This window comes from Mobula hypostoma, chromosome 10 (genome assembly GCF_963921235.1).
Source record: "Mobula hypostoma chromosome 10, sMobHyp1.1, whole genome shotgun sequence".
NCBI lineage: Eukaryota > Metazoa > Chordata > Chondrichthyes > Myliobatiformes > Myliobatidae > Mobula > Mobula hypostoma.
In genome coordinates, this window is record NC_086106.1 from 56,871,976 (window position 1) to 56,939,986 (window position 68,011).

At 43.1% G+C, this 68,011-nt stretch overlaps 1 protein-coding gene and 1 pseudogene across 10 annotated transcripts; both read right to left on the minus strand.

Annotated features, from left to right (window-relative positions):
• Positions 1-24,389: 24,389 nt before the first annotated feature.
• LOC134352921 (interferon-inducible GTPase 5-like) lies at positions 24,390-52,648 on the minus strand. 10 transcript variants are annotated; one of them, XM_063060546.1, is made up of 7 exons: positions 50,812-52,646; positions 46,140-46,223; positions 44,294-44,423; positions 42,621-42,840; positions 41,365-41,448; positions 31,221-31,355; positions 24,393-28,782 (listed from the first exon to the last, which is right to left on the minus strand). In XM_063060546.1, exons 6-7 carry the CDS (start codon positions 31,238-31,240, stop codon positions 27,582-27,584), a joined length of 1,221 nt encoding a protein of 406 aa, XP_062916616.1. In that variant the 5' UTR covers positions 31,241-31,355; positions 41,365-41,448; positions 42,621-42,840; positions 44,294-44,423; positions 46,140-46,223; positions 50,812-52,646; the 3' UTR covers positions 24,393-27,581. The 10 variants fall into 10 exon arrangements, 7 of the variants coding, with proteins under 7 accessions (XP_062916620.1, XP_062916616.1, XP_062916618.1 ...); XM_063060548.1 differs by having other exon boundaries at positions 42,603-42,840; XM_063060547.1 differs by lacking the exon at positions 41,365-41,448 and having other exon boundaries at positions 42,603-42,840.
• A 3,230-nt stretch (positions 52,649-55,878) lies between these two features.
• Positions 55,879-60,236, minus strand: LOC134353318 (interferon-inducible GTPase 5-like; annotated as a pseudogene).
• Between the last annotated feature and the right edge of the window lie 7,775 nt (positions 60,237-68,011).

Below are 68,011 nucleotides of genomic sequence, written 5' to 3' on the forward strand. Positions count from 1 at the left end.
CCTTCCGAAGAACACATGCTGCTCTTCTATTTTTAAACTTGAATATTTTGTTGCACTTCAACAGGTAGGTTGTCGTCTCAGGTTCTTTTTTTTTAAAAAAAAACATCATCGCCGCTGTTTTGCTTTGTAACTCCAAAACTTTAAACCAATTCAAAGAAAGATGTGGGATTCTGAAATGTGAGTCTAAGATGTGTTTACTTTAAGCAAAGTACGGATGTGTCACGTGGTAGTGCCACGACGTTACAATCACGTATGTTTAAATATTGTGGCGAGCATTTGGTCCATAATGACAGACGAGGAAGCTTTTCACTCAACAATGGTTTTATTGTGATAGACACAAACAGACCAGGTACTATGACCCGGAGAGTGAACCCAACCAGCCTCACACCGACGGGGGAGGTGACCATCACACACCCCGGTTACAGTTAAGGTGACCCACAAATACACAAGCAAATAACTATCTAACCCAAGCAAAAATGTAACAATAAACAAACTGGAACTTCCCACCATAATCCCATAAGAGCATTTTAACACAAGAACAATGAACAGTACTGGTCATTAGAAATGCAGGGGTGGGCTATCGACCACGCCCCCACCCAGAACGTCACAATATAACCATGTTGAATTATGTAAGTTACTAAGGTTACTTTATCGAACAATATATTTGGACGATTACTCAAGTATTACTGAAATATTTAAATACGCAACAGCCCCGTTCCCATGTTCTTTTGAAAGCTGCAGGAACTGACTGGGTTGTGTAAGTTCAAGGTGATTCCGTGCCCACGAATGTGTAGCAGGTGAGTGCTCGGACTCGGGGGGGGCGGGGTGGTGAAGGTGAAAAACATTGATAACAATGCCAGAAACCATCTCTACGCTGTGTTATTCACTAGACCCAAACTTTGTTGGGTGTTACCACCCGCTTGGCTCCCAGCCCACATCCCCGGTGCTCCCTCTCCCTTTCCGGCCATTACATAACAACCATAAGCAATTGATTTACGATGCACAGTGAAAGAAATTAGGAACTGCAATTCAAGGCAGTGACAAATAATTGCAAAATTGTTTCAAATCTATTTAAGGCTACACATACAATTATTTCATTAATTAATTACAGTAAAAGTACATCAACAATTTTCGAGTGTACGTTAGCTGTCCAATTACTCACTGATTCATTGTTTTTTCGCCTTTCAGTGAGATGGATGGGTTTGGGGCAGTGAAATCCTAAGAACTTTATACAGGGGCACAATTGAGAGCATCCTTACTGGCTGCATCACTGCCTGGTATGGGAACTGTACCTCCCTTAATCTGAGGACTCTGCAGAGAGTGGTGCGGACAGCCCAGTGCATCTGTAGTTGTGAACTTCCCAAAATTCAGGATATTTACAAGGACAGGTGTGTAAAAAGTTCCTGAGGATTGGAGGGTGGCTAATGTAACCCCACTTTTTAAAAAAGGAGGGAGAGAGAAACCGGGGAATTATAGGCCGGTTAGCCTAACGTCGGTGGTGGGGAAACTGCTGGAGTCAGTTATCAAGGATGTGATAACAGCACATTTGGAAAGCAGTGAAATGATCGGACAAAGTCAGCATGGATTTGTGAAAGGAAAATCATGTCTGACGAATCTCATAGAATTTTTTGAGGATGTAACTAGTCGAGTGGATAGGGGAGAACCAGTGGATGTGGTATATTTGGACTTTCAAAAGGCTTTTGACAAGGTCCCACACAGGAGATTAGTGTGCAAACTTAAAGCACACGGTATTGGGGGTAAGGTATTGGTGTGGGTGGAGAATTGGTTAGCAGACAGAAAGCAAAGAGTGGGAATAAACAGGACCTTTTCAGAATGGCAGGCGGTGACTAGTGGGGTACCGCAAGGCTCAGTGCTGGGACCCCAGTTGTTTACAATATATATTAATGACTTGGATGAGGGAATTAAATGCAGCATCTCCAAGTTTGCGGATGACACGAAGCTGGGTGGCAGTGTTAGTAGTGAGGAGGATGCTAAGAGGATGCAGGGTGACTTGGATAGGTTGGGTGAGTGGGCAAATTCATGGCAGATGCAATTTAATGTGGATAAATGTGAAGTTATCCACTTTGGTGGCAAAAATAGGAAAACAGATTATTATCTGAATGGTGGCCGATTAGGAAAAGGGGAGGTGCAACGAGACCTGGGTGTCATTATACACCAGTCATTGAAAGTGGGCATGCAGGTACAGCAGGCGGTGAAAAAGGCGAACGGTATGCTGGCATTTATAGCGAGAGGATTCGAGTACAGGAGCAGGGAGGTACTACTGCAGTTGTACAAGGCCTTGGTGAGACCACACCTGGAGTATTGTGTGCAGTTTTGGTCCCCTAATCTGAGGAAAGACATCTTTGCCATAGAGGGAGTACAAAGAAGGTTCACCAGATTGATTCCTGGGATGGCAGGTCTTTCATATGAAGAAAGACTGGATGAACTGGGCTTGTACTCGTTGGAATTTAGAAGATTGAGGGGGGATCTGATTGAAACGTATAAGATCCTAAAGGGATTGGACAGGCTAGATGCGGGAAGATTGTTCCCGATGTTGGGGAGGTCCAGAACGAGGGGTCACAGTTTGAGGATAGAGGGGAAGCCTTTTAGGACCGAGATTAGGAAAAACTTCTTCACACAGAGAGTGGTTAATCTGTGGAATTCTCTGCCACAGCAAACTGTTGAGGCCAGTTCATTGGCTATGTTTAAGAGGGAGTTAGATATGGCCCTTGTGGCTACAGGGGTCAGGGGGTATGGAGGGAAGGCTGGGTTCTGAGTTGGATGATCAGCCATGATCATAATAAATGGCGGTGCAGGCTCGAAGGGCCGAATGGCCTACTCCTGCACCTATTTTCTAAGTTTCTAAGTAAGATCATTGGAGACCCAAGCCATCCCAACCACAATCTGTTCCAGCTGCTACCATCCTGGAGTGGTACCGCAGCACAAAAGCCAGGGCCAACAGGCTCCGGGACAACTTCTTCAACCAGAATATCAGACTGATGAACTCACGCTGACTTGAGTGTACACTATATTACATTGACTGTTCTATTTATTATAAATTATTTAAAATTACTACGATTGCACATTGCACATTTAGATGGAGATGTAACGTAAAGATTTTTACTCCTCATGTACGTGAAAGATGTAACAAATAAAGTCAATTCAATTCAATTTTTTTTCACGCATCAGGCTGAATGTCAGTCAGGAGTCTCAGATCTCCACGTTCAGTCTGTTTCATGACTCTGAAAGAAGTTGAGACACTGCACTGAAACTGCTCCACTGAATATGATATTGGAAAGGCAACAAAGAATATCTTGACCTTTTTCCACAGTGCAGGATAGAGTTCTTTCTGTAACCAAAAGTCTTGATATGATTTTTTGACCCTCAGCTTCAGCTCAAATTCATTTCAGCAAGATCATTTCTTCCCCCATCCTTCCTGTTAATTTCTCATCACAGGTATTCAGGAATGCATTTATTACCCGATCTGTAATTTGAATCGAGGGAAGACTCTGAAATCTCTCTGACATGTCTTTATACAGCTCTCCCAGGTGGGCACAGTATACTTGAAGATCATCAGCTGGTATTCTATCTTTGTCTTCCAACTCAGAGAGGATCAGAAACTGGAAAAGGTTATGACAGACAATATTGCACTTAAATATGGTTAACTTGGACAGCATTATGGAGAGGAAGGTCCGATTTTGGGTGTGGATTATTTTACTCTAAAGTCGCTTCCATCGAGCTGATTGCTTCATTTAAAGTCAGCAACCCTCCTTCCCATTGGTTGGTTAACGTGCTACAGTGCCCATTTCCTGTTCCGGGCACTCTGAGGTAGAACATGTGGAGGGTTCGTTCTCTTTGTTTTCTGCCACCAACTTCAGGCTGAGAGTTGCGACCAGCACTGAAGAACTATTGGGAAACTACATTACAGATGTAGATGGACCCCAGCCTCATGTTTGGTTAGTAAAGTATCCATATGTAACATGTTTACTCATCTACTCTCCCACATTACAAAGACTGGTTTGACTTTGATAAGATTGACATTATTTCATTGCAATTGAAGATTGATTTTATTAAACTTTGAGAGTAATTCTGACATTAACTCCCATAAGCCAAACATGCCTCATACTCCTGAGTTGATTACTGAATGAAGCGTTCCTGTCTTTAAAGTATTTTATCACAGTATCAGAAATGTGTAAAAGCACCTCAGCCAGTTTCCTTTTGAGAGCCATCTGACATCTGTGAGTAACAGCAAGTGTTCAAACTGTTCATCATTCTCTGAACAAAGCTCTTGAAATTGAGAGCATGGCATTTGATTTTATTTACCAGAGTTAACAGTACTTAATCATCTGTGCATCTGATCATTGATTTTTCTGTGATAAGGTGTGGACCATAAGGCCATAACACATAGGAGCAGAATTAGGCCATTCGGCCCCATCAAATCTGAACCACCATTTTATCATGGTTGATTCATTCCCCCTAAATCCTATTCTTTTGCCTTCTCACCACAATCTTCTAAATTCCCATGAGTACAGGCCCAGAGCCTTCAGTCACTGTTCATGTGATAACCCGTTCATTCTCAGAGTCATTCTCGTGAACTTCCATGGAACCATCTCCAATGTCAGCACATCCTTTCTTAAATAAGGGGCCTAAAACTGCTCAGAATATCAAGTGATGCCTCACCATTGCCTTATACATCCTCAGTATTACATCCTTACTTTGATAGTCTAGTCCTCTTGAAATAAATACTAACTTTCCATTGGCCTTCTTCACCACTGATTCCTGCACAATAACTCCCAAATCACTTTGCACCTTAGACTTTTACATTTTCTCCCCATTTAGAAAATAATCTACTATTTCTTCTAACAAACTGTATGATTAAACACTTCCCAGCACTGTAGTCCATACACCACCTCATTGCCCATTCTCTTCATCTGTCTAAGTCCTTCTGTAGCTTCTCTGCATCCTCTAACCCTCCACCTTTTTTTGTATTATCCACAATCTTGGCCAGAAAGCCATCAATTTCATCATCCAGATCATAGACATACAATGTAAAGAGAAATGGTCCCAACACAAACTCCTGTGCAACACCAGTGGTCATCAGCAGCCAATCCGAAAAGGATCCCTTTATTCCCACTCTTTGCCTCCTGTCAATCAGCCAATGCTGAATTCATGCTAGTACCTTTCCTGTGCTACCTTGGACTCTTAGCTTGTTAAACAGCCTCATCTGTGGCACCTAGTCAAAGGCCTTCTGAAAATCCAAGTACACAAAATCCACTGATTCTCCTTTGTCTTCTCCCATTTGTTACTTTTTCAAACAACTCGCATAGAGTTGTCAGGCAAGATTTTCCCTTTCAGGAAACCGTGCTGACTTTAGCCATTTAACATGTGCCTCAAAGTACCCCGAAACCAGATCTTTAACAAAAGACCCCAAAAATTTTCCAGACACTGAGGTCAGGCTAACTATAATTTCTTTTTTTCTGCCCTGCTCCTTTCTTGAAATGTGGAGTGACACATAGAACATAGAAATTTACAGCACATTACATGCCCTTCAGCCCACAATGTTGTACCGACCATGTAACCTACACTAGGAACTGCCTAGAGTTTCCCTGGCGCATCGCCCTCTCTTTTTCTAAGTTATATGTACCTACAGTATCTAAGAGGCTCTTAGAAGACTCTATTGTATCTGCATTTACAAATTTTCCAGTCATCTGGAACCATGCCTTGAACTTCTGGCTTAATGCTAGTGTCCCCACAGTGAAGATTGATGCAAAATATTTATTTAGTTCATCTGCCATTTCCTTGTCCCCCATTACTATCTCTCCAGTGTCATTCTCTAGCGGTCCAATATCTTCTCTCTGCTCTCTTTTACTCTTTATTTCTTTCAAAATAAAAATTCATATCATATTTTGATATTATTGGCTAGCTTACCTTTATATTTCATCTCTTTGCCCCACATTTTTAGTTGCCTTCTGATGGCTATTAACAACTTCCCAAACATCAAACTTCACATTAATTTTTGCTCTATTATATGCCCTGTCTTTTGCTTTTATGTTGGCTTTGACTTCGCTTATCAGCCACGGTTGTGACATCCTGCCTTCAGAATATTCCTCCTTCATTGGGATATATATAGATCCTGTGCCTTCCAAATTGCTCCCAGAGGCTCTAGCCACTGCTGCTCTGCTATCACCTCTGCGAGTGTCCCTTTCTAATCAACTTTGGCCAGCTGCTCCATCATGCCCTTTGCTCCACTGTAATATTGAGACATCTGACTTTAGATCCTCCCTTTCAAATTGCTGGGTGAACTTGATCATATGGTCACCAAGGGTTCCATAACTTTAAGCTTCCTAATTATATCTGGTCCATTACACAACACCCAATGCAGAATTCCTGATCCCCTAAAGAGCCAACTTGGAGTCATTCCACAACTTCTTTCCCTTGGGATCCAGCATCACCTTGATTTTGCTAATCTATCTGCATATTGGAATCTATCACATTGCCTTTTTGACATGCCTTTTCTATCTCACACCATACTTTGTAAACCACATTCTGGTTACTTTTCTGAGACCTGTAAATAACATCTGTCGGTGTCTTTTTACACTCGCAGTTTTTAACTCTACCCACAAGGATTCTACGTTTTTAATCCTTTTTCACCTCATTCTAAAGATGTGATATTATTTTTTCCCAGATGATCCACACTCCTCCTCTGCCTACCTGCCTGTCCCTGATAGATTGTTACCCTGGAAGTCCTGCTTTTCAGCTTTCTACCAACCTCCCTAACGTCTCTCTTTGGAACCTGCTCTCTTCCCCTTACAATGTCATTGGAAACCAATATGTACCAACACATCCAGGTGCTCACACTCCCCCTTTAGAATGTTGTGGATGCGATTCGAGACGTCCCTGATCCTGGCACCTGGGAAGTAACATACAATCCGGGTGTCTCTATCGTGCCCACAAAATCTCACCTCTATTACTGTGAATAAGTAATCTCCTTTCACCACTGCATCTCTTCTTTGTCCCCTTTCCTTCTGTGCCACAATGCTAGGCTCAGTACAGAGACCCGATCGTTGTGGCTCTCCCCTGTTAGGTTGACTCCCCTCCCCAACAGTATACTTGTTGCTGAGTGGAACGACCACAGGTGTAAACTGTGCTGGCTGAATATTTTCCTTCCATCTCCGGACAGTCACACATCCATCTGCTTCCTGCAACATAGGGATAAACGCTTTCCTGCAGCTCCTGTCTATCATCTCCTCAGTTTCCCTTATGAACTCAAGGTCCAGCATCTGCAGAATTCCTCCTGTTTGCGTCTTTAACATGTTGTCTTTCACCGGATAGAAACCATAGAAACCATAGAAACTACAGCACAGAAACAGGCCCTTTGGCCCTTCTTGGCTGTGCCGAACCATTTTCTGCCTAGTCCCACTGACCTGCACATGGACCATATCCCTCCATACACCTCCCATCCATGTATCTGTCTAATTTATTCTTAAATGTTAAAAAAGAACCCGCATTTACCACCTCATCTGGCAGCTCATTCCATACTCCCACCACTCTCTGTGTGAAGAAGCCCCCCCTAATGTTCCCTTTAAACTTTCACCCCCTCACCCTTAACCCATGCCCTCTGGTTTTTTTCTCCCTTTGCCTCAGTGGAAAAAGCCTGCTTGCATTCACTCTATCTATACCCATCATAATTTTATATACCTCTATCAAATCTCCCCTCATTCTTCTACGCTCCAGGGAATAAAGTCCTAACCTATTCAACCTTTCTCTGTAACTGAGTTTCTCAAGTCCTGGCAACATCCTTGTAAACCTTCTCTGCACTCTTTCAACCTTATTTATATCCTTCCTGTAATTTGGTGACCAAAACTGAACACAATACTCCAGATTCGGCCTCACCAATGCCTTATACAACCTCATCATAACATTCCAGCTCTTATACTCAATACTTTGATTAATAAAGGCCAATGTACCAAAAGCTCTCTTTACTATCTAATCTACCTGTGACAACACTTTCAGGGAATTTTGTATCTGTATTCCTAGATCCCTCTGTTCCACTGCACTCCTCAGTGCCTTACCATTAACCCTGTATGTTCTACATTGGTTTGTCCTTCCAACGTGCAATACCTCACACTTGTCACTATTAAACTCCATCTGCCATTTTTCAGCCCATTTTTCCAGCTGGTCCAAGTCCCTCTGCAGGCTCTGAAAACCTTCCTTACTGTCTACTACACCTCCAGTCTTTGTATCATCAGCAAACTTGCTGATCCAATTTACCACATTATCATCCAGATCATTGATATAGATGACAAATAACAATGGACCCAGCGCTGATCCCTGTGGCACACCACTAGTCATAGGCCTCCACTCAGAGAAGCAATTCTCTACCACCATTCTCTGGCTTCTTCCATCTAGCCAATGTCTAATCCAATTTACCACCTCTCCATGTATACCTAGTGACTGAATTTTCCTAACTAACCTCCGATGCGGAACCTTGTCAAAGGCCTTACTGAAGTCCATGTAGACAATATCCACTGCCTTCCCTACATCCACTTTCCTGGTAACCTCCTCGAAAAACTCCAACAGATTGGTCAAACATGACCTACCACGCACACAGCCATGTTGACTCTCCCTAATAAGTCCCTGTCTATCCAAATGCTTGTAGATTCTGTCTCTTAGTACTCCCTCCAATAACTTAGCTACTACTGACGTTAACCTCACCAGCCTATAATTTCCCGGATTACTTTTCGATCTTTTTTTAAACAACGGAACAACATGAGCCACTCTCCAATCCTCCGGCACTTCACCCATAGACAGCGACATTTTAAATATTTCTGCCAGGGCCCCCCCAATTTCAACACTAGTCTCCTTCAAGGTCCGAGGGAACACTCTGTCAGGTCCCGGGGATTTATCCACTTTAATTTTCCTCAAGACAGCAAGCACCTCCTCCTTTTCAATCTGTACAGTTTCCATGGTCTCACTACTTGATTCCCTCAATTCCATAGATTTCATGCAAGCTTCCTTAGTAAATACAGACGCAAAAAACCTATTTAAGATCTCCCCCATTTCCTTTGGTTCCGCACAAAGCCGACCACTCTGATCTTCAAGAGGACTAATTTTATCCCTTACAATCCTTTTGCTCTTAATATACTTGTAAAAGCTCTTTGGATTATCCTTCACTTTGAGTGCCAAGGCAACCTCATGTCTTCTTTTAGCCCTCCTGATTTCTTTCTTAAGTATTTTCTTGCACTTCTTATACTCCTCAAGCACCTGATTTACCCCCATCACCCAGCCTGTTCGCCCAAGCCTGTTGAGTAAAAGCCAAAAATCTCTCCTCTTCTATCAGATTCCCCCTTCTCCAGCCCTGTATCTCTTCCACCATTCAACTTCCCAGCTCCTCATCAGCCCTTCCCCTCTCCCAGTTTCACCTATCACCTTGTGGTTCTTCCTCCCCTCCCCCCACTTTCTAAATCTGACTCTTCACCTTTTTTTCCCTGTCCTGATGAAGGGTCTCAGCCGGAAACATTGACTGTACTCTTTTCCATAGATGCTGCCTGGCCTGCTGAGTTCCTCCAGCATTATGTGTGTGTGTCTGTCTAAATATGTCCCACAGAAGTTCTTAAATGGCAGGGGTATGCAACCATGGCTGACAAGGGAAGTTAAGAACTGGACAGAAGATAAGTAAAGGACATATAAGGTAGAAAAAGCAAGTGGGAAGTTGGATGATTGGGAAGCTTCTAAAATCCAAAATACACAACTAAAAGAGTTATAAGAAGGGAAAGATGAAATAGAAGCATAGAACCATAGAAAGCCTACAGCAGAATACAGACCCTTCAGTCCACAAAGTTGTGCTGAACATGTCCTTACCTTAGAACTTACCTAGGCTTACCCATAGTCCTCTATTATTCTAAGCTCCATGTACCTATCTAGTAGTCTCTTAAATGACTCTATCGTATACACCACCATCACTGGCAGTCCATTCCATGCACTCACCACTCTCTGCGTAAAAAACTTACCCCTGACAACTCCACTGTACCTGCTTCCAAGCACCATCTCATCTGTGCCTACTTTATGAGGATAAACTAGCTAATCATATAAAGTGGGATACTAGAAGTTTATTCAGTTATTTCAAGAGTAAAAGGGAGGTGAGATTTGATATTGGACTACCGGAAAATGATGCTGGTGAAGTAGTAATTGGGACAAAGTAGTGGTGGAACTTCTATAATCTTCATAATAGACTAAGGGCCTCTTGGTCGATCTGTGTGCAGTTGCATTCTGTGATCATGAAGCAAACACAATTGCACTTTCAGATTCCATCTTTCATGGTGTGTGACAAAACAGCTCCAATTCCATAAGGGGACACATGCACACCAGTCTGATGGGTTGAGATGGGTCATAATGGGTGAGCAGTTCATCTGATGTTATTAGTCACTTTGTTTCCTTGAATACTCTTTCACATCTTTCTGATCATTGCCACTTTGCTTCTGTCTGGAACAGTGCATTCAATGGATTCAGCACGGTAGCAATGATTGAGAGAAACCGGTGGTAAGGGTTTATAGGGCCCAAGTATGACCTGAGTTGTGACCCATTTTCCAGTTTGTGTGCCTGTAGACACTGCTTCAGTCCTTTCTTGTGACTTATGTAAGCCATGCTTGTCAATAATAAGTTCACATGGTGAAATTTTATTCTTGAAAACCTCACATTTCTCTATTTGTACACTGACCACGCTCACTTAGACTGTTTAGCACTTTACCAAGGTTCTGGAGATGCACTGCATCATTCCTGCCAGTCACAATGTTATCATCAAGGTAACAGTGTACTTCTGCGTTACCTTGGAGCACTTGGTCCATTGCTCATTACCAAATTGTGGGAGCTGACGAGATGCCAAAGACAAGATAATTATACTGGAACAGTCCCTTGTGAGTGCTGATTGTGAGGAAATTCCTGCTTGACTTCTTAATCTCCTTTTTGCAGATAGGCGTGTGACAAGTTAATCTTTGAAAACTTCTCCCTACCTGGCAAAGATGGAAAAATGTCTTCTATTTGTGGCAGGGGATACTGCACAGTATGCAGCACCAGGTTGATGCTCACTTTGAAATCTCAAATATGCGAATGGCTCCCGATTTCCCTTTCTGGATCACCAGGATGATGGACATGGCCCAAACACTCCACTCAACCTTGGAGAGAATTTCAGACACCTCCAAGCTCGGAAGTTCAGCATCGGATTCAGGATGTAGTGAGTAAGGCAGTGGACGCGCTTCATGGAATCTTGGTGTTGCTGTTTCATCCAATTCAGTTCTGGCCTTCATGCCCTTGAGTTTAGCAATCTCCTTAAAAACCTTCTCATTAACACTAAGTAGTTATGACACTGTCTGGTTAGTGCTACCGTTTCGGTTGCAGTTGTCTGTTGATGACACATTGAGATCTTTGATTGTGTTCCAGTCACAATGGGGGGGGGGGCATAGGGAGCAAGGGTGGACCCAAATGCAAGACACATCTTGTGAGGTTAAGTAAATTGAGTTTATTGTTCGATACCTGGAGAGCAAGGCAGGAATAGCAAACTGGACAAGGACTCAGGACTACGACTAGGCTGGGACTAAGGGTCTGAGATAGGACTCAGAATTGGATCCCAGAACTAGCGGCGACATGAAGAGGCTACGGAATGGAATCCGAGCCAGGGACTGGGCAAGGACCCATTGTCTGGGTCTTGCCTCGGGCTCGGACCCCAGAACCAGGCATGGACATGACATGGGCTAGGGAGAGGAGGAACATGGAAAAACAGAGCCTCTGTCTCGGGAGAGCAGGTACATGGAACCATGGACATATACACAGAACACAGAGTTGGGACCCCTCCTTGGGTACAGGACATAGGGCCGGGACTCACACACAGAACAGAGAGCCGGGACCCCTCCTTGGGTACAGGACATAGGGCCGGGACTCATGACCCCCCGTGGGGCAATGGCAAGACTGCCTGACTTACCCCACAGAGGCGAGGACAAGACAAGACCAACACGAAAGAACACCAGACAGTATCTATCTAGCTCCGGCAATAGAACTAGAATGAGGTGCAGGCGACGGCTGCAGATGAGGGCCAGAGGTGAGAGGGGCAGAGAAGGGATTCAGACAGTGGGGTAGGACAGGAATCACAGACTGCCAGGGCCAGGATTTGACTCAGAACTTGGATGCCGCCAGGACCAGGACTTGACTCGGTACGTGGATGCCGCCAGGGCTGGTACTTGACTGGGAGCTTGGATGCAGCCAGGGAAAGGACTTGACTCGGTACGTGGATGCCGCCAGGGCCTGGACTTGACTCAGTATGTGGATGCCGCCAGGACAGGGACTTGACTTGGTACTTGGATGCTGCTAGGGACAGGACTTGACTGGGTACTTGCATGCCCCCGGAGCCAGGACTTGACTTGGAGCCTCCGGGTAGTGACGAGCTCTCGACTCGGCCCGGGAACAGTAGACAGCGGTTCTTGATTCCCTCCGAGAGGTTACCTGACAGATCCACCTCGGTGAGGAAACTTTGCAGGCTCGCTTTGGCGGGGTAACTTGACAAGGGTGCTCCGGTAAGGAAAGGCGAATTACCGGCACTCGCTTCGGCAGAGACTAGGCTTGCTCCGGCCAGATGACATTGACACTCTGTACCTTTGGTGACTTTGCAGACGCTCTCGCGCCGAACAGCTCAAAGTCCGAGACTGTAAACTACCGGTTCAGTCAAGAGTAAATTGCCTCTAATCACCAAGGCCAAGGGACATGGGAAAACAGGGAACCAAAGGGAAACAGGAAGTCAACGATCCGGATCATAACATAAACAAAGTAAATTTAAAGAGACCCCGATCCGAACCATGACAGTTCCAGTCTAGTAAGACTTCTCAACAATTCACGTCTGAAAAGTGGTAGCACTCACTTTTTAATACATGAAGCTCTAACTGCTGTGTCTGGCCTCCGTGTGTCACATTCACTCTCAGTTTACCTTTAGGAGACACCTTTTCCCCTGTGTAGGTCTTTCGCATCACTAAGGACTTTTCTAGTGGTAGCTTAGGAAACAGTCAGCCTCTGAAATTATAGACATACAGATACATTGATTGTAATTCAGATGATTTTGTGACCTGATTCAGTAATACAATACAGTTCTGAGCCTGACAGCTCACCTTTGTCGAACTTTCTGTTGTGTGATTCTAGTCCACATCTGGTCACTTTCTGCATTTGCTTCGTCTTGTGTGTGATGCTTTTCACTCAGTTGTGCTTTTCCTCTGACTCGCACACTCTCTCTATGTAACCTTGTCTTTGACACTTTTGGCAAACTTTTTCTTTGAATTAACTGTCATTTGCATCATGAGAGAATTTGCCACATCAATAAGATTTATGGCTTTTTGCACCATTCAGGGACATTTTGTGCATTTCACAATCTAACCTTTTTTTCTGTAGTTCTGCTGCATCCTTTGCTACAGCCTCTAACAACATTACAATGGTCAAAGCCCAGGCTAAGATTAGGTCTCTTTCTGACAGTAGCTCCCTTTCAGTGCTTTCACGATGCATGCCACATGTAAGCCTGTCCCTTAATGCATCACATGTCCATCTTAAAATCACAGTACCAGGTGTCACCCGCTTTTCGAATGTTCGCTTTACGAAACCTCACTGTTACGAAAGACCTACATTAGTACCCTATTTTCGCTTTCAGAAGGTGTTTTCACTGTTACGGAAAAAAGTTCAGCGCGCGATAAAAGGCAGAGCATGCCCCGAGCAACCGCTCTCCCCCGGATTCTCACCGGCATTGCTTAAACTCGAGCCTGCAAGCAGCCGTTTGCAAGATGAGTTCTATGGTGTCGGAAAAGCCTGAAAGAGCTCGTAAGGGTGTTACACTTACAGTATATCTAGACATAATTAAGCATTTTGATCGTGGAGAATGAAGTAAGGACAACGTGAGTTTGGCTTGTGGAAGTTGATGAAGATGATGTTGAAGAGGTTTTGGTATCCCATCACCAAGAACTGACAGATGAAGAGCTGATGCAATTGGAAGAAACAAGGATAACAATCGAAACCGAATGAATAATGACTTTAATTTTGAAAGTCCTGACGAAGGGTCTCGGACTGAAACGTCGACTGCGCCTCTTCCTATAGATGCTGCTTGGCCTGCTGCGTTCACCAGCAACTTTGATGTGTGTTGCTTAATTTTGAAAGGGTACATTGGTTTAGGGGATATTTGCAGGATGGTTTGTGTCCTTATTAAAGAACTGTGTGATAGAAAAATACGCAAGGCTCAGCAGTCAAGCAAGCCTTCCACATCAGCCACAGCAGACGACGAACCTCGACCTTCGACATCGAGGCGGGCAGTCATAGAAGAAGATAAGCTGCCTGCTCTAATGTAAACAGGCGACGAGATGACACCCCAGTGTCCCACCACCCCAACCCCCAGGCAACGGACAGATACCGATTCGTGGAGAATGCAAAGGTAGCCGGGAGGCACACAGCACATCTTTAAGAAAAAAGTTGAAGTAAACATGCTAATTAATTAGGTACCACTGACACATAATTGTCGGCCCAGATCAGAGACGACGCAATCAGAAATCGGCACTGATCTGGGCCGACAATTACGGGCGGCACCTAATTAATTAGCATGTTTGTCTCAGCTTTTTTCTTAAAGATGTGCTGTGTACTTCCTGGCTACCGCTGGACCCCTGCATTCTTCATGGCAATGTATCGCTCAGCGGCCTGGAGAGTAGGGGGCCACTGCACCACCCAAACTCTGACGACTCAGTCTGACACACCGTCATCAGTGTGCTCGGCGCTGTCCCAATTCCCGTAAGTGATACTACAAAGTACATACATTATTTCTACTTTATAGCGGCTGTGTATTTTTACGTGTTATTTGGTGTGATTTGGCAGCTTCATAGCTTAAAGGTTACTGGAGAGCGCTTGCGCGTGTTTTTGCCAACAGCGCTTCTGTGAGATTTTCTGCCGACAGCGCTTGCATGAGGTTTTCTGCCGACAGTGCTTGCGTGAGATTTTCACTCCGGAGAACAGTTCAGTAAAGATTGTGGAAAAGTATTTCTACTTTATATAGGCTGTGTATTTATCATATCATTCCTGCTTTTACTATATGTTACTGTTATTTTAGGTTTTATGTGTTATTTGGCATGATTTGGTTGGTTATTTTTGGGTCTGCGAACGCTCACAAAATTTTCCCATATAAATAAATGGTAATTGTTTCTTCACTTTACGACATTTTGGCTTATGAACCGTTTCATAGGAACGCTCTACCTTCGGATGGCGGGGGAAACCTGTACTGGGAAAGTTTGCTCAGTTCTGCAATGTATTCAGAAATACTTTTATCCTTTGACTGGTGCCTTTTGTAAAATCTAAATCTCTCAGTTATTACCAGTAGTCTAAGGATCAAGTGATTTTTTAAAATTCTAATAATTTCAAACATGTTGCTTGTTAATTTTTCAGGAGACTGTATGTTCTAGAAACCATTAAGCTCAGAAGTGTGGGAGCTTTCTTTTCCTCATGCATGTTGCTTGCGTTACAATACAGTTCACCCTCTCAATATTGGACTCCCAGCCTTCATTAGCACTAACAAATTCATCAACTTTCCCGATTAAAGCCATTGCCACATTATGTACACTTTAACTTTGCTGGTCTACATCTTTCACTGTCGAGTATGCAGTTATTCACGTGTCCCTTTGTTAGTGTCTGTGATGGCCTTTTCCATACAGTTCAACTCTTTCCTTTCATTGTCTCGTCCAGTAATTGTTCTGAAACTAACGGTGCAGTTTGTGATATTTTCTGAAATTCAGGTCCATACTCATCGCCAATCTGTTGTGTCTGTGCAACAACATATCAAGTAAATTAAAGCACACATGTGGGAGATGGTTTTTACTGGTCTAATCACATCACAGCAAAAGAGGGAGGGAGAGAGAGAACAATGCACATGTGTAGACAACAGATCAATAGCATGCACAGACAACAGTCCATACGCAGTGCTAAGGGGACTCATTGCTCTAAAAGAAATAGATCTATATATTGTACTGAGATTCCTGCAATATATTTCAATGCAAGAAATATTGTAGGAAAGGCGAAAAAGTACAGGGTGTGGATCAACACCTGCAATTATGTTACTGCAGACAATAGTGAGACTTGGTTGCAGGAGTGGTAGGACTGACAGCTCAGTATTCCAGGGTTCCATTGTTTTCGCGGTGACAGAACAGGAGGAGGGATGGTGTTACTAGTCAGGGAAAATAACAAGGCAGTGCTCCATCAGGACAAACTGGAGAACTCATCCCATGAAGCATTATGGGTGGAGCTGAGAAATAAGAAAGGTAAGATCATGTTAATGGGGCTATATTACAGACCACCCAGCCATCCACAGTATTTAGAGGTACAATTCTGAGGAGAGATTGCAGACTGTTGCAAGAAACATAAGAAACAAAGTAGATGATTTTAATTTTCCAAATATTGACTGGGACTTCCATACTGTGAAATGACTAGATGGAAAAGAATTTGTCACATGTGTTCAGGAAAGTTTCCTTCAACACTAGGTAAAGTCCCAATGAAAGACTGTGAGATACTTGATGTTCTATTACAGAATGAGACAAGTCATTTATTTGAGATCATCTCCCATCTCTTTTGGCTCCACACTGGGATTACCATTCTGATCTTCCAGAGGACCATCTTGTCCCTTGCTATCCTTTGATCTTAACACAAGTGACAAGTGACAAGGGCAAGTGACAGAAGTTTGTGTAGGAGAACACTTTGTATCTAGTGATCACAATGCCATTGCAAAGATAGAACATAAACCTGGAAAACATGGAAAAAGGTAAGTCTGGTCCATGAGTTGACATCTTAAATTGGTTGAAAACTGATTTTGATGGTATCAGAAGAGATCTGGCAAGTGTGTATTGGGACGGGCTATTTTCTGGCAAAGGTGTACTTGGTAAGTGGGAGGCCTACAAAATTAAAGCTTTTGGAGTACAAAGCTTCCTTGTGCCTGTCAGAATAAAAGGTAAAGATAACAGGTGCAGGGAACATTGGTTTACATGAGATATTGAGGTTCTGGTGAAGAGAAAAAAAGGAGGTTCAGAGCAGGTAGGAACAAATGAGGTACTTACAGAGTATTGGAAATGTCAGAGAACACATAAGAAAGAAATCAGGAGGACTAAAAGAAGGCATGAGTTTGCCCTAGCAGACAAGGTGAAGGAAAATTCAAAGGGATTCTACAGATGTGTTAAGATCAAAGGATAGCAAGGGACAAAATGGTCCTCTGGAAGATCAGAATGGTAATCCCAGTGTGGAGCCAAAAGAGATAGGAGGTGATCTCAAATAAATGACTTGCATCTGTATTTACTCAGGAAATGGACACAAAGTCTTGAGAAGTGCGGCAAAGTGGCACCAACTTCATGGACCCATACAGATTTCAGAGGAGGAAATGTTTGCTGACCTGATGCAATGATGCAAGTCAGGGTGGATAAAACCCCAGGGCCTGACAAGGATTTCCCTCAGACCCTATGGGAGGCAAGTGCAGAAATTCTGGGCCCATAGCAGAGATACTTAAAACATACTTAGTGATAAGAGGGGCACCAGAGGATTGGCGGATAGTCAATGTTGTTTTCACCATATGGAAAAATTTTTGGAAGGTGAACCAAATTGGTAAAGGTGCTGAGGAAGAGGATTTCTTGGAATGTATGCGGGATGGTTTTTTGAACCAACATGTCGAGGAACCGACTAGAGAGCAGGCTATTCTGGACTGGGTTTTGAGCAATGAGGAAGGGTTAATTAGCGATCTTGTCGTGAGAGGCCCCTTGGGTAAGAGTGACCATAATATGGTGGAATTCTTCATTAACATGGAGAGTGACGTAGTTAATTCAGAAACAAAGGTTCTGAACTTAAAGAGGGGTAACTTTGAAGGTATGAGACATGAATTAGCTAAGATAGACTGGCAAATGACACTTCAAGGATTGACGGTGGATATGCAATGGCAGGCATTTAAAGGTTGCATGGATGAACTACAACAATTGTTCATCCCAGTTTGGCAAAAGAATAAATCAGGGAAGGTAGTGCACCCGTGGCTGACAAGAGAAATTAGGGATAGTATCAATTCCAAAGAAGTAGCATACAAATTAGCCAGAGAAAGTGGCTCACCTGAGGACTGGGAGAAATTCAGAGTTCAGCAGAGGAGGACAAAGGGCTTAATTAGGAAGGGGAAAAAAGATTATGAGAGAAAACTGGCAGAGAACATAAAAACGGACTGTAAAAGCTTTTATAGATATGTAAAAAGGAAAAGACTGATAAAGACAAATGTAGGTCCCCTGCAAACAGAAACAGGTGAATTGATTATGGGGAGCAAGGACATGGCAGACCAATTGAATAATTACTTTGGTTCTGTCTTCACTAAGGAGGACATAAATAATCTTCCAGAAATAGTAAGGGACAGAGGGTCCAGTGAGATGGAGGAACTGAGCGAAATACATGTTAGTAGGGAAGTGGTGTTAGGTAAATTGAAGGGATTGAAGGCAGATAAATCCCCAGGGCCAGATGGTCTGCATCCCAGAGTGCTTAAGGAAGTGGCCCAAGAAATAGTGGATGCATTAGTGATAATTTTTCAAAACTCGTTAGATTCTGGACTAGTTCCTGAGGATTGGAGGGTGGCTAATGTAACCCCACTTTTTAAAAAAGGAGGGAGAGAGAAACCGGGGAATTATAGGCCGGTTAGCCTAACGTCGGTGGTGGGGAAACTGCTGGAGTCAGTTATCAAGGATGTGATAACAGCACATTTGGAAAGCGGTGAAATGATCGGACAAAGTCAGCATGGATTTGTGAAAGGAAAATCATGTCTGACGAATCTCATAGAATTTTTTGAGGATGTAACTAGTAGAGTGGATAGGGGAGAACCAGTGGATGTGGTATATTTGGATTTTCAAAAGGCTTTTGACAAGGTCCCACATAGGAGATTAGTGTGCAAACTTAAAGCACACGGTATTGGGGGTAAGGTATTGGTGTGGGTGGAGAATTGGTTAGCAGACAGGAAGCAAAGAGTGGGAATAAACGGGACCTTTTCAGAATGGCAGGCGGTGACTAGTGGGGTACCGCAAGGCTCAGTGCTGGGACCCCAGTTGTTTACAATATATATTAATGACTTGGATGAGGGAATTAAATGCAGCATCTCCAAGTTTGCGGATGACACGAAGCTGGGTGGCAGTGTTAGCAGTGAGGAGGATGCTAAGAGGATGCAGGGTGACTTGGATAGGTTGGGTGAGTGGGCAAACTCATGGCAGATGCAATTTAATGTGGATAAATCTGAAGTTATCCACTTTGGTGGCAAAAATAGGAAAACAGATTATTATCTGAATGGTGGCCGATTAGGAAAAGGGGAGGTGCAACGAGACCTGGGTGTCATTATACACCAGTCATTGAAAGTGGGCATGCAGGTACAGCAGGCGGTGAAAAAGGCGAACGGTATGCTGGCATTTATAGCGAGAGGATTCGAGTACAGGAGCAGGGAGGTACTACTGCAGTTGTACAAGGCCTTGGTGAGACCACACCTGGAGTATTGTGTGCAGTTTTGGTCCCCTAATCTGAGGAAAGACATCTTTGCCATAGAGGGAGTACAAAGAAGGTTCACCAGATTGATTCCTGGGATGGCAGGTCTTTCATATGAAGAAAGACTGGATGAACTGGGCTTGTACTCGTTGGAATTTAGAAGATTGAGGGGGGATCTGATTGAAACGTATAAGATCCTAAAGGGATTGGACAGGCTAGATGCAGGAAGATTGTTCCCGATGTTGGGGAGGTCTAGAACGAGGGGTCACAGTTTGAGGATAGAGGGGAAGCCTTTTAGGACCGAGGTTAGGAAAAACTTCTTCACACAGAGAGTGGTGAATCTGTGGAATTCTCTGCCACAGCAAACTGTTGAGGCCAGTTCATTAGCTATGTTTAAAAGGAAGTTAGATATGGCCCTTGTGGCTACAGGGGTCAGGGGGTATGGAGGGAAGGCTGGGTTCTGAGTTGGATGATCAGCCATGATCATAATAAATGGCGGTGCAGGCTCGAAGGGCCGAATGGCCTACTCCTGCACCTATTTTCTATGTTTCTATGTTTCTATGTATTCCTTCGGGCCAGATATATAACTGTTTGGATAGACATGGACTGATCAAGGATAGTTGGCATGGCTTCATGTGTGGGAGATTATGTCTAATCAATCTTATCGAATTTATTGAGGAAGTTACCAGGAGAGACTATTGAGGCAAGGATGTTGTCTCCATGGGCTATAGCAACGTAATTGACAAGGACCAGCATGGGAAATGGGTCAAGAAGGTTCAATCACATTGACTTTGTGCAAGAAGGCGGAGAGTGGTAGTACATGGTTGTCTATTCTGACAGGAGGCTGTGACCTGTGGTGTCCCGCCATATCACTGCAGGGTCCATTGTTGTTCCTGATCTATATCAATGGTCTGGATGGTAATGTGTTTAACTGGATCAGCAAATTTATGGATGACACTAAGACTGGGGGGTGTAATGACAGTGAAGAAGGCTATCATGGCTTGCTGAGAGATTTGGATCAGCTGGGAAAGTTAGCCAAAGAAGTGGCAGATGGAATGCAATGCAGACAAGTGTGAGGTGTGGCACTTCAATAGGACCAACCAGGGTAGGTCTTTCGCTGTGAACTGTAGGGCACTGAGGAATGTAGTATAATAAAGGAATCTGGGAATACAGGTCTATAATTCATTGAAAGTGGTGTCACGGGTAGATAGGGTCATAAAGAAAGCTTTTGGCACATTGATCTTCATAAATCAGTGTATTGAGTACAAGGGATGGGTTCCTATGAAGCTTTGGTCTCCTACCTACAGGAAAGGTGTAAAGAAGTTTGAAAGGGTGCGGAGAAAACATACAAGGATATTTCTAGGTATCGAGGGCTTGAGTAAAAAGGAAAGATTGAACAGGTTAGAACTTCATTCTTTAGAAATAGAAGATTGAGATAAGATTTGATGCAATACAAAATTATGAAGGGTATAGATAGAATGAATGCAAGCAGGCCTTTTCCACTGAGGTTGGGTGCGACGACAACCCAGAGGTCATGGGTTAAGGGTGAAAGGTGAAAAGTTTAAGCAGAACATGAGGGGAAACTTCTTCACTCAGAGGGTCATGAGAGTGTGGAATGAGTTACCTGCACTAGTAGTGCTTGTGAGCTTGATTTCAACTTACAAGAGAAGTTTGGATAGAGACATGGATAGTCGGAGTATGGAAAGCTATAGTCTCGGTGCAGGGTGAAAGGAGTAGGCAGATTAGATGGTTTCAGCATGGATTTGATGAGACAAGTGGTCTGTTTCTGTGCTGTACTTTTCTATGACTCCATGACTCTAAATGGCTGTGAAAGATTACAGTAAGTTTAATGGAATTTGTATTTTAATTTTAATTCAGTAACTTTACTTCAGTACCTTAGTTACTAAGTATATTTTCTTCTGTATAATTTTAATAGTTTTCTGATTTCTAATAGTTTTAGGATGTTGGGCAGCACAATAGCATAATGCTTTGCACCGCCTGTGATCGGAAGGTTGGTGTTCAATTCCCATTACTGTCTATCAGGAGTTTGTGCGTACTCCCCGTGATTGTGTGCTTTTCCTCTGGATGCCCTGGTTTCCTCCCATATGTACAGGTCAGGGTTAGTAAGGTGTGGCCAAGCTACAGTATGTTGGCACCAGAATCATGGTAACAATTGTAGGCTGTCTCCAGAACATCCTCGGACTGTGTTTGAGTATTGATACAAACAATCTATTTCACTGAAAGTTTCAATATTTCAATGCACAGCTAGTCTTTGAACAATCATTTTCTATTTTTTCCAAATGCATTCTCAGGTTTTGAAAGCTGTGACAGCAAGCTAAAAGTTGTTTCAACATTTCCGTGGGCACTGCTTGTTTATCCCTACTGTATGAAAGTGTTACAATGTGGAAATCACTCATCGACCCAGAAACTCACCAAAGAAAATACTGGGACAAACTTGTATGAAAAGCTGCTTCACAGGTGAACATACATATTGTAGATCAGTGACCAACACTGTGAAAACAACCCATTGTAAATCTCAAGGGTTACTGTGATTCACTGGATTGTGGAGTTGTCCTTTTCTTTATTCCTCATGTCATTAAGGATGGCCCGTATCTAATGGAAAAGGGTAATTCTACCAAATATCTGATCACCCATTGTAATGAAAAGATGTTTGTGACTGAGTGGTCTGGGAGATATCAGCTGTGTCCGTTACTCTGCATTCTACAGGTGAGGTGTTTACATCTGGCAGATACCTTTACACATTTATATTCTCATTGAACTGCACTCCCCAGCAGTATGAAGTACAATGTGTATCATTGGCCATTATTTCAACAAGATTATTCATTGTCACATTTGTACTACACCCCTCTCCTTTCCTCACGTTGTGTCATCCAAAACCTGTTTCTCCACAGGCAACACTGACGATCCTTTATCAATGTCAATTGGAAGCAAGAAGTACTGATGGAAACAATATAATTTCTGGACTGCAAGTAATCAGTTGTTTGTCTGATGGTCAGCATGGACATGGGAGGCCAAAGAGCCTGTTTCCACGTCGGATCGCTCTGTGACTCTTGATGTGTTCCTGTTAATGGAAAAGCTGCAATCTATGAACCAGAAGTGAAACATACAAAAAGAATATTAAAATACAATTGGTATTTAGTGCACGGCAACAGTGCTTTTGCTTCTGACTTCCTCCACCCATCTCCTCCTCATTCCTCTCATGCTTTCTGCTCACTGTAGTGTTTCTACTTCCTCCAAATTAGCTAGTGATGTCTGGAATCATTTTTTTGTCTGGTTCTAATTTGTACATTTCTGGTGCTCCCAGCCCTTTCCCTTGCATCACATAATTTCTCTTACAGTAACAGCAGTTCAATTCCTGGTTCAATACAAAATTCAACCGATCAATCAGACGCCTCCGCATGGGCCACATTCTGCTCACCTTCATTGAGGTAGCTTTCCTCACTACACAAATACTCAGAGTTCTTTGCTTCAGTCCTTTCCTATTTTCATCCGTGACCCCTCACCTGCTCTCTAAGACCTCAGTCATTAAGTTCCCTGGCCTTGCTCTCCTCACATTCATGATGGGCGTCCAGTCCCTATACAGTTCTCTCCCTCATCAGGAAGGATTAAAAACTCTCTGCTTCTTTCTGGACAACAGGTCTAAACAGTTCTGCTCCACCACCACCCTCTTCTCTTTGGCAGAACTGGTCTCCTTCAGTTTCTCCCACTTTCTCCAATCCCAAGGTGTACCCATGGGCACCCACAAGGAACACAACTATGCCTGACTTTTCATTGGCCACAAGCCAACGGGAACACTACCACTTGGAATTCCCCTCCAAGTCACTCACCATCCGGCTTGGAATCATATCGTCATTCCTTAATTGTCACGATCAAAATCATGGAATTCCCTCCCTAACAACACTGTGGGTGTACCTACACCTCAGGGACTGCAGCGGTTCAAGAAGGCTGCTCATCATCACCTTCTCAAGGGCAACTACCGATAGCAATAAATACTGGCTTACCTGGCAATACACACATCCGATAAGTGAATTAATTTGAAAAAGCTTACACTGGTAACCCTCTTCAAATCTTTCTATGGTACACTGATGACTGCATTGGAGCTGCTTCCTGTGCCCATGCTGAGCTCATCAACTGTGCCTCCAACTTGCACCCTGCTGTGAAATTTACTTCAATCAAGCTGACACCTCACTCCTCCTTCTCGACCTCGCTGTCTCCATCTCTGGACACAGTCAATCGACTGATATCTTTCATAAATCTAGTGACTCTCCCAGCTATCATGACTATACTGCAGCTTTTCCCAAAGGGTTCCCCTTGTCCTTACCCATCACCCCACAAGCCTCTATATCGAGCATATCATTCTCTGTAACATTCACCAATTCCAATGGGTTCCTACCACTAAGCATAATTTTTTACCCCACTAGACTCCACCCCATCCATCGAGATTGGTCTCTAGGTGACTTCCTTGTCCATTGTCGGCATCATCTGCAGTACCCAGTGCTCACAGTGTGGCCTTTCGTACGTCGGAGAGACTAATTCAGAATGGGGAGCGCTTTATATAGGACCTTCACTCTGTCTATTATTAAATGTGGGATTTACAAGTGACCACCTCTTTCAATTCAATTTTCCATTCCCATTCTGAATTGTCTATCCACAACCTCCTCTAGTGCCATGATGAGGCCACACTTAGTTTTGAGGAACAACGCTGTTCTGATCTGTAACTTGAAAACATAAAAATAATCAAAGGAAAAACACGGGGGAGACTGGAACAAATGTGCACTGTTCATTTTTATGTTTATCGAGGCATGCACTTATGATGTGGTGATGTGATGATATATGATATTCAAGCACTATTACGTATAACCCGTAACTAATTATTAAATAAAAACAAAGAATTCATAATCAAACAACATATTTGCAATATTAATCAAATACACACACACACACACACACACACACACTGTTTACTACAGAATACAACTGCTCTATAGACATCCACATAATAGCTGTGAGTTGTCGGTTGTGGAGTGTGTTGCATTATGACATACAAGGAGGAAATTGGTGAGTTTCTGATTCAAGTTTCAAAGTACATTTATTATCAAAGAATGTATGAATCATGCGATCTTGAGATTTGTTTGCTTACAGGCAACCACAAAGCAAGGGACCTGAAAGAACCCAATGATAGGAAAATCAGATAAAGACCAACACCTGATGCACAGAGAGAGGGAGGAAAAAAACACAAAACATGCAAACATTAGAACTGAGCAACAGCATTCTGAACCAAAGTGAGTCCTTCACTCCAAACCCCAGAGCAGCCCAGAGTAGGTCAGTTCATTATATTAGCAGGTACAGATCACAGCTCCAGGGCAGTCTTCAAAGCCTCAGCACCATGAAGAGGAGCGGACATCACAGGACAGCGAGTGATATTGGCTCTCACCTTCAATCCCGACACCCTGTCTTTCCAGTATATCTGGGCCTTTGTTTAATTGTCCAACCAGTGTATCATACCTCGCACTAGGACCCAGGCAAAGCTGCAGCAGCAAAAGGCTCCGGGCCTAGACCACGCTGCCTAGCGACTCGCTCCATGCCCATATTTCGCTGCCCAGTCTAAAGCCACTCTCGATTTCTCCAAATTGGCTCGATGCCCGGAGCGATCTAACCTCGCAACAAGGCCAGTTGCATGGGTCTCAAAACTCCTCTGCCTCGAATTCTTCTCTCCGAATGGCTCACTACATTGGGGTGAATTCTGCAAAGTACTAGTACAGTTCATCCCTCAAATACAATTTGCTTTGCCTTGCATGCCTCTTCATTGTTGGTGGTGCAAATATACCACAAATTACTTCAGAAAAGGGGTAATTTCTGATGTTTTTAGTTGGATTTCTTGCACTTTAAATGACTAGAGAGCTGCCACATGTTTTCGGTAGCAGATTCAGTGTGTTCTGCTGACATTGATCGCAGTGCAGTCTTCAGACTCTGGACAAACCTCTCCACTAAACCATTTGTAGCTGGGTGGTGCCAGATCAGATGTGCTTTGCCCTAATTAAGGGGAGTGTCCTCTTTTCCAAATTGTTTTTAGGTGGTTCCTTTTCCAAGTGTAAACTGGGCAATCCATCAGCATTTCCATAATTTGTCATCGATTTGATTTCAATCTTGGAATTGTGTCCTCCAAGAATCAGAGCCCATCTTTGCATTTGTGCTGCTGAAGTTAGTGGAATACCCTTCTGTGGATTGAAAATGGATACCAGTGGTTGATAATCAGTAACGATGGTAAACTCTCTCCCATACAGGTCGTGGTTGTACAATTTTACACCCCAAATCAGACTCAAGGCCTCTCTGTCAATCTGTGCATTATTTTCTCTGCTGTGGTCAGGGAACGTGACACAAAAGCTACAGAGCGTTCACTTCCATCACTCATAACATTCCATTTGACTGTACCTGTACTCTAAGGCGAGGCATCACAGGCAAGCTTCACTAGATCAGGTGAATCATAATGTGTGAGTACAGTGTCTGATGTCACCATCAGTCTCTGTGAAGTTCACAGCTGAAATGCTTCCCTCCAGAAAGGTTTGCAAAGATATCCTCTATCCTGGGCAGGGCGTATTGATCTACTTTCTGGTCTAAGTAGGTGGTGACCTTAACATTACCACATATCCTATCAGTCCCATTCTTCTTGGCAACTGGAACCACAGCTGTTGCCCGTGAGCTCAACCTTGAGAATACTTATCCAGCTTCCAGCCAATCTAGCTCACCTGATTTTTTTTATCATGGATGGTATATGGAGCTGGATGGGCTTTGTTGTGTGGCATAACGCTTTTTTATTGTTGATATGTCTGAGTTTTCCAATGCCACCCTTGAACACATCATCCAGAATCTTTCTTAATTCATTTCCATTTGGCTCTATGGTAGAGGATGTGGCATGCAAATGGTGGATATTTTTTCAATCAAGTTGCAGTTAGCTCAGCCACTCATCCTCACAATGCTGGCCCCGCTGTTTTCACCACATACAAACTCAATGTGCCTTGTTGCTTATTGTCACTCCCACTGGAGTGATCTTTCTCCAGTATAAGTTCTCAGTTGAATGTTTGCAGGCTTCAGTTCAGAATCTCTGCGATGTCATTCAATCTGATTTTGTGAAATGACTGAAACAGCTGAGCCATTGTCCAATTGCATTTTAATTAATTTGCTGTTTAATTCTAGTGTAAGTCTTATTGCTGTCTCTTCTTAGTTTTCACATTGTAAGGCTACTCAGTCCTGTGTCACTCTCATTATTGTCAGTCAGATTTTTCATGAACAACATGCAGACTAGTGCTCTTTGTGAAACTGCAACTTCTTTTTATCATTTTGTCTTCTCTGCAGGACATGCTTTGTGACTTACTTTGTTGCATTTTAAGCAAGTTTCACCTTTAAGCATGCAATGGTCTGGTGTATGTGAGCCATTGCCACAATGGTAACACAATTTGATTGGTCAGATATTGCAATTTTGTTGACACTCACTTTCATTCCTAAGCGCAACTCAATTTTGTCTCTGTCTGCTTCTCCCTTTGAACTCGTGATTTCAACAGCTCTTTTAAATGTGAGTTGTGCTTCTGTTTGGAGCCCATTTTTTAATGATTTCTTGCAATGCCTTTCCATTGCCTTTTATATGACATCACAATCAGATCTTTACAGATATTGAAGGGAAAACACAGCCACTAGTTTGGACACAGTAATACTGCAAACACTGTGACCTTATAATGTCCAATCAGTCTGACACTGGGCTATTGATTGACAGGTGAGCATCCTTCAGATACCTGGAGATAACTTCTCGGCTCCTCTTCAAATTAGGATCACATGTCATTTATGTCCACCTGTTTCATGTCTTTAACGGAGTCACACTCCCTCAGTCAGGCACAAGTGTTCCTCAGAAATGGATAAGCAAAATTTCAGGAAGGAAAACAACAAAGAGGGAAGTTTTCAAGTAGAATTACAGCAGGGTTTAGTGACAGGCCTCTTAAATATTAGTTCATTGCATTGATGTTGGTGCTGACCAGTTAATCAATACCATATGCAACCTTCACCACCCTCACTGCACTGTCTGTAAGGTCCTTCAGTGCATCGGTCAGTATTGCGTAGGTCATGAGAAATGATGATCCTGCTCCAAAAATGGAACCAATGACAGGGATGGAGTAAAGACCAACTTCAAAAGCTGAAACAACAGTAACTGCAGCTCCCCAACCTAATCTTGTAATTGTATGTCTATCTATCTTCTCCAACAGGGCAGCTTTAACTACGGCCTTAAGCTCTTCCACAGATTTATCTGTGATGTTGGCCAGTCTTTGAAGAGAAGCTTCATCCAGACACAGACATTTACGGAAATGGATTATTGCCCCAATCAGTATGCTTACATCACAGGCAAGGGAGAGACCAGGAATGGGGACTGCTCCCACAGCTCCAGAAAGCGTTGCCAACATCCAGATATGTTTCTGCAGCATCCTGCCTTTCTGCTGAACAATCTCCACACTTCGGTTTGGATAGGCCAGGACAAAGATTCTTTTCTTTATATTCGGCAGATCATCTTCAAGTGTTTTATTTAAACGATTGAAATCATATTGATCCTGTATAAAACTGGATATCAGGAACACAGACGGGGTCAGAATCCCCACTTCTCTCAAATTATTGACACACTCACTCCAAATATCCTCCAGCACTTCCTCCTCATTAATTTTCTTCCCTTCCATTCTCATTGAATAAAATACAGCATCAATCTTAGTGCGGACAAAATAGAATTTTTTCCCGAGCCTTTTAATCTCTTCAGCAAGTTTTCCCTCATTTTCTTTGAAACGATCAGCTGATATTATGATGAAGAAATCATATATTTCAAATTTCATTTTCTTGAAATATTCACCAGCTGGAAAGTTTACGGATCCGATCCCTGGCAGGTCCCAGTAGCGGACATTGGACTGACTGGGATGAGGGTACCCAGTTGCCTCCTTTGTTGTTTCTTTGTATCCAGATTTAGCTGCTCTCGGATCAGTGTTCTGAAGTCCTATCATGGCATTGATGAAGGTGGATTTTCCTGTACCTGTTTCTCCTGTCACTGCGATGTTAAGCTCTGTCTTATCCAGTTCCACTAGCTTCTTCTCTATCAGAGTTTTAACTTTCTCTACACCGCCTGTTTCAAAGTCAGACTTCAGTTTGTTGAGCTCTTCCTTTGTGAAGAACATGGCACTCTCAGACTCATCCACCTGTTGACTGAAAGGAAACATGTTCCATTAGAATTTCTAACAATTAAAAACTTACATTTCTTGTCATCCATTTTATTTGGGACAACTTGCAGTGACCAATTAACCTAAAAATTAGCAGGTGTTTAGGATGTCTAATGCCCTGGTAAGGGTTTCACTGCTAATGTTGTAGGGTATTTCATGTAATGGTCTTTCGGTAGAAGAAGTGTTTGGGTTATTGTTAGGGATAATGGGTGTTTAGGAATGTGGGTCATCCAATCAGCAGAGAATGCTGGGAGAGCGGGATTTTTTTTGTGCCCGATATTAATGTGAGCCTTTGTCTTTGTTTGGCATGAGATGAAGAGAGAAGATGCTGGAGAGAACTAGTCATAGGATTCGATTTGTTGGGGACCGCAAATCAATGGAGCAAGGTATGGGAGTCGACTGAGTATCGGTGAGTATGAGTTTTGGAAGATTTGAGCTCCAACCTGTGCACATTTGATTGTTTAATTATAATGGGCCCTATTTTTCTTCCTTTTCTTTATTAACACTCCAATTAAGTTAATATTCATAAATTTACTTCCTTTAATTAAATGCAATTTGCTGTCTGTTATTTCCTGGTAACAAGCTGTAACAGGGCAGCAAATCACACAGCATTCACACAGATCGGGGCGTGGGTTGGAGAGATATCCCAATCTCACGGATTTGACGGGATCATAATGTGTATACCCTAGACGTACACGTCTGAAGAAAGTGGGCGTCTCGGCACTGAGTTGGGAGACTGCCACTGATGGCAAACGAGCCATTTCCTCAGATACCCGGGAAGAAAGGGGGCCCCAGGCATACCTTTAGGTCACAAAGAATGCTTGTAAATTTCATGTGGATAACATCATAGGTCAGGCTGCAACCTGGCTCTCTAGAACTCTGAGTGTTGGAAATCTATCCATACAACCTCATGATATCAATGCAGAAGTCCTTCTGTGATAACAGCCAGTTCAACCAATATCAATTCCATCATAAATGACCTCCCTTTCTCTACAAGGTCAAATGTCAGAGGTTTGCTGATAATTACACAAGATTCAATTCATTTCACAATGAAAACTAAACAAATTTATGCCTGCTGTAACAAAGTGAACCGGGGGGTGTCAGTGACACTGTACTGCAAGTGGTGCAGCGGACTGACACCACCAGTGACCTGGCTTCACTCCTGGTCTCTGGTGCTGTCTGTGTGGAGTCTGCATGTTCTCCTGTGACCGAGTCAATTTCCCACGGGTGATCCTGCCACACTGTGTTAGTTGTTAGGTTAATGTGCCCTTGTAAATTGTTCGTCATGCTGGTGGGGGTGGGAAAGTTGGAAACTTGATGTGTACGTGAGAGAGAATTTGTTAGATGGAAATAAGCAGGTGCCTGAGAAAGGTGGGAATGCTCAAGTGGGGGGGGGGGTGGAGGATGATAACAGATATGAGTCTGGGTGTCATAAAGAAAAATAAAATGTACAAGTAATTAGAAAAGATGAATAAGCTGAAAAACATTAATCTTTGGGATAAACAAAGACTAGTTATATGTTTGTGACAAATGTACCAGGCGGTGACCATCTCCAAACAAGGAGAGTCTAACCACCTACTCTTGACACCAATACCACACAGACTTGTCACTGTGTGCCACATATACATCTCCTACACTGTTTCTTCTTGGCTACTCTGACAGCAACTCACAACCCCCTGATCTCCACTAATAAAACAGGGCACTACTGATCAGGGACAATATCACAGCTGCTCTCAGAGGGAGTGGATAATGGGTGGCTTATCCACTGGGCTCATAAGAGTAAATCTCAAGGTGCAATTACTATAATTGGATTATATTACACAGCATCCAGTAGTAGCCAGACATTGAGGAACAAATATGCAGGCTATTAACAAAAATTGCAAAAACAGGGTTGTTTTATTGCATAACAATTTCACCAACATAGACTGTAGCCTTCTTAGTGCAAGAAAGTTAGGTAGGGCAGAATTTTTAGGTGCATCAAAGACAGTTTCTGAAAACAATATATGGATAGTCCAACTAGAACAGGATCCATACTAGACTTGATATTGGGAAAAGTGACTGGTCAGCTGACTGACCATTCAGTTGGGGGGAAGTAAGAGGAAACAGTGATTACAATACCTTAAATTCTGATAGCCATGAGTCAGTATAGATATTACAAGAAAAAATTAAATAGGGGGAGGGAAATTCTCAGTTTTAAGCAGCTTCCCCTCCTTCATACACTGATATCATGGTCGCTGGGTCCACACTTCGGAATTCTAGATCCAACCCCAAAAAGGGATCAGATTTATCAGGATGGCAGCTGATCAATAAAGCAGATCCCATGCACCAATGAGAATGCTGAGCACTCAGTGTGCAGTGCCCTGGCAGGAGTTGCTGAGGTAGGGTTCATTGAAGAGACACACAGTGTGGTGTGTTCTGACCTACCTGGAGCTTGCTCCTTCCATTTCTGATGGCTGTTTCTCACAGTCTGGCCTGTGTGACAATCCGGTAATCCCAGCACCAAATGTGCAGAGTGGTTGGGCGCTTAGATCTCCTCTTTGTCTTCATGTAGGTTATCTCCTTGAAGGAAGTAAAAAGAGTGACTGACAGTTCTTTGTCTATCAAGACTATTTAAGGATGCTCAGCAAATCACCTTTAATCACTGGTAAATAATGCAAGAAACCAGTTCATAGAATAGTACAGCATAGAAACAGGGTCCTTGGCTCATATTGTTCCTGCTGACCATGATGACAAAATAAACTCATCCCACCTACCTGCACAAGATACATATCTCTGCATTCCCTGCATGTTCACATGTCTGTCTAAATGTCTCTTAAATGCTCCTGTTGTGTCTGCTTCCACCAGCATCTGTGGCAGAAAGCTCCAGGTAATACCAGTCTCTGAGTAAAACACTACCTTTAAACATGCCCTCTCACCTCATCTATGCCTTCTAGTGTTTGATATTTCTACCTGGGAAAATAACTCCTTCAATGCTTCTCATAATTGTACACACTTCCAACACATTTCCTACGTTCCTCCAACCTCCACCGCCATCCCTAGCCTTCAAGAGAAAACAACCCCGGTTTGTACAAACTTTCCTCTCAGCACGTTGCCTCTAATCTAGGCAATTCCCTGGTAAACCTCTTCTGCACCGTCTCCAAAGCCTCCATATCCTTCATATAATAGGCAACCAAACATCAAGTTGGATAAGTCACCAGGACTGGATGGGATGCAACCCAGGCTACTGTGGGAAGCGAGGGATGAGATTGCTGAGCCTCTGCCAATAAACTTTGCATCATCAATTGGGACGGGAGAGGTTCTGGAGGATTGGAGGGTTATGGATGTTGTTCCCTTATTCAAGAAAAGGAGTAGGGATAGCCCAGGAAATTATAAACCAGTGAGTCTTACTTCAGTGGTTGGTAAATTGAGGGAGAAGATTCTGAGAGGCAGGATTTATGAACATTTGGAGAGGCATAATATTATTAGGAATAGTCAGCATGGCTTTGTCAAAGGCAGGTCGTATCTTATGAGCCAGATTGAATTTTTTGAGGATGTGACTAAACACATTGATTAAGGTAGAGCCGTAGATGTAGTGTATATGGATTTTAGCAAGGCATTTGATAAGGTACCCCATGCAAGGCTTATTGAGAAAGTAAGGAGGCATGGGATCCAAGGGAATATTGCTTTGTGGATCCAGAACTGGCTTGCCCACAGAAGGCAAAGAGTGGTTGTAGACGGGTCATATTCTGCATGTCAGCTGGTGACCAGTGGTGTGCCTCAGGGATCTGTTCTGGGACCCCTACTCTTTCTGAAATTTTTTAAATGACATGGATGAGGAAATGGAGGGATGGGTTTGAAAGTTTGCTGATGACACAAAGGTTGGGGGTGTTGTGGATAGTGTGGAGGGCTGTCAGAGGTTACAGCGGGACATTGATAGGATGCAAAACTGGGCTGAAAAGTGGCAGATGGATTTCAATCCAGATCAGTGTGAGGTGGTTCATTTTGGTAGGTCAAGTATGATGGCAGAATATAGCATTAATGGTAAGACTCTTGGCAGTGTGGAGGATCAGAGGGATCTTGGGGACTGAGTCCATAGGACACTCAAAGCTGCTACACAGTTTGACTCTGTGGTTAAGAAGGCATACAGAAGGCAAAGAGTGGCCTTCATCAATCGTGGGATTGAGTTTAAGAGCCGAGAGGTAATGATGCAGCTATAAAGGAGCCTGGTCAGACCCCACTTGGAGTACTGTGCTCAATTCTAGTCGCCTCACTACAGGAAGGATGTGGAAACCATAGAAAGGGTGCAGAGGAGATTTACAAGGATGTAGCCTGGATTGGGGAGCATGCCTTATGAGAATTGGTTGAGTGAACTTGGCCTTTTCTCCTTGGAGCGACGGAGGATGAGCTGATAGAGGTGTAGAAGATAGTGAAAGGGATTGATCGTGTGGATAGCCAGAGGCTTTTCCCCAGGGCTGATGGCTAGCAAGAGAGGGTATAGTTTCAAGGTGCTTGGAAGTAGGTTCAGAGGAGGTGTCAGGGGTAAGCTTTTTTACGCAGAGAGTGGTGAGTGCATGGAATGGGTTGCCGGAGGCGGAAACAATAGGGTCTTTTAAGAGACCCTGGATGGGTACGTGGAGCTTAGGAAAATAGAGGGTTTTCCTAAGCTCTCTTCGGCACAGCTTTGTGGGCCGAAGGGCCTGTATTGTGCAGTAGGTTTTCTGTTTCTAAATATGAATGAAATCCTCCAGATGCAGCTTATCTACAGCAAGCTGGAACAAATCCATGTTTGCCCAATTTTATCTTATTGCTGAAGAGAAAATACACAATGGTTTTGTCTGTCCTTATTTTAGGTAACCTGACAGAGGAGAATATGAGATGAGTTAGTTGTGTTTCCTCCTCAAAGTTTCAGGAAAGGATGTGGTGGAATGAAAGGATGTGGTGGAACACTGGATGCTCCGAGCTGAAGGTGAATGGAAATAAGAAAGAACATTGTCCGTAGTGCACTCTACAATATGGAATCTGCAAATCAACCAACATCTCCAAAATGCCACACAGTTGTCTGTGATAATCACTTTGAATACATGGAGTTTTCTACTCCAGCTCCAAGATTCACAGGAACCTGTTGCATCTGTGGGGTTGCAAATACTATCACATCAGGTCAACCTGCATAGAATGAACACTGAGCAGAACTGTAATAAAATATACTTTTTCATTTTCTGTTTTTACATTCTGTGCTGTTGTTCAATCTTTGTTGCCACTTGCATGGGGGCTCAGAGGGTGTTTGATAGTTGATGCTTTTACTTTGAACCGGTTGGCTACATAATTCTTTGTTTCGTGACCATGAATGGAGAAGATGAATTTCAGGATTGTGTAATACATATACACTTCGATAATAAATGTACTTTGAACTTGGAGAATACAGTGTGATTAAAATATAAACATATTCCCACTACCGAGAGATACTAAGCTCAGCATATGTGAGATAATGTTCTCCCAATCTTCCACAGCTTCCCTGATTTGGAAATCTTCCTCTGACTGTAAAGTTATTTTTCACACTGGGAAGAGTGAGAAAGAAGGCTGATGAAACTGACATCTGCTGTGGGAAACGTGGACATGTCAGAGTGGGACTGAGAATTTGGACACCATGTAGTGATGACCAGAGCATTTTCTCAAGTGACAATAATAAACAGGGATTCTGTAACTGGATGAGGAATGAAGAGGCATGGACTGATGATTCAGAAGAAAATGAGTTCAGGTCACATCACAGCAGCAGGGGGATATAACTTAATGGATTGAAGTATGGTGAAAACAGCCAGCTTGCATAATAGACATGATTCAAGCACCAGATTACCATCAACACTGAGCTTGTTCACCCTTTGTCCTTCAATGAAACATGTAGTGATTGAAAGTCTTTGGATATCAGGAATTACCCAATGCTTTTCAGCTGCTCTTTTAGCCAAAGTACGAATATATTCATAGAATCACTGGTACCACCAAGAGGAGAGTTCACAATGGCAATGACACTGTGTGAAAAAGACTGATGTTTGGGCCTTCCCTAGATGGTGATAGTCATTCCCTGCCATTTCAGTTGAACTGATGTTACTGGACACTTCTTTCCTTTGAATAAACATTGCTTTGGCCTTGCTGCAGGTTGTCGATGAGAGCAACACTTGCTGAGAATGTTTGAAACAAAATGAACACTGTACAATCATCAGCAAACATCTCACTTCAGACTTTGGAGTGAAAGGAAGGTCATTAGCGAAGCAGTCGAAAATTACTCCATGCTAGATGAGAGCCTGATGAGAGTAGAGAAGAATCTAAACGAGACAGAAATCTTAAATGTAATCACAGACTGAACCAAAGTTGATCTGATGATTGAACATCGAACCTAAGTTCGGGTGCTCTTTAAATATCCAAATCTTGGAGACAAAACGTGCCCACCAATTGTGGAGTGGTCCAGAATATTTAAGGTGACCGTGCCAGTTATCCATCATAGAAACATAGAAACATAGAAAATAGGTGCAGGAGTAGGCCATTCGGCCCTTCGAGCCTGCACCACCATTCAGTATGATCATGGCTGATCATCCAACTCAGAACCCTGTACCAGCCTTCCCTCCATACCCACTGATCCCTTTAACCACAAGGGCCATATCTAGCTCCCTCTTAAATATAGCCAATGAACTGGCCTCAACTGTTTCCTGTGGCAGAGAATTCCACAGATTCACCATTCTCTGTGTGAAGAAGTTTTTCCTCATCTCGGTCCTAAAAGGCTTCCCCTTTATCCTTAAACTGTGACCCCTCGTTCTAGACTTCCCCAACATCGGGAACAATCTTTCTGCATCTAGCCTGTCCAATCCCTTCAGAATTTTATACGTTTCAATCAGATCCCCCCTCAATCTTCTAAATTCCAGCGAGTATAAGCCTAGTCGATCCAGTCTTTCATCATATCAAAGTCCTACCATCCCAGGAATCAATCTGGTGAACCTTCTTTGTACTCCCTCTATGGCAAGAATGTCTTTCGTCAGATTAGGAGACCAAAACTGCACACAATACTCCAGGTGTGGTCTCACCAAGGCCTTGTACAACTGCAGTAGTACCTCCCTGCTCCTGTACTCGAATCCTCTTGCTATGAATGCCAGCATACCACTTGCCTTTTTCACCGCCTGCTGTACCTGCATGACCACTTTCAATGACTGGTGTATAATGACACCCAGGTCTCGATGCACCTCCGCTTTTCCTAATCGGCCACCATTCAGATAATAATCTGTTTTCTTGTTTTTGCCACCAAAGTGAATAACCTCATATTTATCCACATTAAGTTGCATCTGCCATGAATTTGCCCACTCACCTAACCTATCCAAGTTACCCTACATCCTCTTAGCATCCTCCTCACAGCTAACACTGCCGCCCAGCTTCGTGTCATCCGCAAACTTGGAGATGCTGTATTTAATTCTCTCATCTAAGTCGTGAATATATATTGTGAACAACTGGGGTCCCAGCACTGAGCCTTGTGGGACCCCACTAGTCACTGCCTGCCATTCTGAAAAGGTCCCGTTTATTCCCACTCTTTGCTTCCAATCTGCCAACCAATTCTCTATCCACAACAATACCATACCCCCAATACCATGTACTTTAAGTTTGCACACTAATCTCTTGTGTGAGACCTTGTCAAAAGCCTTTTGAAAATCCAAATATACCACATCCACTGGTTCTCCCCTATCCACTCTACTAGTTACATCCTCAAAAAATTCTATGAGATTCGTCAGACATGATTTTCCTTTCACAAATCCATGCTGACTTTGAACGATGATTTCACCGCTTTCCAAATGTGCTGTTATCATATCTTTGATAACTGACTCCAGCAGTTTCCCCACCACCGACGTTAGGCTAACCGGTCTGTAATTCCCCGGTTTCTCTCTCCTTCCTTTTTTAAAAAGTGGGGTTACATTAGCCACCCTCTAATCCTCAGGAACTAGTCCAGAATCTAACGAGTTTTGAAAAATTATCACTAATGCATCCACTATTTCTTGAGCTACTTCCTTTAGCACTCTGGGATGCAGACCATCTGGCCCTGGGGATGTGTCTGCCTTTAATTCCTTCAATTTACCTAACACCACTTCCCTACTAACATGTATTTCCCTCATTTTCTCCATCTCACTAGACCCTAGGTCCCCTACTATTTCCGGAAGATTATTTATGTCCTCCTTAGTGAAGACAGAACCAAAGTAGTTATTCAATTGGTCTGCCATGTCCTTGCTCCCCATGATCAATTCACCTGATCCTGACTGTAAGGGACCTACATTTATCTTAACCAATCTTTTTCTTTTCACATATCTATAAAAGCTTTTACAGTCAGTTTTTATGTTCCCTGCCAGTTTTCTCTCATAATCCTTTTTCCCCTTTCCTAATTAAGCTCTTTGTCCTCCTCTGCTGGTCTCTGAATTTCTCTCAGTCCTCAGGTGTGCCGCTTTTTCTGGCTGATTTGTATGTTTCGTCTTTGGAATTGATACTATCCTTAATTTCCCTTGTCAGCCACGGGTGCACTATCTTCCCTGGTTTACTCTTTTGCCAAACTGGAATGAACAATTGTTGCAGTTCATCCATGCGATCTTTAAATGCTTGCCATTACATATCCACCATCAACCCTTTAAGTATCATTTGCCAGTCTATCTTAGCTAATTCACATCTCATACCTTCAAAGTTACCCTTCTTTAAGTTCAGAACCTTTGTTTCTGAATTGTTACTGAAGGCTGATAAGTTCCCGGGACCTGATGGTCTGTATCCCAGAGTACTTAAGGAGGTGGCTTTAGAAATCGTGGACGCATTGGTAATCATTTTCCAATGTTCTATAGATTCAGGGTCATTTCTTGTGGTTTGGAGGGTGGCTAATGTTGTCCCTCTCTTCAAGAAAGGAGGAAGAGAGAAAACAGGGAATTATAGATCGGTTAGCCTGACGTCGGTGGTAAGAAAGATGCTGGAGTCAATTATGAAAGATGAAATTACGACACATCTGGATAGTAGTAACAGGATTGGTCCGAGTCAGCATGGATTTACAGTTGTCTGTGATAATCAGTTTGAATAGATGGTGTTTTCTACTCAGGCTCCAGGATACACAGGAATGTGGTTTATCTGTGGGGTGAAGATACATCTGTGACATTGCAACTACAATCAAATCAGGTCGACCGGCAGATAACTAAACACTGAGCTGAACTGTACTGAAATATGCCTTTTCATTTTCTACTTTTTATATTTCGTGCTTTTGCTTGTTGTTTTATTGCTGTTAGTGTGATTTTTTGCATGTTGGGGGGAGTGAGGTTGAAATTTGATGTTTTTTCTTTGAATAGGTTGCTTCCAAGGTTTGACTTTGTTGTGTGACCATACGTGGGGAAGATGAATCCCAGGGTTGTGTAATGTATTCACAGTTTGATTATAAATGTATTCTGAACTTTGAGAATACAGTCTGATTCCAAGTTCAGCATATGTGAGATGATGCTCTCCCAATCTTCCACAACTTCCCTGATTTTGGAAAACCATCTCTGATTGTAAAGTTATTTCTCACGCTATTATTTCACACTGGGAAGAGAAAGAAATAAGGCTGATGAAACTGACACCTGCTGTGGGAAATGTGAACATGTCAGAGTAGGTCTGAGAATTTGGACACCATGTAGCGATGACAGAGCATTTTCTCAAGTGACAATAATAAACAGGGATTCTGTAACTGGACGAGGAATGAAGAGGCATGGACTGATGATTCAGAAGAAAATGAGTTCAGGTCACATCACAGCAGCAGGGGGATATAACTTAATGGATTGCAGTACGGTGAAAACAGCCAGCTTGCATAATAGTCATGATTCAACCACCAGATCACCATCAACACTGAGCCTGTTCACCCTTTTCCCTTCAATGAAACATATGGTGATTGAAAGTCTTTGGATATCAGGAATTACCCAATGCTTTTCAGCTGCTCTTTTAGCCAAAGTACTAATATATTCATAGAATCACGGGTACACAGCAAGAGGAGACTTCACAATGGCAATGACAGTGTGTGAGAAAGATTGATGGTTGGGCCTTCCCTACACGGTGACAGTCAACCCTGCCATTTCAGTTGTACTGATATTACTGGACACTTGTTTCCTTTGGCCTTGCTGCAGGTAGTTGATGAGAGCAACATTTGCTGAGGATGTCTGAAACAAAATGAACACTGTATAATCATCAGCAAACATTTCACCTCAGACTTTAGGGTGGAAGGAAGGTCATTAAGGAAGCAGTTGATAATGGTTTGGATGAAGACGCAACTCTGAGCAATTTCCACAGTGATATCCTGGGCTGACCTCCAACAACCACACTAATCTTCTCTGTGATATTTTCCTCTTGATGCCACACTCTATCAAATGCTGCCTTTATATTTCCAATCACCTGCATCCCAATGAGTCCTTTGAAGTTTTTCCTGAACAATTCAGGTCCAAAGACAAAGACAAAAGTGATTTCCAGAGCCACAGTGAGAACAACTGCCCTCGGCATCAATTTGACCGAGCGTCCAGGTTAACTGATGTTTAGGTTATGAGGACACTCAGTCCTTGTTTATTGTCATTTAGAAATGCATGCATTAAAATATGATACAATGTTCCTCCAGTATGATATCACAGAAACACAAGACAGACTGAGACTAAAACTGACAAAAACCACAAAACTATAACATATAGTTACAACGGTGCAAAGCAATACTGTAATTTGATAAGAGCAGACCATGGGCACTGTAAAAAAAAATTCTCAAAGTCACGACAGCCCCAACATCTCATGCAGATGGTAGAAGGGAGAAACTGTCCCTGCCATGAGCTTCCAGCGCCGCAAACTTGCCGATGCAGCATCCTGGAAGCACCCAACCACAGCCGACTCTCAGTCCGTCCAAAAACTTCAAGCCTCCAACCAGCCCTCCGACACCGAGCACCATCTTTGCCGAGCACTTCGACCCCTGCCCCGGATGCCAAGCAACAGGCAAAGCCGAGGATTCGGGGCTTTCCCCTCCGGAGATTTCAGATCACACAGTAGCAATGGCAGCGAAATGGGCATTTCAGAAGTTTCACAAAATGTTCCTCCGTGCTCTCACATCTGCCTCCATCAAATCAGAATTGTGCACAGCACCCTACTTGACAGATAACAGATATTCATCACTGGAGAGGCCGTGCACGCTGTGTCGCGCCGCCATCTTTTCCTCCTCCTCCTCCTGTTCTCGGGTAGGATGATCTGAATTTAACCTTAAAAAAAGGAATCTGGTTTTGGTTGCGGCAGGAACATCACATCATCCCCAGGACTGGAATCCTTCAATGCATTGGCCCAGACCCAAACATCAATGATCTTTCCTTTCTTTATTGAAATTTGGGATATTTGCTGCTGATTGCACAACATTCATATCAATTCACTGTCACTCAGATAATAAAACAAGCTGCACAACCAAGTCAATCTGCAGGCATGAAGTGATAGGTACCGTATCTGTGATGAGAGGCCTAGGCGTGGATAGTAAGGGCCCATATGCTAGAGTATCCAAGACTAGGATCAAGACAGGATTTGAGACTGAGACAAGAACAGGGTTCCAGTCTCAATGCTAGATTTGAGCCTGACACGACTGTACAGGAACCCAAATGAGACAGAAATCCTAAAACAATCACAGACTGAACCAAAGTGGAGTGACAAATGAACACTGAAGCTGAGTTCAGGAGCCCTTTAAATATCCAAACCTTGGATACAAAACATGGCCACTAATTAGTGGAGTGGGCTATAATCTTTACAGTGACCGTCCCAATTCTGGAGAATCGGAGCATCGAACACCGGAGGCTGGCGTGGTCAGGTGTGTATCGGAACAGTATCAGACTCCGTTTACAAATGAAATGAATAATCATCCCCAGAAAGAGAATATCTGAAAGCCTACTCTCTCTCACTGACAGGCATCATTACCAATGGCAAGTCCCCCACCATCGGTGTGTGCAGGACTAGAAATCAGACTGGTAGTTACAGAAGTTCAGCAGCCGTGTGAGCAGCTCAGAAGGTAAATCACACAAAAGGGGAAGGACAACCGGCAGGGGCTCACCACCATTTACAAATCTCCCTGTGTGCCGCCAGTCTGGATTTGTGTTGCTGTTTCTCCTTTGAGGGAAAGTCCTGGAATGTTTTTGACAACACTGGGGGGAACAGCTTCACCTCCAGATTGAGAGCAGTTCCAGTGAGTACATCACCACAGTTTCTTTAGGGTATTTAGGAAATACAGTGAATTCCAATTAATTGGGACACATCGGGACCACTACATTTTGCCCAATTAGCCAAAGTTTCATGGAAATAGTTAAATGAAATAAAGGACAAACTGAGGAACAAATTATTTAAATGAAATACAGTACAATCTAGAACACCACAGTCCTATAAAACTGTGTATTAGTTCCGAACAGTTACCGACAAAGAAATTCATCCAGTGAACGCAATTAACAAGATCATTGCCGACTCCCAGTACAGATAATGAACTGCCTTCGTGCAATGCTATCAATGATTGTATCCTCCAAACCTTCATTTTCATTGTAACATTCAAGATGATTGTTGATACCTTCAAATACTTCATAGGTCCTAACTTGGTGAAGTGGTGAAATAGTTTCATTTTCACTCCTGCATGTTTCTGGCATCTCCAAGCCTGAATTTTCGAAACACAATCAGCAGAACAATTCACAATTGCCTTCCTGCTTACTTCTCATCAACTATCAGTGACAAAAATCACAGCTTTTGAACACAAACACACACACACACACACACAAGCGCTATTTTAAAACTGTTTGTTCTAATCACCGACAACTGTAAGAGGAACCTTTCAACAAGAGCTATAATTTGCTGCGTTCAAAGTTCAAACTTCAATATGAAATTATCAAAGTATGTCTATGTTACCACATACTACTATTCTGACAGTCAGCTCTGAAGTCAGGGGTTTTCTTCCATGTGATTCCCTCTAAACATCTCACCTTTAAACCTGTGCCCTTTGAATTCACATGTCTCCGTTATGGGGCAACGTTTCCCGGTATCTACGGTATCGAAGTTGTGTCAAAGTTCCTCTCATCTTTTTTATTACATAAATAGTTAAAGTGCAAACGGCCATAGAATGTCGCCCTCTCTCTCTCTCTCTCGCTCGCTCTCTCTCTCCCCCTCTCTATCTCTCTCTCTCACTCTCTCTCCCTCTCTATCTCTCTCAATCTCTCTCTCTCTCTCACTCTCCCTCTCTCTCACTCTCTCTCTCTCTCACTCTCTCTCACTCTCACTCTCCCCCTCCTCACTTTCTCTCTCTCTCTCTCTCTCTCTCACACACACACTCACTCTCACTCTCTGGATGCGCAGCGCCTCTGAGCCGAGGGCACCCTTAGAAAAGCAGATGGCTTCTCGGCTCGACAGCCAACACCTTCCCCACGAAGCCCGTGAACCGATAGGTTCGAGTTAATCTACTTAATCTACGGTCAAGGCCCCAGCATACTCATCTCCTGCCCCCTTCAATAACCTGGGCATCATGCCCTGGGGATTTACCCACATTAATACTCATTGGAAGGCCCAACACTTCCTCCTCCTTAACCTCGAAACACCCAAATGTATTTACACAGTCAGCACTGATCTCCCGGTTCTTCCTATCATTTTACTTGTTAAATACTGACACTTGTTAAGTACATTACTCACATTCTGCGCATCCAAGCAAATGTTCCCCCCTTTATCCTTGAGTGGTCCCACCCTTTCCCGAGATGTGCTCTTGCTCTTGATATATGTATAGAATTAAAATACACACACTTCGAACTGTCCGACCCATCATACCTGTTATTTCAATTTTACCTTTCACTACTTCCATGTTCAGACAGTTGGGTTAGGTGAAAGCTGTTGTTCTGTTGTATTGGTTTCGAATTCAGCTCCGGTAATAAAGTGTTACAGTCCTCGTCCCGCCCCATTCTCGGAAAGGGTGTAGCTTCACTTCCGAGCAGAGTGAGTTGAGAGAAGTTCCACACATTGACGTGTGTCTCAGTCTCCCCGTCCGCTTCACTGGTCGAGCCGAGTGCTGTGGAATTCTGATTGTTCAGTGATAATGTGATGGTGCTGAGAGTGTGCGCGGTTCACGGTCCGTGAACAGCAGGGGCCGGAAGGGAGATTGAGCAGTTTGGGACGGGTGACGGCCCGAAAGGAGCTGTCTGGGTTTTCAGATACTGGCGGTATTCATGAGCAGTTGGGACGGGGAATGAAAGCCATTAGTTCAGTTTTGGAAAGTGCCTTCCCCCCATCCACCCACCCAGGAGGTAGTGTAAGCGGTAACAGCAGCAAGGGCACTTCAACAAGGGACGTCAACAGTTATAGAGAATGTCAGCTCAGATAACAGGGGTAGCAGGCCTGAAGTTATTGACTGTTTTCCGGAGATCTGAGCGGTTAATTTGAGAAACAGTTATTCAATTCCAACGCCATCTCACTGAGGCCACTGCCGTCCTTTCCCCACATGCGCCTCCCTCCAGTCCCGGAGCAATGTGGTTAACTTTTGACTGTCCTTCGTTCTGACCCAGCAAGACGCACAGAGCAGTCGGCAAGTAGAGAAAGACACCGGGTTATGGTTAGGGTTCAGTGTTCGCCAGCAGACTGAGGCCATAAATGCATTCGGTCTGCGGTGGAGCGAGTCACTAATTTTGGACCTGGGGCGGACCCTTCCTGAATGGGAAAAACGTGAGAGCCCCGCTTGAGGGTTCTGTGAGAATGATATACACAAACTGGGACAAAGGGAGCCAACGAGGCAAATGGGCTGGGGGTTGTTTTATAACCTGGAATTGAAAGGTTGAATTCACATGCCGGTTAAACACAAAACTTAGGCAGAGCGGACCAAGAGAGTACTGAGTGGGGACACTCCCAAAGAGGGAGATGTCAGTCTTTGAGGGAGTGGGCCGGGTGGAATAGCTTCACACCGGTGCTGCAAGCGATACGAGATGACACCAAACTAAGTCACTCTTCCTGACGTTCTTTCGGGCTGCCCTGTTCAAACTGTACAAGTAATGGAGGAGAGCTGGGAGGCCGCGTGGCAGTTTATTCCCGTTGATCAAGGGCTGCACGACTGGAGACAGTCACATTGAGAGCCCGGATCTTGGGGTATGTGGGAGGCGACGTGACAGGGCGTGAGGTTCGACGACACTTGTACCCTGATATCGGGGTGAATGCGTATCGCGACTCCACAAATGGTATTTAAATTTCGGCCTGTTGTTCATTGTCGACGAGATCAGTAAGAGGGTTATTAACTGGGAGAAATAGGAAGAGACGGCAATCGGCTCGCAGTCCAGTAGTGGATTCATTCACAAAGCTTGGGAGTATTGTCTGGGCTGGAATTTAACATAAAGTTGAAACCTCTGACAATCTTTCACTCCGTAGCTCATCCCTAGATGACCCAGCCTAGATCCCAGTCTGTGTGGGACAAAGCCAGAAACTCGGGGTCTGTGTTGAGAGACCTGAGACCTTTCGGCCGGCCTTCTCTTACTCACCAGTTGCTCGCACACACTCCCAAACCTCCTCACTGGCGTATTTTCTCTACTTCTCTCTCAGCCTGGCCTTCATGGCTTTCAACGTTGGGGAACAAGTTGTCTTTGCCATTACCTGGCTGCCTCCCAGAGACTGCGGAAAGACACAGATATCATTTGTCAACGCAAACACGAGGAAATCTGCAGATGCTAGAATTTCAAGCAACACACAACAAAGTTGCTGGTGAACGCAGCAGGCCAGGCAGCATCTCTAGGAAGAGGTACAGTCGACGTTTCGGGCCGAGACCCTTCGTCAGGACTTTCAAATCTCTTACTAGCTCTTCTTTCAGTTAGTCCTGACGAAGGGTTTCTGCCCGAAACGTCGACTGTACCTCTTCCTAGAGATGCTGCCTGGTCTGCTGCGTTCACCAGCAACTTTTATGTGTGTTCCTCACTCTACCTGTTGTGTGTGTACCAATGTGTACATCAATCTCTGTTCAATGAAACCTGAAACAACATCCCCTCCACCTGTTGTTGAGGGGATGGCAAAAGGACAACATTGCATTGACTACAACTACACTTGCTTCTCCTGAGTCCTGAAGCATCTATCATCAGTGAGACCACCCCACACAAATTATGTCCTCCTCAGCCTTGTGGATGATACAGATTATAATCACCTGTTCCTCCAGTCCCTTCAGCTGGTCTGCCAAGTGCTGCAGCTGGGATGGAGAGGTGGATGGGGAGAGAGAGAGAGTGAGAAAGAGAGAGTGAGAGAGAGAGAGAGTGTGTGAGAGAGAGTTTTGATGCTGCTGTTGCTGTCCTTTTTTGCGAGCGAGGGAGTAGGGGATTGTTTTTGCAACTTTTCTTTCTGTGGGGAGGTAGAGAGATTTGTTGTTATTGTCACTGATTTTTCTGTTGAGGAGAGGGTGGGGGACCTGGTGTTATTGTCACTGTTTTTTTTTTCTTCTGTAGCAGAGGATGTGTGGGATTTCATTGTTTGTGAGTTAATTCCCAGCCTTGGTCACTTGGAAACTGCATGGCCAAAACATCACACCATTTTCTTTTATGGCTGCATTGAATTTCCACATCTGCTGGACGCTCAGTCTCTGCCTCTTATTATCTTGCGCAGCTCGTGTCACAGTGACATAGCACATAGTAGTACAGCACTGAAATAGGCCCTTCAGACCATGTTGTCCCTGCTGAATCATTTAACCCGCCTGCTCCCAATGACTTGTACATGGACCATAGCCCTCCATACCCCTGCCATCCATGTACATATCCAAATGTAAAAAATTCCATTTAAGATCTCACCCATCTCTTTTGGCTCCATGCACAGATTACCGTTCTGATCTTCCAGATGACAAATTTTGTCCCATGCTATCCCTTTTCTCAGAACATATCTGTAGAGTCCCTTTGGATTCCCTCAATATCTCCTGGAAACCAAGGTTCTCTAAATCTGTTATCATTATCCTTTGTTCTGACAGACACATACAAGCTTTGTACTCTCAAAATTTCATGTTTGAAAGTCACCCACTTACCAAGTATGCTTTGGCAGAAAACAGCCTTTCCATATCAACAATTGCCATATCCATTAAAATTGCCCTTACTCCAGATTAGACCAGACCTATCTCTTTCCATATCTACCTTGAAACTAATAGCATTATGTTCACCAGATGCAAAATGTTCTCCAAAACAAACTTCTCTCACCTGCCCTGTCTCATTCCTTTCTAGGAGAATAGATCAAGTATTGCACACTCTCTTGTTTGTGTGCTGATTAAGAAAAATATCCTGAACACATTTGACAAGATCGATTGCATCTAGTTCTTTTACATTATGGGCGTCCCAATCAATATGTGAAAAGTTAAATCACCTGCTTTACAACCTTATGTTTCTGCCACAGTCTGTGGTTTCTCTCCAAATTTGTTCCTTTAAATCCCATGCACTGCTGGATGATCTATAATCAGAATCAGGTTTATTATCATTGGCATGTGTCATGAAATTAGTAACTTAGCAGCAGCAGTTCAATGCAGAACATGATATAGAAGAAGAAAAATAAAAATAATGATTAAATAAGTAAATAAATTACAGTATATGCATATTGAATAGATCAAAGGTTATGAAAAAAACAAAAATAATATATATTTAAAATTGAGGGAGTGTTCAAGGGTTCAACGTCCATTTAGGAATCGGATGGTAGGGGGGAAGAAGCTGTTCCTGAATCGCTGAGTGTGTGACTTCAGGCTTCTGTACCTCCTACTGATGGTAACAGTGAGAAAAGGGCATGCCCTGGGTACTGGAGGCCCTTAATAATGGACTCTGCCTTTCTGAGACACCGCTTCTTGAAGATGTCCTGGGTACTTTGTAGGCTAGTACCCAAGATGGAGTTAATTAAATTTAAAACCCTCTGAAGCTTTTTTCAGTCCTGTGCAGTAGCCCCTCTACACCAGACAGTGATACAGCCCGTCAGAATGCTGTCCACAGTACATCTATAGAATTTTTTCCTGTACCTGTTGACCTACAAAATCTCTTCAAGCTCCTAGTGAAATATAGTCGCTGTCTTGCCTTCTTTATAATTACATCGATATACTGTGACCAGGTTAGATCCTCAGAGATCTTGACACCCAGGAATTTGAAACTGCTCACTCTCTCCCCACTTCTGATCCCTCTTTGAGGATTGGTATGTGTTCCTTCGTCTTTCCCTTCCTGAAGTCCACAATCAGCTCTTAAGTCTTTCTGACATTGAGTGCCAGGTTGTTGCTGCGACACAACTCCACTAGTTGGCATATCTCACTCCGGTCGCCCTTTGACCTCCGTTTGAGATTCTACCAACAATGGTTGTATCATCAGCAAATTTATAGATGGTATTTGAGCTATGCCTAGCCACACAGTCAGGGGTATCGAGGGAGTAATGCTGTGGGCTAAGCACACACCCCTGAGGTGCGCCAGTGTTGATCATCAGTGAGGACAAGATGCTATCACCAATCCACACAAATTGTGGTCTTCCAGTTAGGAAGTCAAGGAACCAATTTGCACAGGGAGATATAGAGGCCCAGGTTCTGTATCTTCTCAATCAGGATTGTGGGAATGATGGTATGAACTGCTGAGCTATAGTACATGAACGGCATCCTGACATAGGTGTTTGTGTTGTCCAGGTGATCTAATGCCGTGTGAAGAGCCATTGAGATTGTGTCTGCTGTTGACCTATTGTGGCAATCGGCAAATTGTGATGGGTCCAGGTCCCCAATACAGCCCCATTAATGTGGACCACAATTCTGTAGTTCCAACCATCAAGCTTCGCTATTCGAGTTCTCCATTCTGTTCTGACTAAGCACTGCAGTGATATTTTCTCTGACCAATATGCCCCCTTTCATCCCTCCCACTCTGCCATGTCTAAAACAACAGAACCCTAGAATACTGAGCTGCCAGTCCTGCCCCTTTTGCAATCAGCTCTCAGCAGTCACCCCCTATCATAAATCCATGTGTTGATCCATGCCTCAAGCACTTATGTTGTTCCTAAAGTACTTCTTGCATTGAAATATATGCAGCTCCGAACATTAGTTGCTCCATGCACAACCATTTGATACCTGACTTTGTCTGAGGTGTTAACAATCTCTGTCTCCACAAACTCTCCACTATCTGTCCTGGCACTCTGGTTTCCATTCACCTGTCACCTTCGTTTAAACACCACCCACCGACTGCCCCACCCACCCGAATAGCACTTGCAAACCTTCCCACTCGGATATTACTGCCTCTCCAAACTCAATCCATCCATGTACCTATGTAAACTTATTTTAAATCTTTCAATTGTTTCTGCATCTACCACATCTGCTGCCGGCTGGTTACCCACTCAAGCCATGCACTGAGTGAATTTACCACTCCAGTTCCCTTTCAATATTTCACCTTTCACCCCAAACCTATTACCTCTATTTCTTGTCTCTGAGGAGAAAAAGCCTGCATGTGTTCAACCTATCCATACACCTTGTAATTTTGTATAGCTCTATAAGATCCACTCATTCTCCTGCATTCCAGGGAATTATTTCCTAACCTATTCAACCTATCCTTATAATTATGTCCTTCAGATCACAGCAATGTTCTTGTAAATTTTCTCTGCACTCTTTTAAGCTTATTGATACCTTTCCTGCAGGTCGCTGACGAGAATGCACATAATACTCTAAACTCAGCATCACCAATTAGCTTCGACCACTCACCTGAGAGGCCCAAAATTCACAGTGTAAGTTTTCTCCTGATTTGTCCTCCCAATTGCAACACCTCGCACTTGTCTGCACTAATGTTTATCTGCCATTTCTTCAGCCCATTCTCCTAGATGGTCAAGATCATATTGCAAGTTTTGATAGCCTTCCTCTCTGTGCACTACGCCCCCAGTCTTGGTGTCATTTGCAAATATGCTGCCCAGTTTACCTCATTGTCACCAAAATAATTCAATTGGTAATAAACAACAATGTGTGCGGCAGACTTTCCTGATGTTGAACAGCAGTTTTGCTCAGAAGAACTAGTAGAACTAAAGGAAATGGATGAGATATTTAATGAATATTTCTCCTCAGGTTTTACTGTGGGGAAAACTATGGATGCTAATGAAATAGGGAAATTAGCAGGGATGAGGTATTGCAGGCCACAATGTGCATTAGCATGGATAAATCCCAGGGCCAGACCTTGTGCATTATCAGATCTTTTGGAAAGCTGGAGACAAAATCAAGAAAGCATTTGCAGAGATTTTTTATTTCATCAGGGTCTACAGGTGAGGTTCCAGTGGTCTAGCAACTGGTTAATGTGGTACTAATGTTTTAAAAAAGTGTAAGAAACAAACCAGGAATCTATAGGCCTATCAGTCTGAAATCAATGATGAGTAATTTTCTGGATGAGATTCTGATGGACAAGAGGGAGGTTCTGATTTGAGACAGTCGACATGGCTTTGCTCTTTGAGGCAATAATCAAGAGACTAAGTTTCAGTAAGACAGGGATGTTGTCTAGATGGACTTTAGCAAGGCTTTCAACAAGGTCCCAAGTGGCATGCTATTCTGGAATATTAGATCACATGGGAGCCATGGGGAGATTGCACTGGATTCAGAATTGGCTCAGGTTTAGAAAACAGAGGGTGATGGTCAAGGCTCACTTCTCAGACTTGAGCCTTTGTCTGGTGGTGTTCCTCAGAGATTGGTAATACAGATAAACAATTTGGAAGTGAATGTCCAAGGCATGGTTAGAACGTTTGTGGATGATGCAAAAATCTGTGGTTTTGTAGAAAGTGCAGAAGGTTATGAAAAGTTACAGGGAGATCCTGATCAGATTTGTATGTGAGCTGGGGATTGGCAAATGGCTTTCAACCCAGGGAACTGTGAGGTATGACATTTTAGGAGATCGAACAATGATAAGATTTATACAATGAATGGGAGGACTCTGGGATGTGTTATGGAACTGAGGAAACTACGATTGTAAGTGCACAGTTCACTGAAACCAGTGTCACAGAAAGAGAGGGTGGTGAAGAAAGCATTTGGCATGCTGTACTTCATTAGTCAGGGTAATGGGTACAGGAGTTGGGAACCTCTGTTGCAGGTTGATAGACAGTGCTGAGGCCACTCCAAGCAGTGATACAGTGATGCAGTTTGTTAGGATGCTCTCCACTGTGCATCTGTGGAATGACATGAGAGCAGATGTGCACAGACCAGCTCTCTTCAGCCTCCTCAGAAAGCAGAGGTGTTGGTGAGCTTTCCTGACTGTGTAGGATGTGTTCTGGGACCACAAGTGTTGGTTCAAGCTCTACACCGCAGGAGTTTGAAACTGCTCGCAGTTTCTACTGCTGTGCCACTGATGTAAAGAGGGGTGTGAGTGGTGCGAGTTCTCCTGAAGTCAATAACCATTCCCTTTGTCTTGTCGACATTGAGGAAGAGGCTATTTGCCTGGCACCAGGCCTCGAGCTCTTCAATCTCTGTCACAAGTGCGGAGCACAGGTGGACCAAAATGCAGAACACAAACATGTTTTGTAGCGTTAAGAAAAATAGAGCTTATTAATAGTTACTAGTGAAGCAGGGAAGCAAGGATTGTGCAGAAACATCAAGGAGTGAATGAAGCAGAAGCGCGAATATGCATGGCTGGAGTTGGGCTCGGACCCTGGACTTAGACGGGGATGGGGACCTGGGCTTGGCCTGGGACTTGGAACTCGGGACCCGGACTTGGAACTTGGAACTCGGGACCCAGACTTGGAACTCAGAACCCTGGAGCCTGGACTTCGAACTCGGAACATCGGAGCCTGGACGTGGAACTCAGAACCCTGGAGCCTGGACTTGGAACTCGGAACATTGGAACACAGAGCTGGGTCTCTTCCTTGGATAAAGGACTCAGAGCTGGGACTCTTCTGGGACACAGGACACAGGGCTGGGACTCTTCCTTGGATAAAGGACACAGAAACAGGACTCTTCTTAGACACAGGACACAGAGCCAGGACTCTTCCTTAGCTACAGGACACAGAACACAGAACACAGACAGACAGTTCTCCACTCAGGGTAGCGGCAAACGGCCAGACTTACCCAGCGGAGGCGAGGACACAAAGAGATGGTTCCCAACTCAAAGTAGCGGAAAACAGCCGGACACACCCAGCAGAGATGAGGACGTGAAGAGACAAAACCACAGAACGATAGACAGTTCTTTTATCCTGGCATGAAGTGGCTCCAAGAAGCGGTGAGCTCTCACCTCGTCCTGGAACTACAGACAGCGGCACTAGACTCACTCCACCAGGTTAACTTGACGGACCCGCTCTGGTGAGGTAGCATAGCAGGCTTGCTCAGGCGCGGTAACTTGACAGGCTGGCTCCGGCGAGGAGAGGCGACTTACTGGCACTGGCTTCAGGGAGAAGACTTGATTTATTCCAGCGATGTGACTTGGCTCGCACTGGCAAGGTGACTTCTCCGCACTTGTGATAGAATGATCTAGACAAACATGGACCCAGCAGACACAAACACTGTTTTTCAAACTCTCGCTAGCCAGAGTCCCCTACTCGGATCCTGCCCAGAGTGCACCTTGTAGAATTCAAGAAAGTGACTCAAAGTTTCCAGGTATCAGTTTAGCAAAATTGTGCAATTACAACGACAGTTACAAAAGGTCAATGTTTTATTAGCCAGTTTTGCCCGCTGGCCAAAACCCCCTCCACCTGCCTGAGTCGTTGATAATCCGGGCAAGCCAGTTCGATCGCCTGGAGGCTCCCATTGGGAGGTAGGGCGGCGGGGGGGGGGGCACTGTCATGGTCCTGATCGGTTATTCCCTTGTTCCCTTTAAATTTTCTTTGTTTCTGTCACGATTGGGACCGTTGACTTCTTGTTTTCCTTTAATTCCTTGCTTCCCTGTGTTTCTTGGGCTCTTTAATTAAAGGCACTTGATTCTCAGTAATTAGTGTCTGGCTTACAGCTACTCGGCGCCAGATCATCACCGGACATCACCTCACGTCACCAAAGCAGGTGCGAGCAAGTCACATCGCTGGAGCAAGTTGACTCTTCTCCTCGAAGCGAGTGCCAGTAAGTTGCCTCTCCTCGCCGGAGCCACCCGTCAAGTTACCGCGCCTGAGCGAGCCACTAAACTACCTTGCCGGAGTGAGTCCATCAAGTTAACCCGCTGAAGTGAGTCAAGAGCCGCTGTATGTAGTTCCGGGACCGAGTCGAGAGCTTGCCGCTACTTGGAGCCATTTCGTGTCAAGATAAAGAGCTGTCTATTGTTGTGTGGTTTTGTCTCTCCGTGTCCTCGTCTCCGCTGAGTAGGTACGGCCATTTTGTCACTACCCTGAGTGGGGAATTGTCTCTTCGTGTTCTCGTCTCTGCTGAGTAGGTCTGGTCGTTTGGCCGCTACTCTAGGTTGGGAACTGTCTCTTCGTGTCCTGTGTCCTGTATTCAAGAAGAGTCCCGGCTCTGTGTCCAAGAAGAGTACCGGCTCTGTGTTCTGCGCTCAGGAAGAGTCCCGGCTCCAAGAAGAATCCCGGCTCTGTGTTCTGAGTTCCGAGTTCCAAGTCCAAGGCTCCGAGTTCCCAGTCCCAAGTCCCGCGTTCCCAGTCCAAGTCCGGGTCCCAAGTCCCGCGTTCCCAGTCCAAGTCCGGGTCCCAAGTCCCGCGTTCCCAGTCCAAGTCCGGGTCCCAAGTCCCGCGTTCCCAGTCCAAGTCCGGGTCCCAAGTCCCGCGTTCCCAGTCCAAGTCCGGGTCCCAAGTCCCGCGTTCCCAGTCCAAGTCCGGGTCCCAAGTCCCGCGTTCCCAGTCCAAGTCCGGGTCCTGAGTTCGAGTCCAGCCACGCTTATTCCCGCTTCTGTTTTGCTCACTCCTTGTTCTCCCTCTGAACAATCCTTGCTTCCCTGCTTTCCTAGTATCCATTAATAAACTCAATTTTGTTAACGCTACAAAACGTGTTTGTGTTCTGCATTTGGGTCCGACCCATGCCCCGCACTTGTGACAATCTCCTGCCTGTAGGGCAGTTCATCATTTCTGGTGACATTGTTGAACCCCTCCACTGTGGTGTTTTCAGCAAACTTGACATGTGATTACTCGGGTGTTTGGCCATGCGGTCACGTGTGAGCAGAGTGTACAGCAATGAGCTCAACACACAGCCTGGGGGCATCTGTGTTGAGGAAAATGGGGAGGGAGGAGCATTTGTGCATCCTGACTGTGAGATGTCTGTTCATTTGTGAGTCCAAGTCCCACTTGCACAGTGGGGTATTTAGACTGAGGAGTAGGAGTTTGTTCTCCAAGGTTTGTGAGACAAGAGTGTTGAATGTTGAACTGAAATCCAGAAACAGCATTCTGACAAAAGTGTCCTTGTTTTCTCAGTGTGTCAGGGCCAGGTGCATGACAGATGCTATGGCATCTTTTGTAGAGTGGTTCTGTTGGTAAGCATATTGGTGAGTGTCCAGTGTGGCAGGAATGGAGTTTTTGATGTGTATCACTACCATCCATTCAAAACACTTCCCAATCATTGGCAGTAACTTTTCTCACTGGGCAGATAAATGCAACACAATGTTTCCCTTATGCATCATATGCCTGCATATCTGGGTGTTTCCTGACTCTCTGAGATCTTCTTGTCTCATCTTCAGCTTCTTCAGCCTTAGGTGATCCCTGGGACCTTTCCTATCAACTTAGGGATGTATCCCCCTGTCTATTACACGTGCCTTCATGCAACTTAAGTTCCTTTGTCACCTGACTGAGCTCAGCATGATCCTCATTTACACTGGAGCTCAGCTTCCCTTCACTGTCTGGCATCGTGTCCTCCTGTCCACTGTTAGTTCCCCCACTACATCTGAGTCAGGGTTGGGAGATTCAGGAATCTCTTCAGCAATTCTTGGGGATTCTGCATAAGGTAGAATATACACATCCCCATTTCCTCGTCCTCTGAGTCTGTAGTGTATTCAGTAGTTGGGTCCATTTCAGGTCTTTCTGCTGATTGTCTTTATGTTCTCCTTCTGTTCAATCTTGTAGTTGTGTCCTCAAAAAAACGGAGCCCATCTTTGCATTCGTGCTGCTGCTGTTTGTGGGCTACCTTTCTGTGGATTGACGCTCATCTCTGGTCCAAACCCCAGGCTTTTCAGTCCATCAGGTAGTTTGTACTGTTTTACACCCCAAACCAGACTCAACGCCTCTCTGTCACTCTGTGCATTATTTTACTCTGCAGAGGTCAGACACAAAGGCTATGGGGTGATCTCTTCCATCACTCACAACATTTGCCATAACTGCACCTACATCGGTAGGTGAGGCATCACAAGCAAGCGTCATTGGATGAGGTGGATCATAATCTGTGAGTCCAGTGTCTAACATCACCATCTGTTAGTCGGCCTCAGCTAAGTCCACAGCTGAAATGCTCCTTTCCAAAAAGATTTGCAAAGATATCCTCTATCCTTGGCAGAGGGCATTGATCTACTTTCAGGACTGGATCGGGGGTACCCTTCAAATCACCACAGATCATGCCAGAACCATTCTTCTTGTTTGCTGGAACCACTGCTGGTGCGCATGGGCCCCACTGAACCTTGAAAATAATTATTCAGTCTCCAGCTGATCAAGTTCTCTCGAATCTTTGTCACAGGTTGTACATGGAACTGGAAGGGCTTTGTAACACTGGGGTGTTGCATTTCCATTTAACACTATTTTGCCCTTGATATGTTTGAGCTTTCCAATGCCATCCTTGAACACTGCTGTGGCATCAACCAGTATCATTCATAATTCATTTTCTGTTGACGCTATGGCAGAGGATGTGGCATGCAAGTGGTGGATATATCTGCAGTCCAGTTGTAGTTGTCTCAGCCACTCACATCCCCACAATGCTGACCCTTCTGTTTTTACCTCATACAAGCCGAATGTGGCTTGTTGGTTGTTGTATCTCACTGTTAAAAATGTCACTCCCACTGAAGTTATCTTTTCTCCAGTATAGGTTCTTTGTTGGATATCGCAGGGTTCAGTTCAGTTTAAAATGCAATTGAAACTCATTTTGTGAAATGACTGAAACAGCTGAGCCATTGTCCAATTCCATTTTAATTAATTTGCTGTTCATTTCTGGTGTAAGTCTTGTTGTTCGTCCCTTGTCACCTTTCTCATGTAAATCTCTTGGGTACCCAGTCCTGTAGTACACTCATCATTATCAGATCTTTCATCAACAGCATGCAGATTATGCTTTTTTTGAAACTGCATGTTGACTTTTTATCTTTTTCTCTTCCCTCTGTAGTCTATTTATTTTTTTCTGCTGGACATGCTTTGTGACTTACTCTGTTGCATTTTCTGCAAGTTGCATCTTTAAGCCTGCAATGGTCTGTTTTGTTTGAGCCACCACCACAACGGTAACAGAATTTGACTGGTCAGTGGTTTCTGTGCAGACACAACAATTTTGTTCACGTTCACTTTCATTCCTGACTACAACTCAATTGTCTGTCCTGCTTCTTTTGATAGAGTGATTTCAACTGGTCTTTTAAATGAGAGTTGTGCTTCAGTTAGGAGTCATTGTTAATGACCTTCTGAAATGCCTTTCCATTCCCCTTTTAACGATATCATTATAAGATCTTTACAGAAAGGAACACACAGCCACTAGTTTGTACACATCAATATTGCATACTCTGTGACCTTATAATGACCAAATGTTCTGCCACTGGGCTAGTGATTGACAGGTGAGCATCATTCAGACACTTGGAGATAACTTCTCAGCTCCTCTTCAAATTAGGATCATATGTCATTTATGTCCACCTGTTTCATGTCTTTAACAGAGTCACACTCCCTCAGAAATGGATTAACAATACTTCAGAAAGGAAATCAACAAAGGGGAAAGTTGTCATGTAGAATTACAACAGGGTTCAATGACAGGCCTCTTAAATATTTGATCCACAGAAAGACATGAGCTCGTTGTACTGATGTTGGTGCTGACCAGTCTGTGGAATTCTCTGCCTCAGAAAGCAGTGGAGGCCAATTCTCTGGATGCTTTCAAGAAAGAGTTAGATAGAGCTCTTAATGACAGTGAAGTAAAGGGATATGGAGAGAAGGCAGGAACGGGGTGCTGATTGTGGATGATCTGCCATGATCACAGTGAATGGTGCTGTTGGCTCGAAGGGCCAGATGGCCTACTCCTGCACCTATTGTCTACTGTCAGTCAATCAATGCTATATGCAACCTTCACCACCCTCTCTGCACACTCTAAGGCCCTTCAGTGCATCGGTCAGTATTCTGTAGGTCATGAAAAATCATGATCCTGCTTCAAAAATGGAACCAATGATAGAAATGAAGTCAAGACCAAATTCCACAGCTGAAACAGCAAGAACTGCAGCACCCCAAACGAACTTTATAATTATATTTTTATTTATTTTCTCCAGCAGGGGAGCTTTAACTACGGCCTTAAGCTCTTCCACAGGTTTACTTTTGATGTTGGCCAGTCTTTGAAGCAAGGCATTATTCAGACGCAGACATTTATGGAAATGGATTATTTCCCCAATCAATATGCTGATGTCACAAGCAAAAGAGAGACCAGGAATGAGGACTGCTCCCACAGCTCCCAAAAGCGTTGCCAACATCCAGGCACGTTTCTGCAGCGTCTTGCTTTTCTGCTGAATAATCTCCATATATCAGTTTGGATAGGCCAAGACAAAAGTACTTTTCTTTATATTCAGCAGATCATCTTCAAGTGTTTTATTTAACCGATTGAAATCATATCGATCCTGTTCAAAACTGGATATCAGCAACACAGACAGGGTCAGAATCCCTGCTGCTCTCAAATTCTTTAAACAGTCATTCTGAATAAATTCCAGTTCTATTTCCTCATTAGTTTCCTTTTCCCCCTTTTCTCATTGAATCAAAATCAGCATCAATCTTGTTGCAGACGATGTAGAAATTTTTCCCGAGCCATTTAATCTCTTCTGCAAGTCTTGCATCTTTTTCTTTGAAATGACAAGCTGATATTATGAAGAAGAAATCATATCTTTCGAATTTCATTTTCTTGAGATAAGGACCAGCTGGAAATTTTGTGGATCTGATCCCTGGAAGGTCCCAGTAGCAGACATTGGGCAGATTAGGATGTGGGCATCTAGTTGGCTCCATTGTAGTTTCCCTGATCCCAACTTCAGCTGCTCCCAGATCAGTATTCCGAAGTCCTCTCATGACATTGATGAAGCTGGATTTTCCTGTACCTGTTTCTCCAGTCACTGCAACGTTAAGCTCTATGTTATCTGGTTCTGTTACCTTCTGCTCTATCCGAGATATAACCTTTTCCACCCCACCTGTTTCATAGTCGGAATTCAATCTCTTGAGCTCTTCCTTTGTGAAGAATGTGAGATTCTCAGACTGAGCCACCTGTTGACTGAAAGGAAAAACGTTCCATTATAATTTCTAATCATAAAACTTCCATTTCTACAGATCCCCATTCTTTTGTCATCCATCTTGCTTGAGACAACTTGCGGTGAACAATTACCCCCAAAAGTCAGCAGGTTTTTGGGATATGGGTGGTAAGAGTCACTTGCAGGCAAACCTACAAGCTTACAAACAATGCTTGTAAATTTCATGTGGATAACACCATAGGTCAAGCTGCAACCTGGCTCTCTAGAAATATGAGTATTGGAAATCTATCCATACAACCTCACAATATCAATGCAGAAGTCCTTATGTGACAGCTGCCAGTTCAGCCAATATAAATTCCATCATAAATGTCCTCCCTTCCTCTACAAGGTCAGATGTCAGAGGTTTGATGATAATTACACAAGATTCAATTCACTTCGTCATGAAAACTAAACAAACTCATGCCTGCTGTAACAAAGAGACCCGGGGGGGGGGCGGGGGGGGGTGCAGTGACAATGTACTGCAAGTGGTGCAGCGGACTGACACCACCAGTGACCTGGCTTCACTCCTGGTCTCTGGTGCTGTCTGTGTGGAGTCTGCATGTTCTCCTGTGACCGAGTCAATTTCCCACGAGTGATCCTGCCACCCTGCGTTAGTTGTTAGGTTATTGTGCCCCTGTAAATTGCTTGTCATGTAGGTGGTGGTGGGAAAGTTGGGAACGTGGTATGTATGTGAGAGACAATTTGTCAGATGGAAATAAGCAGGTGCATGGTAAAGGTGGGAATGCTCAGTGGGGGTGGAGGGTGGCAACAGAGATGAGTCTGGGTGTCATAAAGAAAAATAAGGAAGTACAAGTTGTTTGAAATTTTACGTAACCAGCAATAATGAATATCAATTGAGGCAGGTTATATAAAAACAACCAAACATTTATTGAACACGGATAAATGAAAAAAGAACAAACGAAATCCTTAACCGGAAGTTAACCGCTCTGCAACTGTTCAACAAATCATCAGTCGGCCTTGGTTCTTAAAGTGTCAAATGCGGAAACAGTTCTTAAAGTGGTAGAGTCAAATATAGTTCTTAAAATGGTAAATTCGAAAGTCCGACAGATTTATACTTTCAATTGGGAGAGACTTCTCTGGAGAAGGATTTCTTCATAGATGCAACTTTCCTGCTTGTTCTGTCCACAGGATTCACAATGCAGTAAATAAACAGTTTAAAACAACTCACTTTAATTTCCTCCAGAGAGAGCAAACCTTTGCATTTTCTTTTTTTTTTCTTTTGGCAAGAGTTATCCTCGATGCAGGTCACTACTCCTTCAACAAAGACTCAATAAGGTACATCCTTTGTTAAACTGCCAAACGGTGCCAACTCCTCTCAATCCTTCGGGTCCTGTACTTCAATAAAGTCTTCACTCTCGCTTCTACTGCTAGAATAGGGTAAATCAGCACATCTAGCCAAAAATTTCCAGTCCAACAATATTGCATCTTGCAACAGGACACAGCACTTCGTTTTAAAAATGAAACTGCGTCATAAAAACAAATATGCAACGGAAACGGAGACAAAGTACGTTCTACCTGGAAATCTAAAAACTAAAAACTAACTGCGTCATCCGGGGTCTAACCTTATATACCCGTGGTGCACTTGTCATCACGTGACCTCACGTCGGCGGGAAAATTACATCAGGTGATCTCCAAAAGACCATTACATCATTCTCACAAAAAACAATGATCTCCTTGAGGCATGTAACACCTCCCTCCAAAAAAAAATTTTGGTCTTTTAAGACCAAAATTTTAACAATTTACATTTTATAAAAACAAAGGTATAAAATTTACAACATGCACTATATATATATATATTTATATAGTCTTTCAGCACTTTACAAACTAATATACAGTAGGAGTGTTACAAATGTTAAAATACCACTCCATAAAAAAAAACAAATTTTCATTGTACACTTAACATCTAGATAAACAATCAGCAATCACGTTATATTTACCCTTAATATGAGTGACCAAGGTATTGTATTCCTGTAACATTAGACTGTATTATTAAATTAAATCCTTAACCCTTTTCCTTAACAGTCACAGTGGCATAACCAAATTCACTTTAAGTTAATAGTTAAGTTAGCTTTTGAAAGTCTCTCAGATAGTTTCTCCACTGCAGTAATATGTGCTTTCCACGTATTATTTCCTGTAACTAAATCATCGATTATAAGCATCTGTATCTTTTAATCCCTGAATCACACTATTAATCATCCTCTGAAAAGTACTTGGTGCATACTTCATCCCAAATGGAAGAACATTATATTCATATAACCCAGATGGAGTTACAAATGCTGAAATCTCTCTACCTCTATCCGTCAATAGAACACACCAATAACCTTTGAACAAATCAATTTTTGTAAGGAATTTGGCCTATCCAACTTTACCCACACAATCATCTACCCTAAGGATTGGATAAGCATCAGTTTTTGTCACAGCATTCACCTTTCTGTAATCCGTACAAAACCTAATACTATTGTCTGGCTTAGGCACCATAACACACGGTGAACTCCAATTCAAGTTAGAATGTCTAATAATATCAGTCTCTAACATATACTTAATTTCTTGTTCAGCAAGTTCACATTTTTCCCTGTTCATTCGATACGGATGTTGTTGTATGGGTTTTGCATCTTCAACATCTACATCATGCGTAGCTACAGTGGTTCTTCTAGGAACGTCTGGAAATAAATCTCTATATTTAAAAATTAACTATTTCATCTGCTCTCTCTGGTCTGGCTGTAAATGAGCTAATTTTTCATCAATATTTTCTAGAATATTTGAAATTGGTAACCTGGCTGAAATAATATTTGGTTTAAAATGAGTTTCAGATGAATCCTCCATTAAGTTTTTATCAAGATCAGACTCATTATTGATCACAACAGTCACAGTAGCAGCTTCTCTCTCATAATACGGTTTTATCATATTTATATGACACAGCTGTGTTGTCTTTCTCCGATCTGGGGTTTTTACCACGTAATCTACATCATTTACCTTAGATTTAATCTCATTAGGACCATGAAATTTGGCTTGTAATGGAGGCCCAACATTCACAGCGTAAGTCTTCCCCTGATTTGTCCTCCCAATTGCAATGCCTCACACTTGTCTGTCCTAACGTTTACCTGCTATTTCTTCAGCCCATTCTCCTCGATGGTCAGATCGTGCTGAAGTTTTGATAGCCTTCCTCACTGTCCACTATGCCCCCAGTCTTGGTGTCATCTGCAAATTTGCTGCACCAGTTTACCTCAATGTCATTAAAATCATTCAATCAGTAATGAACAACAATGGGTGCAGCAGTTTTGCTCAGAAGAACGAGTAGGAAATGGATGAGATATTTAATGAATATTGCTCCTCAGTTTTTACCTTGGGGATAATGATGGATGCTAATAAAATGGGGAAATTAGCAGTGATGAGGTATTGGAGGCCACAATGTGTATTAGCATGGCTAAATCCCAGGGCCTGACCTTGTGCATTATCGGATCTTATGGAAAGCTGGAAACAAAATTGAGGAAACATTTGCAGAGATTTTTATTTCATCCCTGCCTACGGGTGAGGTTCCAGAATCCAGCAAGTGGCTGATGTGGTACTAATGTTTTAAAAGAGTGGCAGAAACAAACACAGAAACTACAGGCCTTTGAGTCTGAAATCAATCGTGAGTAAATTTCTGGGGCAAGAGACAGGTTCTGTTGTGAGACAGTCAGCATGGATTTGCTCTTTGAGGAGATAATCAAGAGACTAAATAACAGTAGGACAGGGATATTGTCTACATGAACTTTACCGAGGCTTTAACAAGGTCCCAAGTGGCATGCTCATCTAAAATATTAGATTGCATGGGAGCCTCATGGAGATTGCGTTGGATTCATAATTGGCTGCGGTTTAGAAAACAGAGGGTGATGGTCAAGGCTCGTTTCTCAGATTTGAGCCTTTGTCTGGAGGTGTTCCACAGGGTCTGGTAATACAGATAAACAATTTGGATGTGAATGTCCAAGGCATGGTTAGAACATTTGTGGATGATATAAAAATCTGTGGCTTTGTAGAAGGTGGAGAAGGTTACAAAGAATTACAGGGAGATCCTCATCAGGGTGTGTAGGTGAGCTGGGGATTAGCAAATGGCTTTCAACCCAGGGAAGTGTGAGGTATGGCATTTTAGGAGATCAAACTAGGATAAGACTTATAGAGTGAATGGGAGAACCCTGGGATGTGTTATGGAACTAAGGGAAATAGGATCGTAAGTGCATAGTTCACTGAAACCAGCGTCACAGAAAGAGAGGACGGTGAAGAAAGCAATTGGCATGCTGGACTTTGTTAGTCAGGGTAATGGGTACAGGAGTTGGGAAGCTCTGTTGCAGGTTGATAGATAGTGGTGAGGCCACTCAAAGCAGTGATGCAGTGATACAGTGATGCAGTTTGTTAGGATGCTCTCTACTGTGCATCTGTGGAATGACATGAGTGCTGGTGTACATAGACCAGTTCTCTTCAGTCTCCTTGGAACATAGAGGTGTTGGTGAGCTTTCATGACTGTGTTGGATGTGTTCTGGGACCACAAGTGTTGGTTCAAGCTCTACACCACAGGAGTTTGAAACTGCTCGCAGTTTCTACTACTGTGCCTCTGATGTAACGAGGGGTGTCAGTGGTGTGAGTTCTCCTGAAGACAATAACCATCCCCTTTGTCTTGTTGACACTGAGGAAGAGGCCATTTGCCTGGCACCAGGCCTTCAGCTCTTGAGTAATAGAAAGACAATGAAGTCCAAAAAGTGAGACCAACATGTGTTGACTTTAAGTGAGGCATGCACGTATCACATGGTCACATCATGATCTATGCAATTCACATATTCTTACATATAACCATAATGATATTCATAAACAACAAAGATTGCTTCAACAAACAATGTAGATTTGCTCAAATATTGCTGAAATATTAAGTACACAACACTACACCCTGCTTCGTGATAAACTCCAACTCAATATTGAATGCATCTCAATGATATGCATGTATACCAAAAAACACAACAACAATACTGATATCCACAGCATAGTGAATTTTAAATTGTCCCATTCAGGCCTAAAGATTTAATCATTGGAGAGGATTTCTTACTCTGGTAGGATAATATATTTCCTAATAAGGGGAGGTCACTGGGCTTGGCAGGTGAGACTTGTGGCTATAAAAACAAATCCAGTTTCAATGACGCACAAAAGAACATGAGAAGACAAAGAACAGAATAATAACAAAACAATTAATATAAATGCTTAAGATAACTTAAATACATAGATTGATTGTTTGCCCATAATGTAACGCTTGGTACAGGGGTGTCTATACATAAGGTGACTCTGATAGGAAATGATAAAGTAGTGGTGGTTGGGGCTGTAGAGGGGTGGGTTAGTGGGTGGAGGTGTTGATCAACCTTACTGCTTGGGGAAAGGAACTGTTTTTGATACTGGCAGACCTGGCGTGGATGCTATGTAGCCTCCTGCCTGATGGTAGTTGGACAAGCTGTTCGTGAACAGAGACGGGTGGGTACTTCATGATGTTACTGCCCTTTTCTGGCACCTTTCTGTATGTACACCCTTGATGGAGGGTAGGTTGATGCCAGTGAGCACGGTGTGGTTTTGACTACCCAATATTGAGCCTACCTGTCCGCTGCAGGGCAGTTTCTGTACCAGGCAGTGATGCAGTGATGCAGTTTGTTCAGATACTCTCTACTGTGCATCTGCAGAATGATATTAGTACTGATGTGCATACACCAGTTCTCTTCAACCTCCTCAGAAAGTAGATGTGTTGGCAAGCTTTCCTGACTGTTTAGGATGTGTTCTGGGAACATGAGAGTTGGTTCGATGTCTGCACTCCAAGGAGTTTGAAACTTCTTGCAGTTTCTGCTGCTGTGCCACTGATGTAAAGAGGGGTGTCAGTGGTGTGAATTCTCATAAAGCCGATAACCATCCCCTTTGTCTTGTTGACATTGAGGAAGAAGTTATTTACCTGCCACCAGGCCTCGAGCTCTTCCATCTCCTCCCTGTAGGCAATCTCATCATTTTTGCTGACATTGTTGAACCCCTCCACTGTCCTGTCATCGGCAAACTTGACATGTGATTACTCGGGTGTTTGGCCATGCAGTCACGTGTGAGCAGAGTGTACACTAATGAGCTCAACACACAGCCTGGGGCATCCGTGTTGAGGAAAATGGTGAGGGAGGAGCATTTGTGCATCCTGACTGTGTGATGTCTGTTTATTTGTGAGTCCAAGTCCCACTTGCACAGTGGGTTATTATGACTGAGGAGTAGGAGTTTGTTCTCCAAGGTTTGCGAGACAAGAGTATTGAATGTTGAACTGAAATCCAGAAACAGCATTCTAACAGAAGTGCCCTTGTTTTCTCAGTGTGTCAGGGCCAGGTGCATGACAGATGCTTTGGCATCTATTGTAGAGTGGTTCTGTTGGTAAGCATATTGGTGAGTGTCAAATGTGGCAGGAATGGATTTTTTGATAAGTATCATTAACATCCGTCCAAAGCACTTCCTGGTGTTTGGCATCAGAGCCATGGGGTAGTAGTCATCCAGTTCTGAAGGTGCAAAGTTCCTTCTACAGGGATGATTGTGGCTGATTTGAAGCATGTGGAGACAGCAGCCTGAATGAGTGATATGTAGAAGGCAAGTTATGTGTATTAGTTTTCACAGTCTCTTCACAGAGCCTGTGATCACAGATTGGAGTTTGATTCTCACTGCTTTCAATGAGGATGTTGTACATTCTCCCTGTGATCACAGATTGGAGTTTGATTCTCATTGCTGTCAGTGAGGACGTTATACATTCTCCCTGTGATCACAGATTGGAGTTTGATACTCACTGCTGTCAGTGAGGTTGTTATACATTCTCCCTGTGATCACAGATTGGAGTTTGATGCACATTGCTGTCAGTAAGGATGTTATACATTCTCCCTGTGATCACAGATTGGAGTTTGATACTCACTGCTGTCAGTGAGGTTGTTATACATTCTCCCTGTGATCACAGATTGGAGTTTGATTCTCACTGCTGTCAGTGTGGAGGTTGTATGTTCTCCCTGTGATCACATGGATTTCCTCTGGGTGCCCAGTTTCCTCCCCTTTCCAAAGGGTTAGTAAGTTGTGGGCATAATAGGTTTGCACAGAAGCATGGTGAGCTGACCCCATCACAATCCTTCATTTGATTTCCATGGATGCGTGACAAATAAAGCTAATCTTTAAAATCTTTAAGTTGTTCGCTGAAATTCATCTGGAGCAGAGGGTATGAGGAGAGCTGCTGAAGGATTTTTCTCAATGAATCAGGCATACCCAATGATCCACTATGGCACACGTGTGAGATCACAGCTGTCACATTGATAACGATAAAGATTGTGTGTGGCCTCTGAATTCTACTTGACTTTATCTTCAAAATTCCACTCCATATTTGCTGTGAGTGTCGCCTGACTTTCTGAAGATAGTCTCCAATGAAAGGATCTGGAAAAGGAGACAGGTCTGCAGTTGCACCAGCTCCATCTCCATTGTTCTGCACGCTCTCGTTATGTTTTGTAACTCCAAAACATTAAACTAATTAACAGAAAGACACGCACGTATCACATGGTAGTATCATGATGTATGCAATTCATCTATTTTTACATATAACCAAAATGAAATTTATAAACAACAAAGAATGTTTAATCAAACAATGCAGTTACAAGGTTGCTCAAAGATTGCAGAAATATTAAGTGCCAACACTTTCCCTGTTTAGCTATAAATTCCAACTCAATATCGAATGCATTTCAACTACATGACTACAATACAGACATCCGTAGCATAGTGAATTTTAAGTTGTCCCATTCAGGCCTAAAGTCTTAATTGTTGCAGAGTATTTCGCACTCTTGCAGGATAATGTCTTTCCTGATAAGGGAGGTCGCTCTGCTTGGCAGGTGAGACTTGCGGCTGTAAAAACAATCTCAGGTTCTCAGGCCTCCTTTATAGTGGTTGTAGGAGTTGACTCTGAGACTGCAGGAAGTGGTTCTGACAGCTCTGGATAATTTTCTTTTCCTTCCTTCTTATTCTTGTAGTTTGTGCATCTTGATCTTGGGAGGATCCACTTAGTTCACTGGAGTATTCTCTTATTAATCTTTCTATTGCTCTCTTTATGATCTGATCTCTTCTCTTGGTTTCCTCATCCAAAACACCATCTGATGAATCCTCTGTTTTCATATCTTACTTCTTTCCTTTTGTACTTCAATTCAGCTGGGCTTTGGTCTTTTTATCTACCTTTAGAAGCAGCTGTTTGTCTCCCACTTGACGTTCAGGCAATAATCTCAATGCACACAAAGTTGATTCTGGTTATTCATACTCACAGAAGCAGAATACTTGCAACTTTCCTGAGGTTCCTTGAACTCTCTTCCAGCTGAAACCCCTCTCCGGGCTCACTTGGAACATTGGCTCGTCAGCCGGCTCTGTGAACAGCCACTGGACTCGGCAGTGAGAAGGCCACCTTTCTTAAACCATATACGTCCAGGGTCAGCACGATTTGGGTCCAACCAAACAGGAAAGTTGGGATGTTTCAATTAATGAAACTTCATTTTGAGCAAATGCTGTGTCAATACTGCTCATACACATTTATCCATTGGCAAAAAATAACAGATTGTACACCACATACAATAATAGAGAAAGTGTATTTATTAATAATCAGCTTTATCAACCAGTTATTTACAGGAAAAGAAGTAAAAATCTAAAAGGGGTAATTACAATTAAACCAGAAAAATATGCACATTGTTAGAGCTCCTATTTTCCAGAAGTATGTCATTAGTCACGGCACTGAATTCTCATCACCTGCAGAAAATCCCATTTTGGACTCATTTCACTCGTGAAGCACACCTTGCAATTATATCTTCCCATCGGATCAAACCCTATAGCCATCTCTCCTGATTTTATCTTTGCATCTCCCACCAAAAAGACCACAAACCCCACCAATGTACATCACAAATCTCTCTGTCTAGCTTTCTCTAGATCGTTCTCACAATTCCACCATCCTGATTGGCTGACACAATATTCCTAATTAGAACATCTCAGCCCCTTAGCTTCAGCCAAACACCCAAACAATCTAGAGCAAGACAGACTGCTTCTACAGAAAGATACAAACTGAAATAGTCTACAGCATTAGCAATAATAATTTTAACCAGGGCATTACATTCTCCCTGCACCAAAAATCGTCGAGTCCTGATGACTTTGAGATTTATCAAACAAAATAAATTGTGTTTTCAGGATCCCCAATCTATTTGTAAATGGTAGTAACATTTCTCACTGTGGGTAAAGATGGAACACTCTGTTTCTCAGCTGCATCATATGCCAGCCTATCTGGGGGTTTCTGCACTCCCTGAGACCGACTTTCTTTCTTTCTTTCTTTCTTTTCGAATCTTTTTAATATTATTATCCAAAACTAACAAGAGTACATTGAAGTAGGCAACATTCACAACGTCACAAGAAAAAAAAAACATTGTTTTAAAGATTGAAAAGATTTTGGTGACAAGAAAAAAGAGAAAAAAAACCCTACTAAGCAAGGAAAAATGAAAAAAAAAATTAGGTGTTCAACCCCGGAGCCATGCATCATGCAAAAAGCTTCTAAAGATAATCATCAAACCGCCAGCAAGAAAAAAAAATATACCAAAAATTTACAATTAGATCGTGGAGGAAATCTATCAATTAACTCAAATGATAGTAACAAGCAAATGAACCCCATCTTTTCTCAAAATCAAACATAGGTTCAAAAATTCGACTTCTAATTTTCTCCTAACGAAGACATAGCATCACTTGAGAGAACCATTGTGACAAAATGAGAGCCGGTGTATCCTTCCACTTCAACAAAATGGCCCTCCTGGCTATCAATGTAACAAATGCAATAACATGTTGGTCAGACAAAGAGATACCGTGGATATTTTGAGGAATTATTCCAAAAAGCACAGTTAATTTGTTAGATTGTAAATGAATTTTAAGTGCTTTAGAAATTGTAGAAAAAACTGACTTCCAAAAACTGTTCCAATATAGAACAGGACCAAAACATGTGTGTAAATGTAGCTGTCTCAGTTTTACATCTATTGCAATAACTATCAACATTAGGAAACATTTTAGACAGTCTCTCTTTCATCAAATAGTAACAATGTACAATTTTAGATTGAATCAGTGAATGACTACAGATCGAAAAAGAGTTAACCAACTTCAGAATCCGCGTCCAGTCCTCCGTCATAAAAGTCAAATTAAGTTCCGTTTCCCAATCTTGTTTAATCTTAAATAAAGGATGCTTATCCCATTGTAATAGTAAATTATAAATTCTTCCAATCGAACCCTTCATCAAAGGGTTCATACCCATGATAGTATCTCACAGGTCGGCATCCAATATGTAAGGAAAATTACTTAAATATTTTTGTAAGAAATGTCTAACTTGAAGGTATTGTAAAAAGTGTGAGTATGAAACAGAATATTTATCAACTAATTGTTCGAAAGACATCAGTCTATCTTCTTTAAATAAATTGAGAAAAGAAATAATACCTTTATTTTTCCAAAGTAAAAATATTGGATCACTCAAGGGAGGCATAAAAAAAGTAATTTCAATAAATTAAACTACAAAGTTTAAAATTTTTAAGATTAAAAGAATTACAGAACTGGAGTCAAGTTTGTAAAGAATGCTTAATCACAGAGTGTGAATTTAAATTGGCAACTTTAGCTAATTGCATAGGTAAAGTAGCTCCCAATAACGAGGTTAAATAAAACTGTTTCACAGCTTTCAATTCCAAATCTACCCAAATTGTCCGATTGTTCTTATCAATCCAGTGTAACAAAAAGGACATATATCGCACATTAACAGCCCAGTAATACATTCTTAAATTAGGCAAAGTGAGACCTCCATCCTTTTTCAACTTTTGTAGGTGACGTTTACTAATT

Excerpts from the sequence above, each read along its gene's own strand:
- LOC134352921 (XM_063060550.1), bottom strand. The coding sequence starts at position 31,240 with ATGGAAGGAGCAAGCTCCAG. Across the intron at positions 28,783-31,220 it reads ATGGAAGGAGCAAGCTCCAG|TCAACAGGTGGATGAGTCTG; the intron begins GTAGGTCAGAAC and ends GTTTCCTTTCAG.